At 45.3% G+C, this 72,089-nt stretch overlaps 1 protein-coding gene and 1 pseudogene across 6 annotated transcripts; both read left to right on the top strand.

Annotated features, from left to right (window-relative positions):
- Positions 1–19,198: 19,198 nt before the first annotated feature.
- On the top strand, positions 19,199–19,316 carry LOC138762491 (5S ribosomal RNA; annotated as a pseudogene).
- Positions 19,317–36,945: 17,629 nt separating this feature from the next.
- Positions 36,946–65,728, top strand: fdft1 (farnesyl-diphosphate farnesyltransferase 1). Of its 6 annotated transcripts, none has more exons than XM_069930594.1 (9): positions 37,085–37,157; positions 37,825–37,937; positions 54,980–55,077; positions 55,193–55,376; positions 59,714–59,842; positions 62,641–62,832; positions 64,411–64,587; positions 64,677–64,829; positions 64,914–65,728. In XM_069930594.1, exons 2-9 carry the CDS (start codon positions 37,845–37,847, stop codon positions 65,127–65,129), a joined length of 1,242 nt encoding a protein of 413 aa, XP_069786695.1. In that variant the 5' UTR covers positions 37,085–37,157; positions 37,825–37,844; the 3' UTR covers positions 65,130–65,728. The 6 variants fall into 6 exon arrangements, with proteins under 6 accessions (XP_069786694.1, XP_069786695.1, XP_069786696.1 ...); XM_069930595.1 differs by having other exon boundaries at positions 37,825–37,942; XM_069930596.1 differs by lacking the exon at positions 37,825–37,937 and adding an exon at positions 42,034–42,131 and having other exon boundaries at positions 37,114–37,157.
- The last annotated feature ends 6,361 nt before the right edge of the window (positions 65,729–72,089 follow it).

Below are 72,089 nucleotides of genomic sequence, written 5' to 3'. Positions count from 1 at the left end.
TACGGATGAGCAGATCAATTTTTGAGGAGACAGATGCTATGGACTGCGCCTTGAACCTAATGTCAGAATCCAACCCACTGAATAGGTGTCTGATATGGGAACAGACGTTTCCCATAGCTCCGGCTAATGTAGCTCCCCCTGTCTTTAGATCCACAGGCATAACTAATGTTACTTGTTTTGCCAACAACAACACAGCAGCGCACGTTTTCCATGTGGGTTGGCTGCCCAGCGACTCGTGCAGGACTCATGTTGATCTCTCACATAGCAGTAGTGCAACCCGCTTGACCCAGGCTAGGGCGGATATTTGGTGGTTTTGTGGAGGAAGAGTGCTGTACAACTGGCTCCCCGCTAACTGGGATGGTCGGTGTGCTCTAGTAACCCTTAATGCGCCAGTGCTGATTGTCAAAAGGCAGGAGGGAGACGAGGATTCCCTAGAATTGCGCCACACAGAGAGTTGGCTGTGGAGAAAAAGGAGGAGTGTTGGACTCTTGGGGCCGGGAGGAAGGAACCCTGATGGGGTATGGATTGATGCCATTGGCCAAGCCCGGAATATTCCGGACGAATTTTAATTAGCCGATGAGATTGCAGCTGGGTTTGAAAGTTTTCCTGTTTTTAGTGCAATTTTTCCCATCACTGTAAATGAAAATGTTAATAGGATCAACCTTATTCACTATAATGTCCAGCGCCTTGCAAATTTGACCAGGGACGTTGTTGAGGCAATACATCAACAACTGTCAGAAACTTCCCTTATGACACTTCAGAATAGGATAGCGATTGATATGGTCCTGGCAGAGAAAGGTGGAGTGTGTGCTATGTTTGGAGATCTATGCTGCACTTCTATCTCTAATAACACAGGGCCAGATGGATCACTCACTAAGGGGTTAACGAAACTTAGGGCATTGGCGAAAGAATTAAAAGCCCAGTCTGGAGTCTCCAATCCTGTTTTATCCTGGTTACAGGGAGTGTTTGGGAGATGGAGCACTTTGTTAGGACAACTTTTGCTGGGTTTGTTCATTTCTGTATCAATTTTTATCACTTGTGGCTGTTGTTGTATTCCATGCATTCGAACGCTGGTCACGAGGACCATAGAGAGAGCCTTTGCTGACCGTGATGAACTGCCTCCGAAATATCAAGCTGTGCAGGCTGTGGAGCAAGACTATCTCACATTACAGGAGGCGGAGAAAGTTGCTGAGATCGATCTGGAGTCTGAAGGGGAATGTGATGGGAAGGAGGGATTGTGAATTAGATTGTTACACATATAATTTTAACCTTGCTTGTAACCTAAATATTATAACCTTGATTGTAGAACAAATATTATAACATTGATTGTAACACAAACATTATTAATCAGATTGTAGAACAAGTATTATGAATTAGATTGTAGACCATATGTTAACTTGGGAATTTACTAATGTACGGGGGGTTAGCTAGTTTTTTGCTTGGGGGCAAATGGGATGAAACTTGTAAACGGGCAATGGGATCGGGGTGACGGATGGGGGGTGTACGCAAAGGAGGGTTGGGGGAGCCCTCGCCCACCAGCCGAACTACCCTGTGAACAGAACCCGTATAGAGCTTGGCAATAATAGGCGAACTAATGTAACGCGGTGGTAGCATAGTCAGGGCGAGATTGTCCTCTAAAGAGGACAAAGGAGGGATTGTAAGGTAAAACATCATGAGATGGGAATGTGTAAGGAGTTACCCTGTGCAGGGCTGTAACAAGATGTGAATGCATCCTTGTACTTACAAGATAAGAGAGACATTGATGGATTGAGAGGCAGGAAGCTAGCAGGGAAAGGATAGCAACAGTTTTAGTCATTGGACAAGTAATGATATGATGATGTTCTAAGCACGTATCCAAGGGTATAAAAAAATCACCATTTTGCTGATAACGGCAGAATGCATTCTCCGACTAACATTGTTAGTTGCAAGTGTTACAATCTGGTAATAAAGAACAAAGAACCCTGATTTCGACTCAGTCTGGTGTTTGTCTCACTCATTCATGAACAAAGCAGACCTAACAACTCCTTGTAGTCCTCCTTCAAACTCTCAGCTCCCTGCTCTTTATACCTCTTGTACACCTCCCTTTTTCTCCTAACCAAATTTCCAATATTCCTCGAAAACCAAGCCTCCCTTTGACTTCCAGCCTTTCCTTTGATCCACACTGGGACATAACTACTCTGTACCCTCAAAATTTCTTTTTTGAATATCCTCCATTTTTTATTAACATCCTTACCTGAAAATATCCTGTCCCACTCAATACTCCCCAAATCCTTTCTTATTCCTTCAAAATTTGCTCTTCTCTAATCCAGAACCTCAACTTTAGGCCCCTCCTTGCTCTTCCCTAAAACTACCCGAAAACTAACAAGAGTTATGATCACTAGACCCAATTTGTTCTCCAACATTAATGTCCGATACCTGACCTAGCTCATTCTCTAACAGGAGATCTAGTATTACACTGTCCCGAGTCGGTTCTTCTACTAATTGATTTAGAAAACAATCTTGAAAACATTTAATGAACTCTAGCCCATCCAGCACTCTAACTGTGTGGGTATCCCAATCAATGTGAGGGAAGTTAAAATCTCCCATGATCACTACCTTATGATTCTCACACATAGACGTTATCTCCCTACAAATTTGTTCCTCTAATTTTCTTGGCCCATTTGGTGGTCTGTAATACACCCCTATTAGCACCCTCATGCCTCCTTCACCCCTCAATTCCACCCAAACAGCCTCACTGGACGATCCCTCCAGACCATCCTGCCACCTCACGGCAGTAATGTCCTCCTTAACAAGCAGAACAACTCCTCCCCCTTGGAATTTAGTTACTTGTTGGAATTTAGGAGAATGTGGGGGAAGGTTCCCACTGAAATATTCAAAGCAAATTGTGCTGAGGTTACGGAGAGTATGGAGGGAGATATAGACAGGTTAAGTGAGTTGACAAGGGTCTGCCAGATGGAGGACATGTTGTTAAATGTGAGGTTATCCACTTTTGAAGGAAAACAGAAGATCCAATTATTATTTAAATGACAAGCGATTGCAGCTGCGCAGGACGACCTGGGAATTGTAGAAGGTTGGTTTGCAGGTGCAGCCGGCTGTCAAGAAGGCAAAGTAATATAAGAAGTAAAGAACTTGGCCTCAATTTGGATGAAGCACAAAAAAGATTTATTATGATAGCCTTAGCTGTAGCAAAAAAATGTATAATGTCAACCTGGAAATCAGAAGAGAGCCTGAGAATACAGCAATGGTACATAGAAATGAATAAATGTATTCCATTGGAAAAAATAACATATAATTTAAAAAATAATGTCACAGTATTTGAACAAATTTGGGAATACATGGAGCACAGCAGAGAGGACCTACTGCGGACCTCCACCCTCTAAAATGATAGAATGAGAAGCAGACGAAATGAACTGAACCAGTGTGTAAAAGTAGATGACACAATTTTCTTGTTTATTTTCATTGTGTGAAGACATTGTTTAATGTTTTATTGTATCGTATATGTTGAACGTTTAATGGATTTGGAGGGGGGTGGGAAGAAGGGAGGGAAGCGAGGGGGGAAAAGGGGAGAAAATGACACTGTGTATATTGAAGAGGGAAATATTTATGTGTATTTTGGTCAATATGGTTCTTAGTGTGACAAATAAAAAAAATTTTAAAAAAAGGTAAATGGAATGTTGGCCTTCACTGCCGAAGGCATTGATTGAGGAGCAGGAAGGTTTTGCTGCAACTAGACAAGGTCCTGGTGAGGCCACATCTGGAGAACTGAGGCAGTTCTGGTCTCCTTACTTGATGAAGGATGGACTGGCTTTGGAGGCAACGCAGAGGAGGTTCACCAGGTTGATTCCAGGGATTAGGAGAGGTTGAGTCGTCTGGAACTGTTCTCACTGGAATTTAGAAGAATGAGAGGGGATCTTATAGAAATGTAGAAAATTATGAAAAGCAGAGACAAGATGGAGGTAGGAAAGTTGTTTCTACTGATGGGGGAGACTAGAATTGGGGGCATATCCTCAAAATTCAGGGTAGTAGGTTTCAAGGTTCAATTTACTGTCATTGTCATAAAGCAGGGTCATATTACACGAAATTGCTTTTGCCTGCTGTAAGGCAGACAGATTTGCCTCCAGCAGGAATTGCTTGAAAGGCCTCTCGCAGTAAGAGAGAGAGAAGCAAAAGTTAAAGTTAGCCCCACCCCACCCGGGTCACTGAGTGTCCATGGATTCGCCTCCAGTGACTCTTAAGCCACACTCAGTCCAAGCCATTGGCAACCCAAGCTCCCGATCTGAACCTCCGACATGGTCAGGAACCCTTCAGCACCCTCGGCCCCCGGATCTGATCCCTGGTGCCCCTTCAGCCAGTTTCAAGCCAGTCTCCAGCAGCCCACAGAGTCTGTGGGACTGAGATGAGGAGGAACTGCTTTCCCCAGAGGGGGGTGATCTGTGGATTTCTCTGCCCATTGAAGCAGTGGAGGTGATCTCAATAAATATATTTAAGATTGGATAGATTTCTACATTATAGGGGAATTAAGGGATGTGGGGAAAGGGCAGGCGGGTGGAGATGAGTCGATCATCAGACCAGTCATGATCACAGTGAATGGTAGAGCAGGCTGGATGGACCAGATGGCCTACACCTGCTCCTGTTTCTCATGACCTTATAAATGTTGAAAGGTGTGGACAGAGTCTACGTAGAAAGGTGGGAGAGTCGAGGACAAGAGGGCACAACTTCAGCATTGAAGGGCGTCCACTTAGAACAGAGATGTGGAGGAATTTCTTCAGCCAGAGGGAGGTGAATCTGCAGAATTTGTTCCCACGGGCATTTGAGGAGGTCGGTTCAGTGAGTGTATTTAAGGTATAGATTGACAGGTTCTTGATTAGCCAGGGAATCAAAGATTATGGGGAAAAGGTCAGGCAGTGGGTCTGAGTGGGGGAATGGATCAGCTCATGATTACATGGTGGGGCAGACTGGATGGGCTGAATGGCCTATTTCTGCTCCTATGTCTTGTGCTCTGATGGTCTACGTATGGTCTCACCAATGCCTTGTACATGGGGTCCCAACCTTTGTACTCAATGCTCAGCCCAGTAAAAGCTTCATCACCCTGAAGTCATGCTGGCATCTCGAGTGGACAAAGGATCGCTGGAAGGACTAAGTGGTCCGACAGAGTCCAAGGGTAGGTGGTCCATTCCCAGTCAGAACCCTTCTTCAAGATCATAAAGCTGAATTGACACATTTAAAAGGATGCTGGGGGGGCGGGGGGGGGGGGAGGAGAGTCCCAGAGGTGATATTGGTCAGAAGGATGAGAGGTGGAGAGATGGATAGAGGGATAGTCCATTAGAAATGGGAAGGAGGGCGGGGAAGGAAAGTTGAGAGAGAAAACAGTACAGGAGTAGGTAAAGCAGACATGGAAACAGAGGTAGGTGGTGGAATAGGGGAGAGTAAGGTAAAATTAAATTGAGATGTACAATATGGTAACAGCTCCTTCCAGCCCACGAGCCCGTCCTGCCCCATTGCACCCAATTAACTACACCCCCAGTACATTTCAAATGGTAGGAGCAAACTGGAGCCCCCAGAGGAAACCCACGCAGACACGGGGAGAATGTACAAACTCCTCACAGACAGCGTGGGGATTCGAACCCTGGTCCCGATCGTTGGCTCTGTAATGGTGTTTTGTGTGAACCGCTACGATAACCATACTGTCTAAAATCAGTGTCCATGTCTTGAAGTTGAACACTGTTGACCAGAAAGATGTGTTGCTCCTCAAGTTTACCTTCACACCCTGACAATGGATGAGGCTGAGGACAGAATGACACTATGGAAAGTGGAAATGGTTGCTACAGGAAGTGTAGGAGGTCAGTGAAGTGTTCACCCAGTCTGTGTTGGTCTTACCAATGTAGAGGAGGCCTCAGGGGACCACCAAATGCAGAGCAGGTTAGTCACAGTGCAGGTCATGCTCTGCCTCACCCAGAACGTGTGTGTGTTTTTCCGTGTGGGTGCTAGGAGGGAGATGTCAGGTCACGATTTGCACTTTCTGAGGTTACCATGGGATTGTCTCGGGAAAAGTGGAGGAAGGAGTTTCCGAGAGACATCCCAAAGGGGGGAGGGGTATGATGTGGTTGGCAGGGGGTTCGCCCTGAAGTGTCAAATGTGAAGGCTGATGGGGTGCAAAGTGAGCAGCAGAGGGACTCTGTCCTTGTTCTGCCTGGAGGGAGGTGGGGTAAGGGCAGATGTACGAGAAATGGAGGAGATATGGGTGCGGACTTTGACAATGACCATAAGGGGAAAATCCATCAAGAGTTGAGTGGTCAAGTGTACAAATCTCTGGTGAGATCACGATTAGAGTATTGTGTTCAGTTCTGGTCACCTCATTATAGGAAGGATATGGAAGCTGTGGAGAGGGGGCAGAGGGGATTCACCAGGATGTTGCCTGGATTGGGAAATGAGTCTTATGAGGCAAGGTTGGCAGAGCTGGGACTTTTCTCTTTGGAGTGTAGAAGGATGAGAGGAGACTTGCTAGAGGTCTACAAGATTCTGAGAGGCAGAGATAGGGTGGACATCCAGCGCCTGTTTCCCAGGGCAGGATCAGCAAACACAGTGTGTACAAAGTGAAAGGAGGGAAGTTTAGGGAAGAGGTCAGGGATAAGATTTTTTTATACAGAGAGTTGTGGGGGCCTGGAATGCCTTGCCGGGGGAGGTGGTGGAGGCTGGAACATTTGGGGCATTTAAGAGACTCTTAGACAGACACATAGATGGAGGAAAAATAGAAGGTTACAGGGTTGGGAGGGTTTAGTATTTTTTGGAAGGAATATATGGGTTGGCACAACATCGAGGGCTGAAGGGCCTGCTCTGTGCTGCATTGTTCTATGTGTGATCGAGCCCAAAAGCCGTGAGGCAATGTGGCAGCTCTATAAAAATCTGGTGAGACCACACTTCGAATATTGTGTTCATTTCTGGTCACCTCACCACAGGAAGGATGTGGATGATCAAGAGAGGGGGCAGAGATTTGCCAGTCTGCTGCTCGGATTGGAGACCGTGCCCTCTGAAGACAGGTTGAATGACCTTGGTCATTTCTCCTTGGAGTGATGGAGAATGAGGGGTAGCCTGATGGAGGTGGACAAGATGAGGAGAGGTGTGGATATATGGATGGCCAGAGGGATTTTCCTAGGGGCTGAAATGGCCAACACGAGGGGATGTCATTTTAAGGGGAGTTGGGAGTAAGGACAGGAGGGACAGAGAGGGGTGGGTGCATGGAATGTGCTGATGGAAATGATAGAGGCAGGATCAACAGGATCTTCTCAGAGACTATTAGATGGGTCCATTGAATGTAGACGTTTATGCAGTTGGGAAATTCTAGACAGTTGTTAGAACAGGTTATTGGGACAGCACAATGCTCTGGGCTGAAAGGCCTATGTTCTACGTCAAGGAATGGGAGGGAGGTGTTAGAAACAGTCCGGGGCAGTGAACCTCCTCACCAGCCTGAGCACCTGAGACCAGAGAAGGGAAAAGTCACTCTTAGAACCATATAACAATTGCAGCACAGAAACAGGCCAGTTCAGCCCTTCTAGTCCCATTGACCCACACCCAGTCCATAACCCTCCACACTCCTCTCATCCATGTACCTATCCAATGTTTCCTTAAATATTAAAATCGATCTCACATCGAACATTTTGCCCGAAAGGTCGTTCCACACCCCCACCACCCTCTGTGTGAAGAAATTCCCCATCATTTTTCTCCTAAACCTTTCCCCCTTCAATCTCAATCCTTGCCATCTTGTTTGAATCTCCCCCACTCTCAGTGGGTAAAGCCTGTCCACATTGACTCCATCCGTCCCCCTTATAATTTTGAATACCTCTATCAAATCACCTCAAATCAAATCTTCTACGCTCCAGAGAATAAAGTCCCAGCCTGCTCAACCATTCCCTGTAACTCAAACCCTGAAACCCGGCAACATTCTCGTAAATCTCCTCTGCACTCTCTCTATACTGTTTATATCCTTCCTGTAATTCGATCACCAAAACTGCACACAATATTCCAAATTTGGCCTCACCAATGTCTTATACAATTGCAATATTACATCCCAACTCCTGTGTTCTCTACTCTGATTTATATGAAAGCCAACATACTAACTCCCTTCTTCAACACCCTATCCACATGTGACTCCACTTTCAGGGAATTATGTACCATGGCTCCTAAATCCCTTTGTTCCACTGCTCCCCTCGATTGTCCACCATTTAACGTGTATGTCCTATTTTGATTAGTCCTACCAAAACGAAGCACCTCACATTGATCAGTATTAAACTCCATCTGCCATTGATCAGCCAACTATTCAAACTGTCCTTTATCCCACTGCAAGCGTTAATAACCTTCTTCACTGTCCAAAACACCACCAATCTTCATATCATCTGCACACTTACTCATTCAATTTACCACCCTCTCATCTAGATCGTTAATATATATGACAAACACCAGTGGACCCAGTACGATCCCTGAGGCAAATCCATTCAACACTGACCTCCAATTTAAAAAACAATTTTCCACCACTACTCTCTGGCATCTCCCATCCAACTACTATTGAATCCATTCCATCTTCCTTATTAACCTCTTATGTGAAACCTTGTCAAAGGCCTTACTAAAGCCCATACAGACAACATCCACCGCCTTCCCCTCATCATCAACCTTTTTAGTAACCTAAAAAATCTATAAGATTTGTTAAACATGATCTATCACGTACAAAACCACATCGACTACTCCTAATCAGTCCCTCTCTATCCTAATAACATTCTCCATTAATTTACCCACCACTGACGTCAGACTCTGAGGCCTATAATTACCAAGTTTACTTTTGGGTCTTTTTTTGAGTAGTGGAACATGAGCCACCCTCCAAACCTCCGGCACCTCCCCCGTGGCCAGTGACATTTTAAATATTTCTGTCAGAACCCCCACTATTTGTTCACTAACCTCCCTCAGGGTCCGAGGGAATATCTTGTCAGGACCCGGAGATTTGTCCACCTTGATTCTCTTTAAAATAGCCAGTACGACCTCCTCATTAATCTGAATATTATCCATGGCCTCACTATCAGATTTCTGCAATTCACCTGCCTCAATATTCCTTTCCTTAGTGAATATTGAAGAAAAAAGTCATTTAAAATTTCCTCCATCTCTTCTGACTCCTCACAGAGCCGACCCGACCCCTCTGATCCTCGAGGGGCCCAATTTTATCCCTCACTATTCTTTTACTTTTAATGTTCCTGTAGAAACCCTTTGGATTTATTTTTACTTTTCCTGCCAAAGGAGCCTCGTATCTCCTTTTAGCCGTTCTAATTTCTTTCTTCAGATTTTTTTGCGCTCTTTACATTCCTCAAGTACCTCATCCATTCCCCGCTGTATCTACCTGTTGTTCACATTCCTCTTCCTCTGAACCAAATTCCCAACATCCTTTGAAAACCAAGGCTCCTTATGTTTTCTAACCTTACCTTTAATCCTCACGAAGACAGACCCACTCTACACTCTCAACATTTCCCCTTTGAACATCCTCCATTTATCTGTTACATCCTTCCCAGAAAATAAATTCTCGCAATCCACACCCTCTAAATCCTTCCACATCTCCTCAAAATTTGCCTTGTTCCAATCAAGAATCTCAACCTGAGGCCCAGCCTGATCCTCCCCTAAAACTAACAGTATTGTGATCACTGGACCCAAAGACTCCAACACAAACCTCTGTCCCTTGACCTATCTCGTTCCCTAATAGGAAATCCAATACAGCCCCCTCTCGAGTCAGTTCTTCTACGTATTGATTTAGAAAACTTTTCTGAACACACTTAACAAACTCTACCCCATCCAGCCCTTTTACAGTAGGGACGTCCACGGATCATCTCTTTGTTCATCCACTGAGAGTCCAAGCTGACCCTCATATTCTTGGGGTCACGGAGAGGTGAGGAATGGAGGCATTTCCTCCACCTAATAGCCTGAATATGCATGATATTGTTTGATCTCTGAAGCTAAGCACCTCAGACCTACTTGGTACTTGGAGGGGAGACCGCCTGGAACACCAGGTGCTGTTGGTTTCTGTGTGGGGCGCTGGACAAAGTGGTGACTCTCTGCCTTACGGTCGACAAAAGTCAAAGAATTTCATGTCTGTTACATTCTAAATGTAGTGTAACATGGCAACAATGGAAAGTTTGCCTTTATCTCTGATGAAGCCTGAGAGCAGCAGTGACCTCTGACCTCCACCCATTCCCTAGCCAGTATCCCTGGGGTAGGTAGTGAGCTATGGGTGGGGGTTGGGGTGTCTTGTAGTGCCTGATTCTGAGCCCTCTGTACCCCGCCTCTCTGTAGGCTGATCATCTACTTCCCCAGAGGCCGATTCCTGGTGTTTTACAACTGCCGACTTAGGGTGTGTGAGGGACCTCGGCCTAACACACGCACGGACATCCTGCAACAGGACTTCGACCAAGCCCGTGGTCTACAGGCCCTGGAACTTCCCCAGCCCATCTGCTGCACCCTGCTCCAGCAGCACCACTTTGCCGGCCTGGGTCCATAAATCACTGACAGCACAGGGGAGGGGTTGGGAGAGGTGGTAGGAGGAGGAGGAGGTGGTGGTGGGAGAGGAGGAGGAGGTGGTGGGACAGGAGGAGGGGGAGGTGGGAGAGGAGGGGGAGGTGGGAGAGGAGGGGGAGGTGGGAGAGGAGGGGGAGGTGGGAGAGGAGGGGGAGGTGGGAGAGGGGGGGAGGTGGGGGAGGTGGGAGAGGAGGGGGAGGTGGGAGAGGAGGGGGAGGTGGGGGAGGTGGGGGAGGTGGGAGAGGAGGGGGAGGAGGGGGAGGTGGGAGAGGAGGGGGAGGTGGGAGAGGAGGGGGAGGTGGGAGAGGAGGGGAGGTGGGAGAGGAGGGAGAGGAGGGGGAGGTGGGAGAGGAGGGGGAGGTGGGAGAGGAGGGGGAGGTGGGAGAGGAGGAGGTGGTGGGAGAGAAGGAGGAGGAGAAGGTGGGAGAGGAGGAGGAGAAGGTGGGAGAGGAGGAGGAGATGGTGGGAGGAGGTGATGGTGGTGGGAGAGGAGGAGGAGGTGGTGGGAGAGGAAGAGGAGGTGGTGGGAGAGGAAGAGGAGGAGGTGGTAGTGGGAACGGAGGAGGCGGTGGGTGAGGAGAGAGAGGTGGGGGCCATTTCGGGTGTGGTGAGGAGCAAATACTTCACTCAGAGTTGTGCACTTGTGAAATGGATTAGAGTGGGATGTGTCTCTTGTGGCTACAGGGATCTGGGGGCATGGAGGTAGAGCAGGATTTGGGTACTTGGGTCACGTGATCAGCCATGATCATAATGAATGATGGTGTAGGCTGGAAGGACTGAATGGCCTCTATGATTTTAACTTGGATTCAACCTGTGCAGCAGCTTTGAATGTCCTATGGACATGGGGCTCAATCATTGATCTCTATGGTTGCATCCCCTTCAGTCCCATTGGTGCTTGACCTGGTGTGAAGAGCGGGAGTGAGGCGATTTGTGGAAATGTGCCTGATGTTGCTCTCCATTTGCAGGTAACATCGTTAAGAATGAAGTGCTCTATCTCTCTGGGATTCACCCAATGTCACTGGGCTCCCAGCTCAGTGTTGAGAAACTGCACACTCTCCTGGAACACATGTTGCTATTCGCCAGAGGATGGCTTCACAACAAAGAGAAGGGTGAAGGTGTAAAGTACCAGCTCTACCAGAAGGAGGAGTGCCCCAAGGGTCACGCAGTGGAGAGAGCTGAGCTTGGCCCTCCCCATGGATTCCCCAGACTCACCTGGTGGTGTCCTGTGTGTCAACCTGCAGGCACATGAGCTGCTGCCTGGGCTGCGCTGGCCCCTGGGTTAGGGGCTGCACTGCTGGGACTGCCCTCAGTGCACGGTCTGTACCGTCGGCCTAGTGCTGCTTGTGAACAAACAGAATAATGGTGCATTGTTCAGGGTGAGTGTGTGCACAGTGAGGGCATGGAATGGGGTAGTGTGGGTACCTATCTCTGGCCTTGGGGGTTGGACAGTTTCAACAAGGCTCATGCATTTGGACTGCACCTGCCTTGCCATGAAGGTCCTTGCAGTACGGGTGTAACGCTCAATTCTCCCCTCGCAACATGGGACTCCATTCCTCTCTCTCACACACCCTTCCCCACTCCCCACAATGCACGGCACTCCTCTCCAGTTCAAGTTTATTATCCTCTCACTGTTCATTTACAATCAGATATATAACCAAATAACCACTGACAGCACAGAACAGGCCAGTTCGGCCCTACTAGTCCATGCCACAACAAATCCCCACCCTCTTGGTCCCACTGACCAGCACCCGGTCCATACCCCTCTAGTCCCCTCCTATCCATGTAACGATCCAGTCTTTCCTTAAATGTAACCAATGATCCCGCCTCGACCATGTCTGCCGGAAGCTCATTCCACATCCCTACCACCCTTTGCGTAAAGAAATTTCCCCTCATGTTCCCTTTATAATTTTCCCCCTTCAATCTTAAACCATGTCCTCTAGTTTGAATCTCCCCCTTTCTTAATTGAAAAAGCCTATCCACATTTACTCTGTCTGTCCCTTTTAAAATCTTAAACACCTCTATCAAGTCCCCTCTCAATCTTCTACGCTCCAGAGAAAAAAGCCCCAGTCTGCACAACCTTTCCCTGGAACTCAGACCCTGAAATCCTGTCAACATTCTCGTGAACCTTCTCTGCACTCTCTATTTTGTTTATATCTTTCCTATAATTTGGTGACCAAAACTGTACACAGTACTCCAAATTTGGCCTCACCAATGCCTTGTACAATTTCATCATAACCTCCCTACTCTTGAATTCAATACTCCGATTGTTGAAGGCCAACATTCCAAATGCCTTCTTCACCACACCATCTACCTGAGTATCAGCCTTGAGGGTACTATTTACCACAACTCCTAAATCCCTTTGTTGCTCTGCACATCTCAATAGCCGACCATTTAATGCATATGACCTATTTAGATGAAGTCGCATCCCTCCAGATCACAGTACATCACGTGATAGTCGCATGTACACACAGAGATGGAATGTAAAGTATAATCATTTACATTTACAGAAAACTCTTCAGACCGCTCATCAGTCTCACCCTGAGGAAGTCCTGATATTGATGCTCCTGTATCTACTTCCTGATGGTTGTAGGTCAAAGGTGCCAGTGGGAAAGGGACTTCCATGTTTCCTTGAGCCCTATTTAACCATCGCTCCTGGTGAATTTTGTCAATAGTGGAAAGGGAGACCCCAGTGATCTTCTTGGCCGTTACGTGGAGGGAGGCAGTGGGCCGGGGGGTGGGGAACAAGATGGAGTCAAGATTCAAAGAGATGAGTTTGGTGGAAACAGTGGACTGTCAGGACAGTCCTGTTTGTGAGTCTTGGGTAAGAGGTAGAAGCAGATAATGTGGCGTTGGAGCACTATGGAGGGGGGTTCTGGTGTGACGAGATGATCCTCAGTATTGACTTCCAATCCAATGCTTTGCAACTACAGTCCCACACAAAGATGCAGCATATTACACTTGCAATCGTGCTCCTGTAAAATGTTCTCAAGCGGTCACCGTGCCCTCTTCAACCACCTGCTCCAAAACCTCCTTGTACCTACCTCTGGTCCACGAGCTGCCAACAAACATCAGGCCACTATCTCCAACATGACACCGATCATGTCATGATTAGTGTAGCAGTTATCACAGTGCTGTACAGCGCCAGTGATTGGGACCAGATTCAAATCCTGCACTGTCTGTAATGAGTTTGTACGTTCTCCCTGTGTCTGTGTGGATTTCCTCTGGGGGCTCCTTCCCATAATGAGGTGACCAGAACTGAACAAAATTCTCTAAAGTGTGGTCTCACCAGAGGTTTGTAGAGTTGTAACATGACCTGAACTCAATCCCCCTATTAATGAATCCCTGCGTCCCATAGGCCTTCTTAACCGTCCTATCACCCTGTGTGGTGACCTTGAGGGATGTAGGGATTTGGACCCCAAGATCCCTCTGTTCACCCACACTCTTAAGTAACCAACCATTAACTCTGGACTCAGCCTCCTGGTTTGTCCTTCAAAATGCATCATTTTGGAAGGACAACCCAGAAACTACAGCACAGAAAGCAGGCCTTTCAGCCCTTCTAGTCTGTGCCAAAATATCATTCCCCTTGTCCCACTAACCAGCTCTCATTCCATAACCCTCCAGGACTCTCCCATCCTTGTATCTATCCAATTTATTCTTAAAACAAGAGTAAGCCTACATTCACCATGTCAGATGGCAACTCATTCCGCACTCCCACCCTCTCTGAGTGAAGAAGTTCCCCCTAAACCTCGTATTTGTCTCTCCTAATTTAAATGGAAAGAGCCTATTCACATTTACTCTGTCTATACCCCTCATAATCATGTAAAACTCTATCAAATCACCCCTCATTCTGCTATGCTCCAAAGATAAAGTCCTAACCTGTTGAACCTTTTCCTGTAACTCAGATCCTTTCAATATCTTGATTAGCTTCATTGCATAAAAGTTACTTGTTAAATGGAACTAAAATAGAATATTAACAATTCTAATAGAATAATACAGATGGTATTGTAACCTATGTTACATTAAACAGAAGTGGGGAAAAAAAACATTAAACTACTATTCTACTTACCTGACCCAACCCTATAGAGGTTATTGGCTAAACACGGTCAGACCATGACTGATCATGCAAAAAATAAGGTAACCAATGGGGTTGTAAACCAGAAAATAGTTAATCTTACAAATTTGAGAAATAATTGAGAAATTAACCCCACAAAGAAGCAAAATTAAGATTCATTTCAGTTGTGGAGCATCTAATTTTTTTCCAGTCAGACATGCCATCACATCAGACAACGATTGAGTGTGTCTGGGAGAGACATCATCTTTCCACCTCATTGAAATGGCCCTTCTAGTGGTTAGAGAGGTGAGGGCAATGACATGGGATGGGGAAGCAGTCAGAATTAAACCAGATGCCCCACTGATTGCAAAGAGAGCGATAAAAGTGTTTGGAGTCAAAGAAATATTAAGAACTAAAGACAAGGAATGAAATAACCCTTCCCAGAAATTGGAAAAAGAAGGACAAACCAGAACATATGTTCCAGTGAACCACCTTCAGTTCGGTATTTGTCACATTTTGAAGAGAGATTAGAATAAAATGTAGCCAATTGAATGTTAGATAGTACAACCTTAAACTAATAATGATGGTCCAGCTCAGAGAGAGGACGAATGCACTCGCTTCAGAATAGAAGTCCACGCAGTTTCAGAAATTAACTGTGCAGAATCATGTTCTCATTGTTTTGTGATTCTGACCAGGGAATTGTCCCTAGAATTTACAAGTAATTCCTAAAGGCCTGAAACCACCTGTTTATAATCAGGTTGGAAAATATCAATCGTCCCTCTCATATTAGGTTCCAGGACTTCAGGGAGCTTCAAAGTTAAAGAATTCAAAAAGCTCCTAACCTGTAACTAACGAAAGTAGCAGTGATTGTAAATTTGGTGGATAATTGTTCAAGAGGCAAGATTTTGGTCAATAAAATACCTACATTTGGTCAATGATGGAAACTGAAATCTTGAACTGACAGTAAAAGGAATTGCCTAAAATAGGACTAATTAATAAAAATCTGTGGGACCCAAAATGTTTCTAAATTGAAACTAGATTCTCAATGCATGTCTGACAACAAAATTATCAGTTAATTTGGAGGCCAGAAAAGATAACAAAAGGAGTGCGGTAAAACACAGGGATCTGGGAATACAGATACATTATTTCCTGAAGGTGGTGTTGCATATGGACAAGGTTGTAGAGAGAGTTTTTGGTATATTAACCTTTATAAATCAAACTATTGAGTACAGGAGTTGGGATGTTATGGTGAGGTTGTATAAGACATTGGTGAGGCCAAATTTGGAATATTGTGTGAGTTCTGGTTGCCAAACTGCAGGAAGGATATCAGTAAGATTGAAAGAGTGCAGAGAAGATTGACTAGGATGTTGCCAGGTCTTCAGGAGTTGAGTTACAGGGATAGGTTAAACAGGTTTGGACTTTGTTTCTTGGAGTGAAGAAGAATGAGGGGAGATTTGATAGAGGTTTACAATATTATGAGAGGTAGAGACGGAGTAAATGCAAGTAGGTCCTTTCCAGTTAGATTGGGGGAGATAAATATGAGAAGACATGGCTTTAGGGTGAAAGGGGAAAGGTTTAAGGGGAACATTTTCACTCAGTCGATGGAGGGAGTGTGGAACAAGCTTCCAGCTGATGGGGTGAATGTGGGTTTTAAGAATAAATTGGATTGATACATGGATAGGAGAGGCCTGGAGGGTTATGGACTGGGAGCAGGTCAGTGGGACTAGGGAGATGATGGTCATCACAGACTAAAAGGGGTGAATGGCCTGTTTTCTGTTTGATTATTTGATGTTTCAAAATACTTCATTATTGCTTTTGAGCAACAATTTAAAGAAACCTGATGCTTTGCTCTTAATCCATAATTACTTCTGAGCTGCGATTTAAAAGGATCCTCAAGTTCAATAAGATGTTTGAAAGTGGACTTTAAAACTGACTTTTCAGAATCAAGCTTAAGCTGTAATGGTTTGGGGGACATCACACGATGCGTTGGGGTTAGGACGTGGATCATAACTCCCCTGGGAAATCTTTCAAATAAAGTTCAGTCAAGAAATGTATTAATCGTTTAAAAGTTGTTTGAAGTACATTTAAACATCTAAAAAGGACTAGGCAGTTGCTGCTTGATTGGGAGCCCAGCCCGATGGGAGAACTCACGAAGATGCAAGGCCTATCAGATCTGTGAAGCAGGGAGCTAGCGTTCACGCTGCTCCCCGGCCGAGTGAACCTCTTGATGGCCCTGCATTCAACATTGCTCTCCCTCAACGATGGAGGGATGGCATCGAGAAAGACAAACCCAGAGGTGTCATGGTGCACATGTACAAACAACGGAGGCCCTCAGCGCCGCCGTCAGAAGGTGGCTCTGGCTCCCAGACAGCGGGCGGCGAAGAGGATGAAGGGTCAGAAGAAGATGAGGAGGTAAAGAGAGAACAAAGTACTAGAATTTCTATAGCTAGAACTGAGAAGAGAGATGACCATTAGTTCAATGTGAAGGGGGAAATGAGTAAAGTGTTGGAAGCTGTGAACAAGATAAAGAAAAGGTCAAATTAGAAAATTCACTGAAGAGAATAGAAGAGGATAAGGAAAAAGTTGAAGACAGCGTTACCCCTGTCGAAGACACTGCTGCTCCGCTGAGAGTGAAGAATCAGAAGCTGCAATAAAAAATGGAACAGTTTCGCAGGAGGAATAATATTAAGACTGTGGGTCTTAAAGACGGTTTAGAAAAGTAAGATCTGTTTGCCTTTTTTCTGGAATGCCTCTCTGAAATGTTGGGAGTTGAAAATTTTGGTCATCGTATAGAGATTGAAAGAGCACAGAGTTGTTACTTGTTATGGACCACAAGCAGAAGTAGACAATGAACCAGATCAGGTTTAATTTTAAAATGCTAATATTTCTAACTCTTAAACTATCCTTAACACTATATCTATCCCAACTATGCACAGGTGTGGGTGGTGTGGGTGTGAGTGTGAGTGTGGGTGTGGGTGGTGTGAGTGTGGGTGTGGGTGGTGTGGGTGGAGTGTGAGTGTGGGTGTGGGTGGTGTGAGTGTGACTGTGACTGTGGATGTGGGTGTGAGAGATAACCAAATCATTACAGTCCAGGCCAAACTCTAGAAAGTTACCTCAAAGTTCAGTCTTTCAAATTCAGTATTGAAGTGTAGGCTTTTGAAATTTGATGCCCAGAATTAATGTTGAACAGATGGAGAGACTGGATTTGTGGCCTGCTGCAGACACAAATTCGCCTTGTGTTGTCTTTGAAGAAATGTCCATCCATACGAGCTCTGGTCATATTACTCCTGGTCCTTCCGTAGGCCAGACTTAAACTGGCCAGCCTCCACGAAGCATCCAAGACCCTGGCACCGCTCTCTCTAAGTGACCTTCACTGTTAGACACAATCAAAATGAAGCACTTTGCTTCCCAAAAAGACCCTCCTGGTACAGGCTAATCCACCAAAAAGGTCCATTCCTTCACAGAGCCGGCTTTGCTCTGAATTCCACAGAATGGGTGGCCATGAGACTGCTTCCACTCCAGCATCAGGAACGGTTCTCCCTTTGCAAAATCACAGTGTCTTTGCAAATGTACTGAATCTGGAACTGACTGTGACAAATCTTCCCCAAGTTCTTCCAACGTATTGAATTGTTGCTGGACTGTGACTTACCAAATGTTAAATGTTAACTGTGACTATTCAGTTCCTCCTGTCTATCCTATCCCTTACAGCGATAATCTCATTTTACTAAAATGGGAGCCACAATATCTGTCTGACCTAAGCCACTTCTGAATCAAAATCCACACTCTATATTGATTAAATTTCTTCATTTTCAAGATAAAGAGGAGATTTTAATCATCGGTCGCAGCGAAGACGAGGCCGGCGGGGGCGCCGCTTGAGTATGAAGGCGTGGGAGTCTTATCCTGACATAAGTGTTGATAAGAAAGTCTCATGGGAGAAGGGATATTGATTTGTCCTGCATCATCCAGGAGCGTTGAAGATCTTTATACCGGGTGAAGGAAATAAATCCTTTCAGATGGTGACAGAGGCAGAAGAGTGTACTCAGTCTCCAATCGTTCAGAGGGAATGAAGAATATGAGGAGTTGTTATTGCCCTGGTCACCTTTTAATGAATTGACATGCTGTTTATACAGTGAGGAGCGATTTTAAAATGTTTTCTATTAATTTTTTTAATTTTCTACTCTTATGATTGTTTTATTAATTGATATATGTCTTCTTTTTAATTAAAATTTGAAGTAGGATTAGAAGGTCTAATGTAATAGTACCAGGAGGGTTGGGGAGCGTAGGACATTCTAACTTCTAGTGTGTCATGTGGGTAATTGTGACTCCAGCCACAGCCCATGAAATAGAGGGTAATGGTGTTGGATTTTACTTTCTCAACACCTATTGGGAGGGATTTTTCTACTCTTTTTTAATTATACGCATCTTTACAAATGTTTACTGAATTTCCTTCCTTTTTTTCTTTCTTTTTCCTATTTTATCTGGAGGAGATGTATTTAAGTATGTTAGTTTCTCTATAATGGCATTGAGGGAAGAAGACCTGCAGGCAGAGGTGGAAGTAATACTGAAATAGGATGATGGAGTAATAAGCTTAAGTTTGTAAATTACAATGTTACACCAGCCTGAAAACGCCCGATCTCGTCTGATCTCGGAAGCTAAGCAGGCTCAGGCCTGGTCAGTACTTGGATGGGAGACCGCCTGGGAATACCAGATACCGTAGGCTAAAATAAACTGCTGTTATTCGACCTGCCAAGTTCATCCAGCAGATTGGGCTTTCCTTCTCCTCTCGCCTGCTTTTGAAAAGTGCTAGTGTTATATTTGCTCTTTTCTAGTCAGCTGGGACTTTTAGTAGATCACTACAAATCCATCCACTGTCAAGCACCCATCCTTTGTTAGCTCCCAAGGAACCCAGTAGATCTGTCAGTTTTTAGATCCATTAGATTTTCTAGTATTTATTTTTGATGAGTTCATTTTACGTTGCTGTTAGTATCTTCCTGGTTTCCTGGTGAAAATTGAATGCTCTGTATATCATTCAAGTTTATTGTCATCTGACTGTACATACACAAGCAGACCAATGGCACAATGCACACACACACTGTCCATAATATTCCCAAAGATGAAGATGTAATTTAAAGAAAAGATATGAAGATATTTTGGGATGATTTACTCATTTACAGGAGACCGTTCATTATTCCCACAGCTTGTGGGAAGAAGCCAATCCCCTGACACTGATGTTCCTGTACCCACTCCTGATGGTAGTGGGTCCTCAATAATTCTTTAGGCCCTATTTAAGCAATGCTCCCAGTGAATGTTGTCAATAGAAGAAAGGAAGACAGCAGCGATCTTGGTTGTTTTGATGATCCTCTGTATCGACTTCTGGTCCGATGCTTTGCAGTTACTATCCAACACAATGATGCAGCCAGAACACACTCAGTTGTGTTCCTGTAAAAGATTGTCAAGATGGGGGCCAGTAGCCTTGCCCCCTCAACCTCCTTAGGCAGTGAAGGCGCTGCTGTGCCTTCCTGACTAATGAGAAGGTGTTGTGGGTCCAGGATAGGTCAGCCAATGAACCTTGTGCTCTCTGCTCTCTCCACAACTGAACCACCTCCTTATGAAATCCACAATCGTTTCCTTCACCTTGTCCACACAGAGAATCAGGTTGTTATTCTTGCACCATTTGATGAGCTTCTCCACCTTCTACTCGTCATCATTGTTGCCAATGAGGCCAATTACTGTTGGCCTTTCAAGCAAGAGATCCGGGAACCAGTTGCAGAGAGGAGTGTTGACTTCCAGCAAGGTCCAGCCTTTGAGGTACGATCATGTTTAACGCCAAGCTGAAGTGGTTATTGATGCACTCTTCTTCAAATTATTTAGTAACTCAGTTGGAACCTGAACTCTAATCAAGGATGCTAACCATGGTTATTGACACTTTCTCCTTCATATAACATCAAACTAAGATTTTAATACAAAAAATTATAGTAAAGGTCTAAAAAATTTAATAGTTTTTACCTCAGAACCATTTGTGAACCTGCCAAACATTGAACATTGTGTTGTTTTATTGTGTTATTGTTTTTATATCTTATTCACTTGATGTATTTGTGCACCCCCAACAGGATTAGCAAACCTCCCTAACTGGATAAAGATTTTCCTTCCAGTTCAGATGCAATCTGTCCCACTTATGCAAATTAGCCCTTCCCCAGGATAGGACCGAATGATCCAAGAACTTCAAACCCTGCTCCGTGTCTAGAGTCACTCACTTGTCTGCACGATGTTCCTGTTCCGACTTTCCCCAGCTCATGGCACTGGGAGCAATCCTGAGATTACTACCATCCAGGTCCTGCTCTTCAGCTTCTTTCCGAACTCTCAACTTCCTTTGCAGAACTTCTATCCCACTCCTGTCTACGTCATGGGTACCAATATGTACCATGACCTCTGGCTGCTCACCCTTCCCTTTAAGAATAATCTGCATCATGAGCTAGTGGAGTTGTTCTAGTGAACCGGTGCGGACTCGAAAGGCCGACATGGCCTGTTTCCGCTCCGTAAATGGTTATATGGTTAAACGGGACTATGAAGAGGAAAGTGGTTTTGACATATTAAACAAGTTGGGTGTAGATGTAGGTTTTTTTGCAAGAGACTCATTTAACAGAGAAAGAACGCTTGAAGTTAAAGAGAGACTGGGTCAGATATGTAGTAGCTTCTTCTTTTAACTATTTTTTAAAGAGGAGTGGCTATTCTGGCTAAAAAGAACACACCAATTAAAATACAAAATGTAGTGGTAGATCCTGCAGGAAGGTATGTAATAGTTCATTGTCAATTTTTTTCCGAATTATGGACACTTTTTAATCTCTAAGCACCAAATGTAGATGATGAGAGATGTATACCCTTTTGAATTTATCAGAAGTGCGTGATAATATTTTGATAGGAGGAGATTTTAACTTTTGTTTAAACCCAATCCTAGATAGAACTACAAGGGGAACGGTAAGAAAAAAAGCAGCAAAAGTGACCCTGGTATTGATGAAAGATCTGAATTTGATAGATGCTTGGAGGGAATATTCTTTTTACTCGAGTAGACATGATTCATATTCTAAAATTACAATATCTGCTCAATTACAAGGTAGGATATTGGATGTGGAATATAAACTGAGAATATTTGTCAGATCATTCACCTTTGTTAATGACTATTACAATGCTAGATAAAGAACGGTCAGGATATAGATGGAGATTAAACCCAACATTATTGAAAAAGAAAGCTTTTTGTGATTTTTGTCAGAAAGCAAATTCGGTTGTTTTGTGATACAAATTTAAATTAAGGGAGGTCAGGGAGCAAATAGCGGAGGCATGATCACTGGAGGAGGGTGTGGTGCCACAGGATTGGAGGGTCACTAATGTAGTTCCGTTGCTTAAAAAAGGAACGAGGTGTTGGCCAAGTAATTATAAGTAATTCTGCACCTCCTGTTGGGCCAAGGTGTAGATTCCCTTACACACATATTCTCGAAGCACTGTGTCACATAAGGCTTGGGTGCCCCAGTGGCTCTGATGATGCAGGTGTTTTAAAATATTGCGAGTTATTTCTTTATTTAGAACCATTCTTCCATCTGGTGTCTTCCATGTTCCATCAGGCAGCTGGCTTGCGCCCAGCTGAGCCATGTCCTTTTCTTCCTTAGCAGTGAAAATGGGAGCCTTCTTTATGCCTTGCCTTATTGGGATTAAGGTCAGCAAACGGACTTCTTGTTGCATGGCTGCCCTTTTGGCTTCTTCATCAGCCAGTCTATTTCCAATTGCTGTCGGGGTATCTCCCCTCTGATGGCTTGGTATGTAGACCACTGCTATTTCCTGGGGTAATGTCAAGGCTTCTAAAGTCAGAGTAATCATCTGTTCGTGTGCCAATTCCTTTCCTCTTGATGTAATTAGACCACGCTCCTTCCAGATCTTACCAAAGGTATGCACTACCCCGTATGCGTATTTGGAATCTGTGTAAATCGTTCCAATTTTCTTTGCCAGTATTCTGAGGGCTCTCTGCAAGGCATATAGTTCACAGGACTGTGCTGACCAGCTTCCGGGTAGTCTCGTGGATTCTACTACTTTCCAAGTATTTCCTTCTATTATAGCATACCCACTTCTTCTCATTCCGTCAACACATCTGGCGGAGCCGTCAATGTAGAATTCATATCCTTCTCCCAGCGGAGTATCGCAAAGGTCTTCTCGGGTCTTGGTCTGAAGATCCGTCAACTCGACACAGTCGTGCTCCACCTCTCTCTCTGTTTCACTGCCGTATAAAAACTGAGCTGGGTTGCAGCTATTAATCTTTGCAAACTGTAGATCTTCTCCGACCATTAAAATGGTTTCATACTTTAATATGCGAGAATCAGTCAGCCATCGATGGGCAGTTTGTGTTAATAAAACACTCACAGAATGGGAGGTGTACACAGTCATCTTTCCTCCAAAAGTAAGTTTACGTGCTTCCTCTACCAACAGAGCAGCAGCCGCTACTCCCTGGATACACGTCGGCCATCCGCGAGATACTGGGTCCATCATTTTGGAAAGGAAAGCCACTGGGTGTCGCTGACCGCCTTTTTCCTGTGTTAAAACTCCCACAGCTGTTCCTTGGTTATAAGTGACAAATAGCTGGAAGGGCTGTTTTAAAGAGGGCAGAGTGAGTACCGGGGCTCGCGTCAGGCGATGCTTCAAGTCCTCAAACCATCCTTCCTCCTCTTGGGTCCATTTCAATGGATATTCATTTTCATTTGTCAGCTTTTCATACATAAACTTCACCGACGCTGAGTAGTCCTCTATCCATAACCTACAGTAACCTAAGAGTCCCAGGAATTGTCTTATTTCCTTCTTATTACGGGGTAACTGCATTCTAGTGATTCCCGCAATCCGTTCAGGGGTAATCCGTTTCTGTCCTTTACTTATCTGGTGTCCCAGATATACCACAGTTCTCTCAACGAACTGTAACTTGTTCCTGGACACCCGTAGACCCTTTTTCCCCAGATAATTCAAGAGTCTAATTGTATCTCCCCTCATTTCTTGTTCCTTGGGTCCTGATAATAGTAAATCGTCCACATACTGCATTAGTTGGGAATCATCAGATTGTGGATAGTCCGCCAGGATTTGTCCTAGCATTTGTCCAAACAGGTTCGGAGATTCAGTGAACCCTTGGGGCAATACAGTCCACCGAAGCTGTCTCCGTCTACCTGTCCATGGATTTTCCCATTCAAACGCGAACATATCTCTACTTTCCTCTTCTAATGGACACGTCCAGAAGTCATCCTTCAAGTCGATAACACTAAACCACTCATGGTCTGGGGGAATCCGACTCATAATAGTATAGGGATTAGGCACCACTGGGTGGCGGGTCTGAACAATAGCATTCAAACTTCTTAGATCCTGAACTAGGCGATAGGATCCATCTGACTTTTTCACTGGGAGTATAGGGGTGTTATAAGGTGACATACATTCTTCTAATAGTCCGTCTCGTATTAGAGTCTCAATTACCGGCTGTAGCCCTTTTCTCCCTTCCAAAGAAATAGGATACTGACGTTTCCTTACCGGCTGATGACCTGGTATTAATGTGACATGTAAAGGTGGGATGTCCAGACCTCCTCGATTTCCCTCCTTATACCAGACTCTCTCGTCAATCTGCCGTTCATCCTCTTCCTTTAGAGCACAGAGGTGGACTCGCACTTCTCCGTCCACAGGGAGAGCACCCAAACCTAGGAGAGCCTGTAAGTCCCTTCCTAGGAGGTTAAATCCAGCCGACGGTAACAACAAGAGGTCTTGTACCCCTTCTCTTTCTTCCATTTTCACTGTTACTTGGGGAATTATTGATACCATTCTGGGAGCCCCTTCTATCCCAGAAATTGTCAAATTACTTTTTACAGGTTCAGTTCCGATTGGCACAGTTATTACACTACTTCGTTCCGCTCCTGTGTCCACCATAAACACCACCTCTTCTCCCTTGGGACCAATTTTTAGTTTTACCAGGGGTTCCCTCTTATACTTGGTCCCTAACATTTGGAACCCCTGACCCCCCTAATCTTCTTCCATAAGTTCGAGGGCACGCAATTCCCTCTTGTATCGGGGGCATTCCCTCTTAAAGTGTCCTTCCTCATTGCAGTAATAGCACTTAACGAACCTCCGGGGTCTTCCCTCTCTTGGATATCTTGGATTGTTTAGAGGAAGGTTTTGTTTTCTTTCCCCTCTGGATTCGGCATTCATCTGTCGGATAGTCTGTACCATAACCTTTGTCGCCCTCTTTTGATCTTCTTCTTCTCTCTGCACATATACTTTTTGCGCCTTTTTTAACAGGTTACTTAGGGGTTTTTCGCTCCAGTCCTCCTCCTTTTCTAGTTTCTTTCTAATGTCCTGCCATGATTTGGAAACAAATTCAATTCGAATAAGCTGTTCACCCATTGGTGTACTAGGGTCCACGCCCACATACTGTTGGACATTCTTTCTCACCCTCTCCAAAAAATCAGTAGGGGACTCGTCTTTCCCCTGGTGGTTCCCAAATGCCTTAGTGAAATTGTGACCCTTTGGCACAGCCTCCCGTATCCCTTTAATTGTCCACTCTCTATATTGTTTCATACTTGCCAATCCCTCGGGTGTTCGTTTGTCCCACCTGGGTTCATTTAAGGGATATTTTTGTTCATGGGGTCTGGGGTCCCCAGGTTGTTCATATTCCCACATGAGGAGGGCAGCCCGTCGAATCATCTGCCTCTCCTGGGGTGAGAATATTGTTCCCATTATTGCCTGCATCTCTTCCCACGTATATGTGTTTGGTCCCAGGAATTGGTCGAGCTGTTCAGCCAGTCCTATAGGATCTTCCAATAACTTTTTCATTTCTTTCTTAAATCCCCGCACCTCTGTACTAGTTAGGGGAACATTCACATATCCCGTTCCCCCTCCCGGTCCTCCCATAGGAACTTCCCTCAGGGGATTTAGGCTTATTGAAAACTTTGATGGTCCTGGACCAGTCTGGGATCTTGTCCAGGGTCGGTTTACCGGTGGAAGTTTAGGGTCCGACTCCCTTAATTCATCCTTTTTTTCCCGGCCCCTTTCGGGGCAATCAAATTCATCACCTTTCCCCTCCGGTAATGAGCTTTCCTCGGGCGCAGTAGGCACCGGGGGAATATAAGGAGGGGGAAGGTTGTCCAGAGGTTCCCATTTCTTTTCTCCCGCTACCCTCAATTTAAAACATTTTGTTAAGGATCCTGGCCAGGGAACCCAACAAAATGCATATGCTGACTCTTCTTGATTCACCTTTGGTCTCGAATTTACATATATGTTTAATGCTTGTTTAACCCAATCCTCATCAGATCCAAATTTCGGCCACCAGACCGAGGAACCTTTAATAGGTTGTTTCGACCAAAGGAGACAATATTGGACCATCTTTTTCTTGTTTTTGTCTCGATATCTTTTACTATCCCAATTTTCAAACATTCTCCCCAAAGGGCTGTCAAGGGAAACTCCCAGGAATTGTCCTGAATTTTCAGACGAGCCCTTAGATTTTGATCCTCCCATTTTCCCACCTAGATCTGTTTATCGTTGCTGAGGACCCTCTCGTTCTGGACCCTACTCCCTTCTTCTCAGACGCCTCGTCGGAGGTACTGTCCCTCCTTCGGTTACCGCTGAGGTTTCCCTGGGGTTGACCCCTCTCTTCTCGGCACTTCGTCGGAGGTGCTGTCCCTCCTTCGGTTACCGCCGAGGTTTCCCTGGGGTCTATCCTAGAGTCCCGCGACAGGGTCCTCACACAACGACAAAAGATCTATACTTAATCTATTCCGTTAGGTTTTTATCCAAACAGGTGTATCCCGTTACACCTGTTACCCAATCCCCACACCACAATCGTAAGTCGTCACTTACCGGTGTCTTCCCGGGGATTGAACCATCACCCTTCTCCTCTCCGTCTTGTCGTGTCACCTTGTCCGGATACCACTCGCTCAAGCCGCCCGAAGCGACGAGCAAGGGACTAGGAGCCGCTGAACTCAGCGGGGTGCACCACCTCCGATGTCCCTCTTCTCGCCTCCCCTCACGGCCGGAGTGTAGATCCCGGACGAGCCCCCATTTGTCAGAAATAAAACTTCTCACACATGAGTCTCTTTAAAACTGATGACACGACAAGCTTTATTTACAAGTCTGCAGAGTTGGACTCAACTGGCTTCTCACCAGTTAAGCCCCGATACATACAGTGCATTGATTTTTATATCCTTATTGTTTGCCCTTCCCCTTCTTATTAATACTGTTTTAATTGGTTAGTATTGCAAAAGCATTCTAAGTATAACTGCATTTTTAATTATCACGTTCGTTACGTACGCTGCGAACTCTACATACACTAAATTCTGTTTCTCACCCTTCTTATCAATCTTTTGTCTCCTGCATGTCTCTCACTATGACCATGAAAAGATAGGTTTAAAAAAAACATATCCAGCTGAACCTTTTGTCCTTGGCTGCTAGTAAGCTCCCTGTCCGTTCTGGCTTCCCTTTTTATGATTAATCATCACATTTTAACTTAAGTCATTTTAACCTAAATTCTCTATATAACAAACATATATCATAATATCTGGGTGGATAGGGAGCTTGCTCTCATTCTTTGGAGAATTGTGACAAAGTATAAGCTCTCAAGATGCTTTTTTTAAAATTCATCTTGTTTCATCTTAATTTCATCTTATTTTGTTTATTTCTTTTCTATCTGTTTAAGTTGAATATTATTATTCAGTATGCTTTTTTATTCATTGTGACAGAGTATATCGAGGTGTTTGGGAGATAAATTGGGAAAGGTTTGTTAGAGCAGGTCACACACAAACACTTTAAAACACAGAATCTTTGCAGGAGCTTTTGCAAGAGAGCTCAGGCTCATGATGGACTGCTGTTTGCAAAAGGCAACAATGTAGCAACGTACAGTGGCAGCTTTGACTGAAAAACAGTTTGCTGTCTGGAGGAGCATGTGATCTTTGCAGGCAGAGGGAAAACAGCTTTGCTCTCAGAGTGGGAGGGAGTGAAAGAGAGGAGATACAGAGACTTCAGTTCCAGAGGGACACACTGGCAAACTTTGGAAGACAGCCTGGTCAAAGGAGAGGACTGGCAGTCTGGTGTTTCCCTTTGGAATAGGAGAAACAGCAAGGAACTCTGTGGTGACCTGAAAGAAAGAGGTTATCATCTGGAGAACCCTGAAGGGGCAAGTTTCATCAGCGAGACACTGGAGTGGCTGTCCTGGAATGAGAAAACTCTCAGAACCAACAAGAACCCGACTGAGTGGTAACCATTTACCTGTTAAGCACCAAAGTCTGGTGAACTTTGTTCATGCTAACTTCTGTGCACAGTCCAAGAATTGCCTGCAACCAGTGAGATTGGACTGTGAACCAAAGAACTTTTCTAAACTTATATACACATTATATACATGTACGCTGAGAATTAGAAGGGGATTAAGTAGGTTAAGTAAGATAAGTTAAAGTTTGATTCTGTTTTCAGGTTCAAAGATGATTAAAAGCAATTTTTGTTCAAGTGACCTTTTGTCGTGGTGAAGATCTATTGCTGCTGGGTTTTGGGGTCCTCTAGACTCGTAACATCATCGTTATGGAAATCTTGATGCAAAGTTATGCAAAATTTATCCATTTATATCAACACATTAAAGGCTACTTAAAGCTGCAATTACCATGTTTGATTTATTGGAATATTAGGAGAGTAATTCAGAACATCGAGGCTTGCATTTCTGTGAAGGTGACGTTTTGAAATTGGGAAATGGCAGAACTTGGAAAGTGTCGTCTATACTCGTTACCTAAATGCGGAAGAGTACGGCAAGATTTCAGGCTATAAGGTTAACTGAGATAAAAGTGAAGTCATGCCCCTTACTCTTTTTTTTTTTTTTTAAATTTTTTTTTTTTCACACCATAAATCACAATAGCCATGATATACACTTTTTCTTTTCCACACATTTACAGTGACTTTTTCTCCCTCCCCCCTCCCTCCTCCCAAGCCACCCCCCATCCCCCCCCCCTCATCCATTTTAGTTATACAATCTAGGTTGCATTAATTCAGTTAGACAATGTTGTCATTCAACAAAAATACACCAGAAATTCTACTGAGTCCATTCTTTTCTTTTCTTCTCCTTCCATCAACTTAGGTAATGTTTGTTCCCGGTAGGTTTTCGCTATTGTATTTAATGTAAGGCTCCCATACTTGTTCGAATATTTCAATATTATTTCTTAAACTATATGTTATTTTTTCTAATGGAATACATTTATTCATTTCTATATACCATTGTTGTATTTTCAAATTATCTTCCAATTTCCAGGTTGACATAATACATTTTTTTGCTACAGCTAGGGCTATCTTAACAAATCTTTTTTGTGCATCCTCCAAGTCAATTCCAAATTCTTTATTTTTTATGTTACTTAGGAGAAAGATCTCTGGATTCTTTGGTATATTGTTTTCTGTTATTTTATTTAATATCTGATTGAGATCATCCCAAAATTTTTCTACTCTCTCACATGTCCAGATTGCATGAATTGTTGTTCCCCTTTCTTTTTTACATCGAAAACATCTATCAGATACTGTTGGGTCCCATTTATTTAACTTTTGCGGTGTAATGTATAGTCTGTGTAACCAATTATATTGTATCATACGCAGCCTCATATTTATTGTATTTCTCATCGTTCCAGAGCATAACTTCTCCCATGTTTCCTTTTTTATCTTTATATTTAAATCTTGTTCCCATTTTTGTTTAGTTTTACCATTTGTTTCCTCATTTTCCTTTTCTTGCAGTTTAATATACATATTTTTTATAAATCTTTTGATTAACATTGTATCTGTAATCACATATTCAAGGTTACTTCCCTCTGGTAAACTCAAGTTGCTTCCTAATTTATCTTTCAAGTAGGATCTCAGTTGGTAATATGCCAGCGCTGTATCTCCCGTTATATTGTACTTATCTCTCATTTGTTCAAAGGATAAGAATCTACTTCCTGAAAAACAATTTTCTATTCTTTTAATCCCTTTTTTTTCCCATTTTCTAAAGGCAAGGTTGTCTATTGTAAAAGGGAGTAGCTTATTTTGCGTCAATATTAGTTTTGGTATTTGGTAATTTATTTTATTTCTTTCTACATGAATCTTCTTCCATATATTGAGGAGATGGTGTAATACTGGAGAAGTTCTATGTTGTACCAATTTTTCGTCCCATTTATATAATATGTGTTCAGGTATCTTTTCCCCTATTTTATCTAATTCTAGTCTCGTCCAGTCTGGTTTTTCCCTTGTTTGATAAAAATCTGATAGGTACCTTAATTGTGCGGCTCTATAATAATTTTTGAAGTTTGGCAATTGTAAGCCTCCTTGTTTATACCATTCTGTTAATTTGTCTAGTGCTATCCTCGGTTTCCCCCCTCTCCATAAAAATCTCCTTATTATTTTCTTTAACTCTTTGAAGAATTTTTCTGTCAGTTGTATTGGCAATGCCTGAAATAAGTATAGTATCCTTGGAAAAATGTTCATTTTAATACAGTTTATCCTTCCTATCAGTGTTAGTGGTAGCTCTTTCCAATGCTCTAAATCGTCCTGTAATTTTTTCATTAGTGGATTGTAATTGAGTTTATATAATTGGCCTAGATTTTTGTTTATTTGCACACCTAGGTATCTTATTGCCTGCGTTTGCCATCTGAATGGGGATTCCTCCTTAAATTTTGAGAAATCCGCGTCATGCCCCTTACTCAAGGTGATTATTGTCTCTGTCGAAGGAATACTCAATTTAAATGGCCAAAGGAGGCGATTAGATACCTGGAAATTCAGAGAGATGATAATTTGTATAAATTGAACTATTTACCATTGCTTTAAAAAATAGAAGATGTTTTTTAAAAATGGGTTACTTTGCCAATAACCTTAGTAGGCAGGGTAAATTGCATTAGGATGAATATCTTTCTCTGGATACAATATCTTTTTCAAACTTTCCCAATATTGTTACCACAAAAGATGTTTTCAAGAATTTAATAGATACATTATAGAATTTATTTGGAAAGGAAAGATGTCAAGGGTATCTATAGAAAAATTAATGTGGAAATACGAATTGGGAGGTTTGCAGCTCCCTAATTTCAAGAACTATTATCAGGTGGCCCAAATGAGATTTCTTACCTCTATCTTTGAGGGATTGTGATGGGTTAAAATAGAATTCGATAAAATAGGAGAGAACGTAGTAGAAGAATTTATTTATAAATGGGACTCAAAATTAAGAACTAGTGCAAGGGAAGCACCTTTGCTTAAACATTTGATTGATATTTGGGTAAAGTTGAATAATGAAATTGGATTAAAGGGTCGTACCTCGCCCAAAACACCTTTGTTGCAACATAATATTATGCCTTTTCATCAAGATAATCAGTTTATGGCTATTTGGCTTCATAATAGAATTAAAACTGTAGAGGGCTGTTTGGAAGAAGGTCAACTGATGTCATTTCAACAATCAAGACACAAGTATGGAATTTTGCAAAATACACCTTTTTTTATTAACTGGAGTTGAGAGATATCTGCGGGAAAAGTTAGGTTTATGGTGAGTCAGACCTTCTTATTAGGAAAGGTTGTGCTACAAGCAGGCACCAGTAAAAAGGGAGATCATAAATCAAGGCAGAGATGGGAGGGTGATCTGAATATTGCGATTGGTGAGAACTTTGCCATGACGGTATGACCAACGTTATAAATGGTAGATACAGTTTAGTTCAATAGAATTACTCATATCAACTATACTTAACACTTCAACAACTGCGTCAAATTGGGATTCACATGCTGGAGTAGTGGCCGGTGGGGAAAACCAGGCCTCTCCAGAAAAATAGGAAAAAAAGTTAGGGAAAAGCAAAGCATAACAAAACTAAAATATAAGAAATCGAAGATAAAGATACAGAGAAGAGAAAGAAGATGGCTCCCAAGAAGGAGAAAGTAAAAGCATATGAAAAAAAAGTAGAAAAGTCACCAGAGAAGAGAGAAGAAGGCCTTACCTGCACGAAGGAACAGGACACTGGTGGTGAGGAGCACCCGACCCTCGAAGTCAGTACCTGCCCTGCGGAGTCAAGACCCACCAGCCGGTGCACTTCAAAAATGACTCTCGGAGCCAAACAAAAGTTCGCAACTGCGGATGCACAATCAAAGGAGAAAGAGGACACTGGCAGGAGGGGAGCTCAGCAGAGGAGCAGGCTGTCACAGAGTGAGCAGCTGAGGGACGCCTGGCACCAGGGCACTCAGCTGGAGGATGAGGAAGCCACCAGAAGAGAGAGCGATGAAACAGTCAAAAGAGATAGACAGAATGATGATCAACGTCAGGAAGCACAACAGACGAGCAGCCCAGGAGGGGAGGACCAGCAACAAGAGGCCAGCAAGAAGAGCCTCGACAAAGAGATACAAGCAGCTCATCAGGAAAAACAGAAAAGACACAGACACAAAGAAGAAGAAGACACAAACACAGATACAGACACAGAAGAAGAAGAAGACCAAGATCTTCACAGAGAAATAAAAGGTAAAACTGATGAACAGAATATAGATAAAGTCTTTTGTGAAGAACAAATGAGATCACGAAAAGAATGGTTGTCATTGGAGTTTAATGCAATTAAAAGGAAAATGAAAAGAACAGAAGAGAAAATCCAAAGGTTAGAACTGGTAATGACAGAAATAGGGAAAAGAGTAGAGAATGTGGAAGAGCAGGAAATGGCTGTAGAAATGGAAGTAAACGATTTAAGAGAAAAATTGGAAGAAAGTGACAAAAAAAAAGAGACACAAGAGTTGTTATCTCAGAAAATTGATATGATGAAACAACATAAAAATAGTGGACCTGAAGGAGGGTGAAAAAGACACAGACATGAAGGAATTTCTAAAAGGATGGATCCTGAAGGTCCTGGGAATGACAGAAATGCAGGAAGAAGTGGAAATAGAAAGGGCACACAGAGCATTAGCTCCGAAACCTTTTCTTTTCTTTGGCTTGGCTTCGCGGACGAATATTTATGGAGGGGTAATGTCCACATCAGCTGCAGGCTCATTTATGGCTGACAAGTCCGATGCGGGACAGGCAGACACGGTTGCAGCGGTTGCAAGGGAAAATTGGTGGGTTAGGGTTGGGTGTTGGGTTTTTCCTCCTTTGTCTTTTGTCAGTGAGGAGGGCTCTGCGGTCTTCTTCAAAGGAGGTTGCTGCCCGCCGAACTGTGACGTGCCAAGATGCACGGTTTGAGGCAATATCAGCCCACTGGCGGTACTCAATGTTGCAGGCACATCAAAAACCAAGATCCATCTAAGTAAAATTTTTGAGATACACAACAAGAGAAAATATACTGGAATGGGCAAGGAATAAAGTTAGAGAATACAAGGATCAAAAAATATTTTTTTACCCAGACATAAGTTTTGAACTATTAAAGAGGAGGAAGGAATTTAATACAGCAAAAATGATTTTATGGAAAAAAGGTTACAAATTCATGTTAAGACATCCAGCCGTACTTAAAATATTTATACCCGGGGAGCAAAAAGACTGTTCTCAGATCCAGAGAAAATGCAAGAATTCGCAGAACGTTTGCAGGACAGGAGAAGAGATGAAGAGATGTAACAAGAATGAAGAATGGAGATAAAGTATATATAATGTAAAAACTGTATATGTAAAGAACTAAAGAGAGAAAAGAGAAGGGAAGGAAGGGAGTAAGGGGGGGAAAAGAAGAGAGAGAGCTTTGTTATATGTGTTTTTTAAAAAAGTGTTTCTGGAGAGGGCTGGGTAGAGTGGGAATAACCGTCACTGCAAAATCAGTTGATGCTGCGAACAAGATCGCAATCCAAATGAAAAGGGGAGTTGTGGTTGCCCGACAAGGATAAGGGGCAACTCAGAGAGGTGGGGGGAACATTTGGGGTTAATGTATTAGTGGATGTGGGAACTGCGGGGGTAATTTATGTCTTAAATGTATTGTAATACATTAAGTGTAATAAGAGAAAACTAAGAGATGTAAATGGGGAAAAGGGGGATGGAGGTGGCAAAGAGGTGGAAAGGAGGTGTATGCAAGATATAAGATGGCCATGTTTAACTATATGACTATCAACATTAATGGAATACATAACCAAATTAAAAGAAAGAGGCTACTAAATTTATTGAAGAAGGAAAAAATAGATATAGCATTTGTACAGGAAATGCATCTAACTGAAGCAGAACATAACAAATTAAAGAGAGACTGGGTAGGACACGTAACTGCAGCATTCTATAATTCAAAAGCTAGAGGTGTAGCCATACTAGTTAACAAAATTGTACCAATCAAAAAATATCTTCAAAAAAATATCCTGCATAAACTTTTGATCCTCCTCGTTAGGCGCATATATATCCAGCAAATTCCAAAATTCTGAGTATATCTGACACTTTATCATTGCATATCTCCCTGCCGGATCTATTAGAGGAGGAAATAATAGATCCAGCAGGGAGGTATGTAATGATAAAGTGTCAGATATACTCAGAATTTTGGAATTTGCTCAATATATATGCGCCTAACGAGGAGGATCAAAAGCTTATGAAGGATATTTTTTTGAAGATCGCAGACACACCAGGAAATATATCGATAGGAGGGGATTTTAACTTTAATTTGGTCCCAATGTTGGATAAAACTGGACAAAAGACAAGTAAAAAGAATAAAGTAGCCAAATTTAGTGAAACATGGTTGCAGGACAAATGTGACTGGCAGCTAAATATTCTGGGATTTCATTGCTTTAGATAGAATTGGAGGGGCAAGAGGGGGTGGGGTAGCATTGCTTATCAAGGAAAATATTAGGGAAGATAAATTGGAGAGGTCGTCCAGGGAGGCTGTATGAGTGGAACTGAGGAATGGGAAAGGGGTAGTCGCACATTTTGAGGGGTATTATAAACCACCTAGTGGGGAGCAAGAACTAGAGGAGCAAATTTGTAAGGAGATAGCAGATATTTGTAATAAGTACAGGGTTGTGTTAGTAGGAGATTTTAATTTTCCAAATATTGATTGGGAAGCCCATTCTGTGAAAGGGCTGGATAGATAGGAATTTGTAAAATGTGAGCAGGATAATTTTTTAGAGCAACATGTAGAGGTACCGACTGGAGAAGGGAGAGTGTCGGATCTACTGTTGTGGAATGAGATTGGGCAGGTGACGGAGATATGTGTTGGGGAGCACTTCGGATCCACTGATCATGGTACCATTAGCTTCAATCTAATTATGGAAAGGGAAAGGTCAGGGTCTAGGGTTGAGATTTTTGAGTGGGGAAAATCCAGATTTGAGGAGATGAGAAAGGATTTACGAGGAGTGGATTGGGACAATTTGTTTCACGGGAAGGATGGAGTAGAGAAATGGAGGTCTTTTAAAGGTGAGATTTTGAGGGTACAGAATCTTTATGTTCCTGTTAGGTTAAAAGGCAGGGTCAAAAGTTTGAGAGAGCAGTGGTTTTCAATGGATATTGGAAACTTGGTTTGTAAAAAGAGGGAGACCTACAATAAATATAAGAAACAAGGAATAAAGGAGATGTTCAGAGAATACATTGAATGTAAAAAGAATCTTAAGAAAGAGATTAGAAAAGCTAAAAGAAGGTACGAGGTGGCTATAGCAAACAGGGTGAAAATAAATCCAAAGGGTTTCTACAAATATGTTAATAGCAAAAGGAGAGTGAGAGATAAAATCAGTCCCTTAGAGAATCAGAACGGACAACTGTGTGTGGAGCCAAATGAGATGGGGGAGATTTTGAACAAGTTCTTTTCTTCGGTATTCACTAAGGAGAAGGATATTGAACTGTACAGGTAAAGGAAGGAAAGAGGGTAATTATGGAAACTGTAGGGATTAAGAAAGAGGAGCTTCCGGGAGAAGGAGTGGCGGCAGGGTCCATTTTGTTATTGAAGGAAAAATTGGAGAGGTAGATGGATGGGAGGGGAATGGAGGGTGATGGGCAGGGTGCAGGTCGATGGGACTAGAGGAGAGGACTTGGTTTGATGTGGACTAGAGGGGTGAAAAATTATGTGCTGTAATTGTTATATGGTTATGTCTGTTGTGTTCGTGTTTAGCAATCAGCAAGGGTTAAATCAAAAATGACAAAATACTGAGGTGGAGGATTGAACTGTCCACCGATCTCTGTCACCCCAGAGTTACCAGGCATTTTCGTTTTGTCAAATCACGTGCAATCTGCTGTACTCCATCAATGAGATCAGGTCTATGACAAAGAAGTGCCAGGTCCGCGCTGAGTGCAAGCCACATTTCTACAGCCAGACAGGGCACAACTTATGAAAGACACCCACCTCTTCGAGTGACTCTGTCGATTTTAAAGGACCCCTGCCCTCCACTGACTGCAATGTGTATTCACATCATTGAGAAGAGCTCCCATTTTCCATTGACTGCTGCCATAGTCACCGAGGCCCTGTGCAGCCTCTTCCCTCTGTTTGGCTTCCCCAGTTATATCCACAGTGACCGGGGGCCTCCTTTATGAGTGACAAGGTGTGCCAGTACTTGTTGGCCACGGGCATTGGCACGAACAGGACCACAAGTTACAAGGCCCAGGGTAATGGACAAGTGGAGAGGAAGAATGCTACGATTTGGAAGGTAGTTTTCCTGGCCACCCAGCCCGAGGGCCCCCCCCCCAGCCCGAGGGCCCCTCCCAGCCCGAGGGCCCCCCCCAGCCCGAGGGCCCCCCCCCAGCCCGAGGGCCCCCCCCAGCCCGAGGGCCCCCCCCAGCCCGAGGGCCCCCCCCAGCCCGAGGGCCCCCCCCCAGCCCGAGGGCCCCCCCAGCCCGAGGGCCCCCCCAGCCCGAGGGCCCCCCCCCAGCCCGAGGGCCCCCCCCCAGCCCGAGGGCCCCCCCCAGCCCGAGGGCCCCCCCCAGCCCGAGGGCCCCCCCCAGCCCGAGGGCCCCCCCCAGCCCGAGGGCCCCCCCAGCCCGAGGGCCCCCCCCCAGCCCGAGGGCCCCCCCAGCCCGAGGGCCCCCCCCAGCCCGAGGGCCCCCCCCAGCCCGAGGGCCCCCCCAGCCCGAGGGCCCCCCCCAGCCCGAGGGCCCCCCCCCAGCCCGAGGGCCCCCCCCAGCCCGAGGGCCCCCCCCAGTCCCCCCACCCCGGCCCCGGCCCTCCACTCTATCATGTTGTGGGAACACTGGCCTCCCCGCCTCTGACCCATGGTGGGGCCAACATTCAGCTGCGCTGCTGCTGCCGTCATTACGGGAGGCGCCGATACCGCGGTTCTTACGGCAGGAGCGCAGTGGGCGGGAATCAGGCGATGAGACCCTTGTGCTGATTGGCTGCCTGGCCGGAGGTGTTCTGGCGTGTTCCCCTGTTTATCGCATTCTCATTGGCTGCTGCTTCCTGGTACGAGCTGCGTCAGGCCAATCAGTGTCTCCGCCTCGCGCGACGCGAATCGAGCGCTTGGTGCAGGATCTACCGTCTCCAGGACAACGGCAGTGGGAGCCGGGCCGGGTTCTGGTTCTGATCCGGAGCGGGGACAGTGAGGCTCTGGTTCTAATCCGGAGCGGGGACCGATGGATTTCCTGCGGTCGCTCGGTCACCCGGAGGAGCTGCTGAACCTGATCAGATACCGACTGGGGCCCGGAGCCGGCGCCACAATCCGCTCGGTGAGTGTCGCGTCCCGGCTGCTCCCCCCCCCCCTCACACCCTCCCCCCCCCCCTCACGCGCTCCCCCCCCCCCCGCGCCCTCCCCCCCCCCCCCCCCGCGCCCTCCCCCCCCCCCCCCGCGCCCTCCCCCCCCCCCTCGCCCTCTCCCCCCCCCCGCGCCCTCTCCCCCCCCCCCGCCCCCTCCCCCCCCCGCCCCCTCCCCCCCCCGCCCCCTCCCCCCCCCGCCCCCTCCCCCCCCCGCCCCCTCCCCCCCCCGCCCCCTCCCCCCCCCGCCCCCTCCCTCCCCCCCCCGCCCCCTCCCTCCCCCCCCCGCCCCCTCCCTCCCCCCCCGCCCCCTCCCTCCCCCCCCCGCCCCCTCCCTCCCCCCCCCGCCCCCTCCCTCCCCCCCCCGCCCCCTCCCTCCCCCCCCGCCCCCTCCCTCCCCCCCCCCGCCCCCTCCCTCCCCCCCGCCCCCTCCCTCCCCCCCCCGCCCCCTCCCCCCCCCCGCCCCCTCCCTCCCCCCCCCGCCCCCTCCCTCCCCCCCCCGCCCCCTCCCTCCCCCCCCCGCCCCCTCCCTCCCCCCCCCCGCCCCCTCCCTCCCCCCCCCCGCCCCCTTCTTGTCCCTCACCTCCCCAATCCTCTCTTCCCACTAATCTTTGCTTGTGTGTACACTCTTTATTTTGATAGGAAGGTTGGAGGAGTTGTGGATGAAGCTGAAGGTTGTCGAAGGTTTTAAGAGGATAGAGACAGGATGCAGAGTTGGGCGGAGAAGTGGCGGATGGAGTTCAATCCGGTTAAGTGTAAGGTGATGCATTTTGGAAGGATAAACCAGAAGGCCGAGTCCAGGGTTCATAGATGGTTACTTTAGAGTGTGGATCAAATCATACATCCCTTAAGGTCACCGCACAGGTGGATAGGATAGTTAAGAAGGCCAAAGGGCCGCTGGGCTTCATTAATAGGGGGATTGGTTCAGGAGTCAAGAGGTCATGTTGCAACTTTACAAATCTCCAGTGAGCCCACATTTAGAGTATTGTGTTCAGTCTGGTCACCTCATTACATGAAGGATGTGGAAGCTGTGGAGAGGGGGCAGAGGAGATTTACCAGGATGTTGCCTGGATTGGGAAACAAGTCTCATGAGGCAAGGTTAGCAGAGCTGGGACTTTTCTTTTTGGAGTGTAGAAGGATGAGAGGAGACTTGATTGAGGTGGTGAAGGAGGATGGAACAATAGAGACTTAAGCACATTGGATGAACGAAAAATAGGGTTATGAGGTAGGGAGGGTTTAGTTTTTAAGGTATTTTTCGGTTGGCAGAGCATCAAGGGCCGATGGGCCTTTACTGTAATGTTCTATGTTTCTGATTTCACGTTGGCTTTGACTTCCCTTGTTGGCCACGGTTGTGACATTTTTCATGTGAATATTTCCCTTTTTTTGGTGTGTATTTATCCTGCACCTTCCCCATTTCAGCAGAAATTCCATCTTCCCTACCAGTGCCCCTTCCAGTCTTACTTTGGCCAGTTTCTCTCTCGTGTCACCAACACATTTGACCATAGTTTCACCTTGTTAAATTTCAAATTGATCACTGCATTTAGAGAGGCCTATTCTAATATCAGTCTGGCATTTGATAAGATTCAGAAGCCCCTTTTACGTCGAACCTTCAAGCTTTCCTCTGGCTTTTATGTGCTTCATTGACTTGCAAGAACACAGGAAAGGTGGATTGGTGGATCCATTTCACTCAGTGTTTCCTCCACCAAATGACCTAGGGTTAGAGTTGGGGCAAGGTCACACCATAAACAGACGGATGTTGTCCTGGTGATGTCCTCAGCCTGTGACTGAAGTGTATAATTTTAAAATTAACCATCCCTGAACTCGGCAGTTAACCCATTGCGAGCCTGGGAAGGTTGGTGCGTCTTTCTGCCTCAAACTGCTCCCTACTTCACAAATTTTGCAGCAACGTTTTCCTGAGCGCGCGCACTCATTCTTCACAAGATTGAGACATGTGCTCAAAAAAGGCTATTACGATGTGCAGAAAATTTACTTGAGCTTAATATTGCAAGAAAGTTACTCGGCCAGTATTCATACCTACTCTTCAGCCTCCTCACTTCTACATCACATACTGTGCTTCATGTCCCTCCCCTTCTGCCCTCTGAACCCGGCTCGCTACGTAAAAGGACTCAGCAATCCATTTTCAGCATGAACAATTAATCCACTTTCTGATTCCCACCACAGAAAACAGCCATTCAGCCCTTCTAGTCTGTGCTGAAAACATTATACCACTATTCCCACTGACCTGCACCCATTCAATGACCATGTTTCTATCCAATTTATTTTTAAAAGTTAAGAGTGAGCCCGCATTCACCATGTCAGCTGGCAGCTCGTTGCACAGTCCCACCTGTTTAATCTTTCCCTTTAACGCAACTCCTGAAGACCCAGCAACATCCTAGTAAATCTCTGCCTCTTTCAATCTTACTGATATGCTTCCTGTCGTTTGGTGACCAGAACTGCACACAATCCTCCAAATTTGGCCTCACCGATGTCTTGGACAACTTTAACATAACATCTCAACTCCTGTACTCAATACTTTGATTTATCAAGGCCAATGGACCAAAAGCTCTCTTCACAACCCTGTCCACCTGTGATGCCACTTTCAGGGAATTATGTAACAGAATTCCCCGATTCATTTGTTCCCCCACACTCCTCAGTGCCCGACCATTCACTGTGTATGTTCTTCCTTGGTTTGTCCTTCCAAAATGCAACACTTGACACTTGTCTGCATTAAATCCCTCTACCATTTTCTGGCCCATTTTTCCAGTTGGTCCTATAGAAAGTGAGAGCCACTGGTCAGGCATTTATGCAGGTTCCCACACACGTCTTGGGCTTTCAGCACATTGGGCCTTCATCAGCCAGAGGATTGGGAATGGAAGTTGTGAAGTCTCGTTGTACAAGATGCTGTGGAATATTGTGCTTGGTTTTGGTCACCGCGCTGCAGGAATGCTGTTGTCAAGCTGGAGAGGGTGGACAGAAGATTTACCAGAATGTTGCCAAGACTTGGGGAGCCTGAGCTAAAGGGAAAGGTTGAGCAGGCTGGGACTTCATTCTGAGTACAGGAGGTTGAGGGATGATTTTGTTGAGGCGTCCAAATTTATTTCAGTTTTATTGTCAGGGTACAAACATTACATACAACCCTGAGATTATTTTTCCTGCTGACAAAGTAGAATTACAACTTGTTGGTGGTGCAAAAAAAATCTGTACGAAATGTACACATAGAAACAAAAATGTAAACAAACTGCAATACAGGGAGAGCAAAGAAAATCAATGAAGTGCGCACATAACAGTCCTTCAATAAGTCCCTGATGGAGTTTCTCGTTGAGGAGTCTGATGGTGGAGGGGGGGCAGCTGTTCCTGAACTTGGGGGTGCGAGGCTTGTGGTACCGATACCTCTTTCCTGATGGCAGCAGCGAGAACAGGGCATGTGCTGGGTGGGGTGGATCCTTGATGATCGCTGCTGCTCTCTGATGTCAGTGTTCCCAATAGATGTGCTCGTTGGTGAGGAGGGTCTTTTCTTTGATGTCCTGGGCTGTGTCCATTACCTTTGGCAGGGCTTTATGTTCAGAGGTATTGATGTTCCCATACCAGACCATGACGCAGCTGGTCAGCATACTTTCCCCACACCTCTGTAGAAATTTGCCAGGGTTTCTGGTGTCATACCAAGCCTCTGCAAACTCCTGAGGAAGTAGAGATGTTGACGAGCTTTCCTCATGATGCAGTTGGTGTGTTGGGCCTAGGAAAGATCTCTGAGGTTGTGACTCCCAAGAACTTAAATTTGCTCATCCTCTCTAGTGATCCCCCAGTGATCACTGGATCGTCCACCTCTGGCTTTCCCTTCCTGAAGTCAACAGTCAGCTCCTTAGTTTTGGTGACATTGAGTGCAAAGTTTTGAGAGGAATTGAGACCTAGAGAATCTTGTACCCCAGAGTAAGAATCAGCAAACAGAAGATGTCGGTTTGCGGAGCAGAGGGAGAGATTTAACAGGAACCTGAGGGAGGTGTTTATGGAGTGAGCTGCTGAGAGGTAGTTGAAGCAGATCCTATTGCAATGTTTAAGAAACATTTAGATCGACAGGGGGAGAGTTTGTTTGGTGGGATACAGGCCAAATGCAGGCAGTTTGACCAATGTGGGTGGGACATTGGGGGCGGCATGGTTCTGTTTCCATGCTGTGTGTCTCTGTCTCCTTGATTCAACTCTGAGTGAAGTAATTTCTTCTCGTCTCAGTCCTAAAGAGCTTGATCTGTGTGACCCCTTGTTCTCGACATCCCCACTATCAGGAATATTCTTCCCTGAATCGTCCTGTTAGAATTTTGTCTCAATGAGGTACCCTCTCATTCTTCTAAATCCCAGTAAGTGTAACCCTGGTCTATCTGTCAGGCCTGCCATACCAGGGATCAGTCCAGTGAACCTTCACTGCACCCCTTCAATAACAGGAACACCCTTACTCAAATTAGGAGACCAAAACTGTTCACAATACCCAAGGTGTGGCCTCACTAAAGCTTGATACAACTGCTGTAAACCTCCCTGCTTGTGTGTTCAAACCTTCCCTGTGCAGATGCTGCAGAGTCTGAAGTTCCTCCAGTCTGCAGTCTCCTGCATTGAGAGGAAGGAGAGAGGGGTAGGAGAATAATGCTTCCCTGATTGGACATCAGTGACCAATGATGTACCACAGGGTTCAGCGCTGGGACCTCGTTGGAGGTTTATTAATGACTTGGTGTTAATGCAGGAGCAGAATTAGTATCTGCAGTTAACTTGAAAGTTGGTGGTGATGTGGATATCTCAGGTTACAGCAGGAGATGGATCAGATGGAAAGTTGGCTGAGCACTGACAGGTGAAATTTAATCTTGACAGGTACAAGGTGATTCATTTTGGAAGTGAAATGGAGAGAGGATGTATCCAGTAAATAGGACAAGAAGGTCCTTGAGGTCACTATGTGGCAACACTTGGAGGTAGGATGGGGAAGAAAGCTTACCTTCATGTAGGGCAGCAGATATCTGGAACATGTGATAGGAAAGGTGGAGATGTATACAATTTCAGCCACGCGCTACTCAAAAGAAAGATACACTCACGAGTGCAGTCAGGTTAAGCTCTGTATTTTATTGGGGCTCAAGTCCAACTTTCATACCTCTCGTGTACCTACCATTTGCCCCAATTGCTGACGTAACAATCCGCATAACCAAAGCAGGTTTCCTGCGAGCAGGCACCCTCTTAAATGACCAATCTTTCTCCCCAAGCGCTGTCCTTGTCTGTTGGCTGGGCAGCAGGGCCAGTGCCATTTTGGGGTTACTGGCCTTTAAGCTGCCCTTGAGATTCGTCTACCGGATCACTTATTAGGGCTAGTGCTGCTGCGCAGTCTGCTGGCTTTTAGGTGCGCTCACTGCCCGAAGCGCCGGTTTGATCGCTGCAGCAGCGGGTTGCCACACAGTCACTGTTTACGTGGGACCTGTGTGTGACAAATTCATCATCATCTGGACAGACAAAAAGGATATGAGGGCATCTGGGATTCTTAAAGCCTTTTCTCTGGAAGCCTGTGACTTTATTTCTGTAACAGAGGAAAATCTGTGCTGGTTTTCTTATAATTGAAAGGTGGGCTATAAACCAACTCTTCCCCCGTCGATCTAAATGTTTCTTAAACATTGCAATAGGTAGGCTATAAACACAACCTTCTACACGATGAGTATAGGTGGCCAAACTATTATTCCTCCAAGTCCCATTAATGTGCACATGGACCATGAACCTCCACACCCCTCCCATCCATGGAAATTCTTCTTAAATGTTAAAATTGAGCCTGCATTATCACTTCAGCTGGCAGCTCGTTCTACACCCCCACCACTCTCTGTGTGAAGAAGTTCCCCCTAAACCTTTCCCCTTTCACCCTTAACCCATGTCCTCTGGTTTGTATTTCACCCACCCTCAATGGAAAAAGCTGACCGACATTTACTCTGTCTGTCCCCCTCATAATTTTAAATACCTCGATCAAATCTCCCCTTGTTCTTCTATGCTCAAGGGAATAAAGTCCTAACTTCCCCTATAACTCAGTTCCTGAAGTTTGGGCAACATCTTAGTAAATCTTCTCTGCCCTCCTTCTAACTTATTGATATCTTTCCTGTAGTTAGGTGACCAAAACTACACATAATCCTCCAAATTTGGCCTCACCAATGTCTTATACAACCTTACATCGCATCCCAACTCCTGTACTTTGATTTATGAATGCTAATATGCCAAAAGCTCTCTTTACAATCCTATCCACCTGTGACGCCACTTTCAGGGAATTCTGTATCTGTATTCCTAGATCCCTCTGTTCTACCGCACTCCTCAGTGCCCGACCATTTACCATGTACGTCCTTTCTTGGTTTGTCCTTCCAAAATGCAACACCTTGCACTTGTCTCCATTAAACTCCATCCGCTATTTTTCGTCCCAATTTACCAGCTGGTCCAGATCCCTCTGCAAACTTTGAAAACCTACTTTGCTGTTCACACCTTCCAATCTTAGTGTTAAAACACAGGATTCTGTTGACACTGTGGTTAAGTGGAAAAAAAACACACAATTGCTGGAGAGTTAGCAGGTCAAACAGTGCCTTTATGTAGCAAAGGTGAAGGTACATCACTAAAAGCAGTGGTGGGAGAGGAGTTTAGGTTGGGTGGAGAGAGAAAGGAGGTAGGAACTGGAGTAACTAGTTAAAGGGTGGGGGGAGGTGGGGGGGAAGGCAAGCTGATTAGTGGAATGTAGTTAACTCAGTGTTCATATCCTGAGGTTGGAGAGTGCCCAGACAAAAAATGAGGTGGTGTTCCTCCAATCTGTGGGTGGTCAGGGTGAAAGGCCATGTACAACATGAGCTAGAGAGTGTGACTCAGAATTGAAATGGTTGGCTACAGGGAGGTCACTTTTGTTGAGGACGGAGAGGTGGTGCTGGGCAAAGTGACCTCCTAATCTGCAACAGGACTCTCCGACGTAGAGAAGACCACAGAGGGGGCACTGGATGCAGTAAATGAGTTCTTTGGAGGTACAGGTGAGGAAAGAGGTGTGGGTGCAGGTATTACACCTCCTGTGACCACAGTGGAAGGTGCCAGGTGGCTGATAGGTGGGGAGGGAGAGTGTACAAGGGAGTCACAGAGGGAGTGGTCCCTACAGAAGGCTGAGAGGGCAGAAGGAAAAATGTGTCTGATCGTAGGGTCCTGGAATAAGTGTCGGAAATTCTGGCAGATAATGTGTTGGATGCAGTTAAGGGGAGGGCGTTGAGGAATGTCGAGGAACAGAGGGATCTTGGAGTTATGGTACAGAGTTCCTTGAAGGTAGATTCCCAGGTAGACAGGGTAGTTAAGAAGGCACATGGTCCGCTGGTGGAGAGTGGGAGGATTGAGGTAGTGGAGTTGTTCTAGTGAACTGGTGCGGACTCGAAAGGCCGACATGGCCTGCTTCCGTTCTGAAAATGGTTATATGTGGAGGCTGGTGGGGTAGTAGGTGAGGATGAGGGGGATTCTAAGTTTATTTTTTATAGGGGTGGGAGGGCTAGGGTAGATGAGCGGGAAATGGAGAAGATGCGGGTGAGAGCTGAGTTGATGGTGGTGGAGGGAAAGCCACATTTGTGGAAGAAGGCAGACATTTCAAAGGCTCTGGATTGGAAGACATCATCTTGGGAACAGATGTGGCAGAGGGAGAAATTGAGAGAAGGGGATGGAGTCTTTGCAGGGGACAGGGTGTGAGAACAAGTAGTCCAGATAGTTCTGGGAGTTAGAGGGTTTGTAATAAATGTCAATGGAGAATCTCTCCTGAGATGGAGACAGAGATACAGAAAAGGGAGATGTCATTCAGAAATGGACCAAGTGAGTTTGAAGTCTGGATGGAAATTGGATGCGAAATTGTTGAAATTGATGAGCTCATCGTGGGTGCATGAGGCTGCCCTGATGTATTCATCAATGTACCAGAGGAAGATTGGGTGGGGGGGGAAGGGTCTTACCTGCATAGGCTTGTTGTATGTTTTGCTCCACAAAACAGGCAGGTATAGCTGGGACCCATGCGGGGACCCATGCTACTCCTTTAATCTGGAGTGGGATGGGTTAAAGGAAAAATTGTTAAAGGGTTAGGACAAGTTCTGCCCGGCGAAGAAGGGTAGTGGTAGAAGGTAACTGCTCAGGTCTGAGCTCCAGGGAAAAACAAAGGGCTTTGAGGCCTTCTGTGTGTGGAATGGAGGTGTAAAGGGATTGCACATCCATCGTGAAGATGAGGCGGTCTGGTTCGGGGAATCTGAAGTCCTGGAGGAGGTGGAGGGTGTGTGAAGTGTTGCAGATGTTGTTGGGGAGGGATTGAACTAAGGGAGAAAAGATGGAGTCAAGGTAGGATGAAATTAGTTCTGTGTGACAAAAGCAAGCAGAGACAATGGGTCTGCCCGGATACTTAGGTTTATGTATCTTGGGTAGTCTTCTGCAAACTTGTTGATCCAATTTACCATGTGATCATTCCAGATCATTGATATAGATGACAAACAACAATGGTCCCAACATTGATCCGAGGTCCACCACTAACAACAAGCTTCCAGACTGAGAAGCATCATCCACCACTACTCTCTGGCTTCTCCTGTCCAGCCATTGTCAAATCCAGTTCACTACATAACCATGAACACCAAGAGTCTGAACCTACCTGACTAACCTCCCATGTGGGACCTTGTCATAGGCCTTACTAAAGTCCATGTAGACAATATCCATAGCCTTTCCTTCAGCAAGTTTACATGACCTACCATGCACAGCCATGTTGACTATTCCTAATCAGTCCATGGCTATCCCAATAATTGTTTATCCAATCTCTTCAAACAACTTCCAATAATTTACCTACTACTGATGTTAGGCTCACCGGCCTGTAATTTCCAGGTTTACTTTTGGGGCCTTTTTTTCAAAAATGGAACAACGGGAGCTACCCTCTAATCCTCTGGCACCTCACCCGTGGTAAAAGGCATTTTAAATATTTATGTCAGAGCCCCTACAATTTCTACACCAGCCTCCCTCAAGGTCTGGGGGAATATCCTGTCAGGCCCTGGGGATTTATCCACCTTATTTGCTTTAAGACAGCAAGCACTTCCTCCTCTTTAATCTGTGTAGGTTCCATGTCCTCACTACTTGTTTTCCTTACTTCCCACAACTCTGTGTCCATTTCTTGAGTGAATACTGATGGAATAAAAAGCATTTAAGATCTCTTTCAGCTCCATTCAAAGCTGACCACGCTTAATTTTCAAGGGGACCAATTTTGTCCCTTACTATCCTTTTGTTAATATACCTTCGGAAACCCTTAGGATTTACCTTCATATTGTCTGTCAAAGCAACCTCGTGCCTTCTTTTATCCTTCCTGATTTCCTTCTTGAGATTTTTCTTACATTTTTTGTACTCCTCAATACCTCATTCTCTTCATGTTGCCAATATGTTATACACCTCTCTTCCGACCTGGATCCCCAATATCCCTTGATAACCAAGGTTCCTTCTGCCTGCGAACCTTGCCTTTAATCCTGACAGGAACATACAAACTCTGTACCTTCAAAATTTCACCTTTGAAGGTCGTCCACTATCTCACACGTCCTTGCCCGAAAACAACTTCTTCCAATCCATGCATTCTAGATCCTTTCTCATTTCCTCAAATTTAGCCTTTCTCCAATTTAGAATCTCAACCCGAGGCCCAGACCCATCCTTCTCCATAATTAACTTGAAACTAATGGCATTATGAACACTGGACCCAAAATGTTGCCTGGATTGCAGTATCTAGAATACGGAGAAAGATTGAGTAGACTGGGAGTGAAGAAGGTTGAGAGGGGATTTGATAGAAGTGTTTAAAATTATGAGGGGGAGAGACCGAGTGGATGTGAATAGGCTCTTCCCCTTGAGGGTAGGTGAGATGGGAAATGAGGGGCCATAAGTTAAGGGTTAGAGGCAAAACTTTAGAAGTAACATAAGAGGAAGCTTCTTCTCTCAGAGAGAGGTGGCTGAGTGGAAGGACCTGAAGAGGATGCAGCAGGGTCAATTTTGTCATTTAAAAGAAGGATGGCTGAGTACATGAATGTGAGAGAGTTGGAGGGTTATGGACAGGGAGCAGGTAGATGGGAGTAGTGGAGTTCACTTAAATCGATGTGGACTAGAGGGGCCGAGATGGCCTGTTTCCGTACTGTAATTGTTCTACGGTTATATGGTTAAAATGTTCCCCTACACAAACTTCTGTCACCTGTTCTGTCTCGGTCCCTAATTGGAGATCCAGTATTGCCCTCACTATAGTTGCTACCTCTAGAGATTGATTTAGAAAATTTTCCTGAATACATTTGACCAACTCCAAGCCGTCCAGCCCTTTCCAATCTGGGAACATCTGGAAAATTAAAATCCCTACGATCACAACCTTCTGTTTCCTGCAGCCATCTGCTATCTCCCTACAGATTTGCTCCAATTCTCATTGACTATGGGGTGGTCTATAATACAACCCCATGAATGTGGTCATCCCTTTCCCATTCCTCAACTCCACCCATAAACAGTAGATGAGCCCTCTGGCCTGTCCTTCATGAGCACAGCTGTGATATTTTCCCTGACGAGCAATGCCATTCCTCCCCCTTTCATCCCCCTCCTTCCCCATTCTCTCATGTGTAAAGCAACAGAAGCCCAGAACATTGAGCTGCCAGTCCTGCCCCTCCTGCAACCAAGTTTCACTAATGACCACAATGTCATAATTCTACCTGCCAACCCACGCTCTAAGCTTGTCTGCCTTTCCTACAATACTCCTTGCATTGAAATAGATGCACCTGAGAATATTTCCACCACGTTCACCCGATGACTCTAGCAGTGCATGTAATTTTCACGTCATCTCCACTCCTCTCTCTGCTCTGATTCCCCTGCCGCGTAAATCTAGTTTAATCCCACCGGATCAACACTAACAAACCTTCGGACAATGATATTAGTCCTTTCCAGTTCAGATGTAAACCCAGAAACCTGAAGCCCTCCCTCCTGCACCAGGTCTTCAGTCACTTGTTGACTATCACTTGTAGATAGGTCGAGTAAATGATGTAATAGTCAGAGACCATCTGGGAAATAGCGATCATGGTAGGATTGAATTTCTCATTCAGATGGAAGGGGAAATAGTTCGATCTAAAACTAATAGATTATCCTTAAACAGGGGTGACGACCATAGGATGAGGGAGGAATTGGGCAGAGTGGACTGGGAGCACAGGCTCATTGATGAAACAGTTGAGGAACAGTGGAAGATTTTCAAAGAAATATTTTGGAATGCTCAACAAAAATATATTCCATTCAGGAAAAAGGGCAGCAAGGGAGGGAAAAATCAACCGTGGTTAACAAAGGAAATAAAGGAGAGCATAAAATTGAAGGCGCAGGTGTACAAAGCTGCAAAGAGCAGTAGGAAACTGGAAGGTTGGGAAAACTTTAAGAGACAACAAGGGGTTACAAAGCGGGTAATAAGAAATGGGAAAAAGGATTATTAAAGTAAATTGGCACAAAATATAAAAACAGAAAGCAAAACATTTTATAAATATATAAAATGGAAGAGGGTGGCCAGAGTTAACATAGGACCCTTGGAGGATGAGAAAGGAAAACTGGTAGCAAAAAATGAGGAAATGGCTGAGGCATTGAACAAATATTTTGTCAGTCTTCACAGTGGAAGACACGTCCAGCATGCCCAAGTGTGGAGTTAAGGATGAGAATGTTGGGGAGGGCCTTGATAAAATAGTTGTTACAAAGCAAGTAGTGATGGAGAAACTAATGGGACTAAAGCCAGACAAATCACCTGGTCCTTATGATATGCATCCAAGGGTTCTGAAGGAAATGGCAGAAGTTAGAGTTGATGCATTGGTAGTCATAGACCAAAATTCCTTGGATTCTGGGCAGGTCCCGGCAGACTGGAAGACAGCAAATGTCATGCCACTTTTTAAGAAGGGATGTAGGCAGAAGACTGGAAATTATCGGCCAATTAGCTTGACGTCTGTAGTTGGAAAAATGCTTGAAGCAGTCATTAAAGATGGAATAGTGAAATTTTTGAAACGTCAGGGTTCAATCAGGCAGACACAGCATGGTTTTAGAAAGGGAAGATCTTGTTTGACAAAGTTGTTAGGATTCTTTGAGGATATAATGGGTGCGGTGGATAGAGGGGAACAGGTTGATTTTGTCTATTTGGATTTCCAGAAAGCGTTTGATAAGGTGCCGCACAAGAGACTTCTCAGTAAGTTACCGGAAAGCGGAGTCCGGGGAAGTCTATTGGCATGGATCGAAAATTGGTTGTCTGACAGGAGGCAGAGAGTCGGGATAAGTGGGAGTTTTTCAGGTGGGCAGAGAGTGGTAAGTGGGGTGCCGCAGGGGTCAGTGTTAGGCCCACAACTGTTCATCATTTACATTGATGACTTGGAGGAGGGGACAAAATGTGGTGGAGCCAAGTTTGCGGATGACACCAAATTGAGTGGAAGAGCAAATTGTAATGAGGATGTGGAGAGTCTGCAGAGGGGTAGAGTTAAGCTGGATGAGTGGGCAAAGGTCTGGCAGATGGAGTACAATGTTAGTAAGTGTGAGGTGATCCACTTTGGCAAGAAAAATAAAAGAGCTGAATATGATTTAAAGGGTGAAAAACTCCAGCATGCTGTTGTGCAGAGGGACTTGGGAGGGCTTGTGCATGAATCGCAAAATGTTAGGTTGCAGGTGCAGCAGGTTATTAAGAAGGCAAATGGAATGTTGGCCTTCATCGCTCGAGGAATTGAATTCAGGAGTAGGGAGGTCATGTTGCAACTATATAAGGTACTGGTGAGACCGCACCTGGAGTACTGTGTCCAGTTCTGGTCTCCATATTTGAGGAAGGGTATACTGGCTTTGGAGACGGTCCAGAGGAGGTTTACTAGGTTGATCCCTGGGATGAAGGGGTTGACTTATGATGAAAGATTAAATCGTCTAGGATTGTATTCGCTCGAGTTCAGAAGAATGAGAGGAGATCTTATAGAAACATATAGGATTATGAAGGGTATGGATAGGATAGATGTAGGAAGGCTTTTTGAGCTGGCCGGGGAAACTAACGAGAGGACACAGTCTCAAGATTCGGGGGAGTAGATTTAGGACCGAAATGAGGAAAAATAGTTTTTCCCAGAGAGTAGTGAATGTTTGGAATTCTCTAACCAGGGAAGTGGTTGAGGCTGCCTCATTAAACATATTTAAAATTCGGTTCGATAAATTTTTACATGATAGAGGAATTAGGGGATATGGGGAGAAGGCAGGTAGGTGGAGTTGGGTCATAAATTAGATCAGCCATGATCATATTGAATGGCGGAGCAGGCTCGATGGGCCATTTTTGGCCGACTCCTGTTCCTACTTCCTATGTTCCTATGTTGAGCTGCATCATCCTCCTATTTCTCACCTCACCAGCACGTGGCACGGGGTAGAAATCCTGAGATCACTATCCGGGAGGGTCCTGTCCTTCAACCTAGCCCCTAACTCGCTGAATACTCCTTGCAGGACCTCCTCATCCTTCCTACCCACATCATTGTTCTCTACATGGACCACGACATCTGGCTGCTCACCCTCCCTCCTGAGAATGCTGTGAACTCGATCTGAGATATCTCTGACCTTGGGATAGGAAGGCAACAGACCATCCAGGATACTAGATTTCTCCCACAGAACCTCTTATCAGTCCCCTTAACTATGGAATCCTCTTCTCCCTTCCCATCTCAGCCACAGGACCAGACTCCATGCCAGAGACCTATTCTCTGTGGCTTGTCCCTGGTAGATTATTCTTCTCTCTCCCCCCTCCCCCACCACCTCCACAACAGTATCCAAAATGGTATATGTTATTGAGGGGTACGGCCACAGGGATGCCCAGCACTGCCTGCCTGTTCCCTTTCTCTCTCCTGACTGTCACCCATCTACCCTCCTCCTGCCTCCTAAGTGTGATGGTGTCCCTGTAACTCCTGTCTATCACCCCCTCTGCCTCCCGAATGATCTGGAGTTCATTCCCCTCCACTTCCTTTACTTGGTTTGTCAGGAGCTGTAGTTGGATGCCCTTCTCATGGATAAAGTTGTCAGGGATCCTGCTGGCTTCCCTGACGACCCACACCCAGGAGTGTCCCCCTGCCTTGGCTGTCATTCCCACTGTGTCTAAAATATGGAAAAAGACCTTCCCCTTGCCTGTGCCTTCTTTCTTTTTAAAATATTTTTATTGAGTTTAATACACTTTATATATGGTCTTCTCATTAATGATATAAATCGTATCGTATACATTTCACACAAAAAGTGTAACCATAATTATTTACTTTACCCATCCCATTCAAAACATCAAATTCTAAGAGTATATTGAGTTAACCATTAATCATTCTTCATAACATAGCCAGAATTAATGTTGGATAGAAAATCGGTAAGATGCAATTCAGAATCTCTCATATTAGTTTAAAAAAAAGGGGGAATTTGCTACTTCAGGTACTTTTGTCTTATTCTGTGAAATGGTGATTATTAATGTTCCAGTTAAACCTATCTTTATCTGATACTAACATAAAGGAAAGACCCCCCCCCCCCCCCCCAAATAATCCAGCCCCTCTCTCTAAACAAGGTTAACGTATAAGTTACATAGATTTGAATCAACTAATGACTTTCAGGTCCCAGACACGGTAGGATGTGTCCGTACACGTTGTGATAATAATCCATGAACTGGCCCCACATCGTATCAAATTCAAACTTTGTTAATGTTTTCCAAACATAGGTAAGACATGATATCATGTAACCATTGAATACGAGTGGGTGAGGACTTCTCTCTCCATTTCATCAGAATTGCACATTTTGTGCTCAGCGAGGTAAAAGATGAGATTTACTTTTGGGTTGAAGTCAAGGATAGCCTTCTTACTGAATCGGGCTGCCTTACCTCAACTCCTGCACATCCTCCCTCGCCTCTGCTTTGTAAAGCCTCCAAGCCCAGCACTCACAGTGGTCTCGCCACTTGGGAAATAAGGCCTTCCTCCCACCCCATGCTTGTTAAACACTCCTTGTTCTCGCAGCTGCGGTTGAGAAAATAACCTAAGAAAGGAACGGACTGGCAGCTGAATCAATGGGACGTGGATGGTTCACCTGCAAACTAAATGCACTCTAACTAAAGGGTTAATGGCAACTTGCTTCAAAGGTTGAAAGTGCAACTCTGGTCCATCCCACTGAGAAAAGTATGATTGGTTAGCTGGGTTTCCTGTTAGTTCTGTGACTGGCTGTCTGCTGTATGAGCCTTCCCTGCGAGTTTTGGGATTGGTTGGCCTGATGCCCTTGCTGCCTTTCCCCCAATGTGCAGTATGTTTGGCTGGCTGAAGGCCAGGGGGTTGAGCTCTCGTTTTGTTGACTGTTGCCTGTTGATGTGGAAGGAGTGTCCGCCCTCTGGAAGTTCCAGAGCACTGAGCTAGTCAGCGGCAGTGTCGGGCCTGTGTGGATCCTGCAGACATGTACTGTGCAGCCCGGAATGCCTGGCCCTTGGCTCTGCGTGCAGTGCAGTGTGATTCCCGACGCAGTGCTCTGCCACAGCCTCGACTTCTTCTCTGTCCCTGTCAGCGGGCAGCCCTCTGTAGGCTGTCCTGGGCACCGTGCCTCTCATGTTGGGCAGGGCAAGCAGCTGCGAACGGGCAGACACAGCATGTGGTGCTCCTGGACGTCGGGTTGGGGAGCTCTCAAAGAAAGTCGTTCTACACAACAGCCTCGCTGACCTGTGGGGTATGAGACAGGGACCTGCCACTTGGCATTGGGGGTAAAAGGGGCTGTGTCTCCCCAGGTGGAGTTTGTGTGGTCCGGGGCTGGGTGGGGTCTGCGATTTCTCATGTGCACAGGTTGTGACAGTGGGGTTTCGTGTGGTCTGGGGCTGGGTGATTCCCATGTCCCCAGGTGGTGACGGTGGGGTCTGTGTGGTCCAGGGGTGGGCAGTGGTCTGCGATGCCCTAAGGTTTGGGTTCATTGAGATGGACAGACAGACAGGGAGTGGGCACTCCACGTTCTAGGTTGGAGTGGCAAGGTGAGAACATGGTTAGCATAACGGTTAGTACAGCGCTGTTACAGCAACCCTGTTACAGCGCTAGTGACCCAGGTTCGAACCCTACGCTGTCTTTAATTTGTACATTCTCCCTGTGTCTGCATGGGTTTTCCTGGGGGTTCCAGTTTCATCCCACCTTTCAAAACTTATGGGGATTGTAGGTCAATGGGGTGTATTTCTAAATTTAAAACCCTTCTAGATTTGGAACGAGTTGCAATGAAGAGAAAGGGGCTGACCTCCTGGATTTACATGGTGGGAAGAGAGGATTGATTTGTACTGAAATTGCAGGAACTGGGACACGAGGAGGATTCTGAATAGTGGGGGGGTTCAACCCCTCCCAAAATTACAGGATGCCGCTTAACCTTAGAACTGGCTATGCAAGTGTGGGGCTCTTTCAGTTTAGTTTCTTCAGTTACGTTTAGTTTGACAAGTACTGGACGACAGTGGGAAGTTAATTCTGTGAGCTGTCCGGCTAGTCGACCTGGATATAGTGTAGCAAGAATTTATCTGAATCAGAATTTATTGCCATGAACAAGTCATGAACTTCGTCATTTTGCTGCAGGTTCACAGAGCGAACGTCCATTAAATCATTTTACAAGAGGAAATAAAAATAGAGCAGGAAAAGTCATAGTCGGGCAATGTCTGGTGTCATTGGTCATTCAGGAATCTGATGGCAGTGGGGAAGAAGTTGTCCTTGTGCCGCTGAGGGCTCGTCGTCAGGCTCCTGTACCTTTTTTTCCCCGATGGTAGCAGAGTGACGAGGGCATGGTCTGGATGGTGGGGTCTTTGAGGATAGAAGCCACTTTAAGACCCTGACTCATGTAGATGCCCTTGATGGAGTGAAGTTTGGTGCCTGTGATGTCGCAGCCTGAGTTAACAACTCTCTGCGGTTTATTCTTGTCCTGATTGTTGGCGCCTCCGTATCAGACACTGATGCAACCAGCCAGAATGCTCTCCACTATACACCTGCAGAAGTTTACGAGAGTCTTCGGCGACAGACCAAACCGCCTCCAAAACCTCAGTCTTGCATCAGCGTGGAGGCTCCAGGACAGATTCTCAGAGATGTTGACACCCAGGAATTTGAAGTTCTTGACCCTCTCCACTACTGAGGCCTCGATGAGGACTGGGTCATGTTCCCCTGACAATCATCTCCTTGGTTTTGCTAACGTTGAACACAAGGTTGTTGGTGTGACCCCATTCAACGAGCGGATCTGTCTCCCTCCTTTATGCTTCTTCATTGCCGTTTCTGATGCCATTTGTAAAAAGGTCAGTTAGTACAGAACTGAATCAACATTATTAGATTAATGTGAGGTTCGTTCTAATATTTCTTTCAGAGTTTTGTTCATGTAAAGCATCATGGGAGTAGAATGGACAGCACAGAGCTGTTATCTGGTGTCTACAAGCTGACATTGCCAGCTGAGGTGGTGAACGTGGGCTCAATTTTAACATTTAGGAAGAATTTGGACAGGTGCATGGATGGGAGAGTGATGGACTGGCTGCAGGTCAGTGGGAGTGCTGTCATGTTCTATGGCGAGCTGTCAGAGTGGCTGAAGGAGGTTGTGGCCCGCCCAGATGGGCGAGGGTGCAGACCCCTCCACTCTCCGATCCAGCAGCTCCAACACGTGTAAGGATCAAACTTTGTGAATAGTTTCTATCTGTAGAATTTGTGGGGAAATGGTGGCTGGTCAGTGCCTGGATATGGGGCCAGACACTCTGCTGTTTCAAACACAAGCTGGTGGGGAGGAATGCGATGGGAACTTGAGGGTCATTGATGTGCTGTGTGTTTTCCAGGACTCAAGAAGTGAGACTCTGAAGACATGCTACGTATATCTGAACCAAACAAGTCGCAGTTTTGCTGCTGTCATTCAAGCACTGGATGGTGACTTGAGGTGAGAGATTTCCTCTGAGCAGGAATGCGAGTGGTTGGCTGTGGGGACAGGACGTGCTGATTTGGTGCATTTGAGCCTGTCCTGGGTTTGAACCAAGGCTTCTCTCACCCTGCAGGCAGGCAGTGTGCATCTTCTATCTAGTGCTCCGGGCACTCGACACAGTGGAGGATGATATGTCGATTCCTCTGGATGTGAAGGTTCCCATGTTGCAGAACTTCCACACTTACCTGTACCAGCCCGAGTGGAGGTACAGCCAGAGCCAGGAGAAGGATGGCCAGGTGCTGGCGGATTTCCCATCGGTAGGTACCCGTGGCAGCAATGTGCAACCCATTGGGTGCATCTTTCAAGTGTCAGGTGAAGCATCTTCCCTCTATTCATTGCCCAAGTCTGGCCACAGAGTTTGGACAAGTTAGAAAAGACAGCCTTCTGTGGGCGGCAGAGATGCCCCTCAGCAGGTCAGCGTGAGTGTTATGAAATATCTTTGTTTAGGAACCCATTTCTCCACAGTTCATCAAACCCAGGAACTGATCTTCCAGCTCTGCACCATTCCCACCCGATCCCCATCTCCCTTCGTGCCCACCAATTTGACGATCTAGTTGTCCACAACCTTCAATATGGCATTCTGGGCTAATCGCTGTGCCCGGACTGGGTCTGTATCCCTCCAGACCCCTCGCCTGTTCATGTGCTCCTTTCTCTTTTGAATGTTGTTATTTTTCTGCTTTTAGCATTTCCTCTGGCAGCTCATTCCACATGTGGATCACACTCTGAGCAAATAAACCCCCTCAGGTCCCTCCTCAACCTTCCCCTCATGACCTTGTAAACCTCCGATGAGATCTCACCTCAGAAATAAAGGCTCAGCCTAACTCGACCCCACCTAGGAATCTGGTTCATTGCACCAAGACAAGAATTGCCTTTCCCCATTGGCTTCAACCACAAATTGTTCTAAAGGCCACCCCTCTGTCATTCCACAAATTCCTTCTTGGGATCCCGCACTTACCTAATTTTCCCAGCCTGCCTGTGTATTGAAATCCCCTGTGACCACCATGACATTGCCTTTCTGACGTGGCTTCTCTAACTCCTGATGTACAGTAAAATTCCTGGTATCTGGTACCTATGGGGTTGATAGATGCCAGATAAGTGTATTTTCTGGTTGCTTGAGACTCGCTCTTACAATGCCTAATACACCTGCATTAAGAATAGACAGTATTAAAGACAAATATACTAGACTGTGCTTGCCCTGAACAAACTTCATTTGCAAGAATATATAAACCTTAAAGGATTTTACTTTCAGTCACATTCTTTGAAATTCACTGCATCTGCAGGTTCCTCCCCCTCCACAGAGGTCGAACAATAGCATTATAGATAATTAACCTCTTCCACCCAAGTTTAGAGATAAAGCCTCTGACCGGGGCGACTCTTACTAAGCAGGGATAAGGAGACATTTTCAGAGAGTCACCCCAACAGTGAGCGGCATCAACCAGCTCTTCATCCTGGGCGACACCATTGCTGTTTCACACAACTTGATTCAAACATTTGCTATGAAAGCACAACCAGGGCACCCTGATGGCTGAATATTTGCTCCAATCTTCACCTTGTTACCTCAGAGAACACTTACTTTTACAAGTTTAAACTTGCATTTTTTTTTACTATTAGAGACCCCATTATAACGTGATAGTTTGGGTCCCAAAAAATTGCATTGCGAAAAAAGCGGGGTCGCGCTAAATCGGGGTTTCAAGAAATTTTTGTAGTTCCAGTAGAAATTAAAACATAAATTAATTTTTAGTAAAATAGACTGTCCCCGCTCCTGGCGGCGGCTGGGCGGAAAGGTCCCCGTTCCTGGCGGTGGTAGGGCGAAGCCAGAGTCCAATGACTCATTGTGTTCAGCTCATCTACCTTGTCTCCTGCACTGCAGTCCTGTCTTCGTCACATTTGTCTCCATGATGCCTGAGTTTAAATTCTTGTCTTTTTCTAAATGTTGACTTTTTATATTCTAGAGACTTCATTCACCTCTCCTTCCCTGTAATTTTATCCATTCTTTTCCAAAGTCTGTTGAAGCACCTCTTCCCCCCACCCACCCACCACTGTTCAGTTAAAAGCCCTATCCACAGCCCAAGTTGTGAGATTTGCAGGATCCTGGGCCTAGCATGGTTCACGTGAGGCCCATCCCATTGGAAGAGCTCCCTCCTTCCCCTACACTGGTGCCACTGTCCCAAGTATTCAATCTCACTCCAGACAATTTCTCCTTTAACTCACCCCACTTCCTCCAAATCAAACAAGTCGCATGGGTCCCAGCTACACCTGCTTGTTTGTGGAGCGATCCATGCTGCAAACCTACACAGGCAAGACCCCCCCACAACCCTTCCTCTAATATTGACACCTACATCGGGGCTGCCTCATCCACCTGCAATGAGCTTGTCAATTTCATCCACCTCGCTTCCAACTTCCATCCTGACCTCAAACTCACTTGGTCCATCTCCAATAACACACTCCCCTTTCTTGATCTCTCTGTCTCTATCTCGGGAAACCAGCTTTCCACCGACATATACTATAAACCCTCCAACTCCCACAACGACTTGGACTACACATCCTCACACCCTGCCCCCTGCAAGGACTCCATCCCCTTCTCTCAATTTCTCCGTTTCTGCTGCTTCTGTTCCCAAGATGGTGTCTTCCAATCCAGATTTTCCGAAATGTCTGCCTTCTGCCACAAACGTGGCTTCCCCTCCACCACCATCAACTTAGCCCTCACCTGCATCTCCTCAATTTCCCGCTCATCTGCCCTGTACCCTTCTGTCCCTAACTCTAACCCTAATGTGCAACCAACACAGAATCCCCCTCATCCTCCTCTACCACCCCACCAACCTCTGCATCCAAAACATCATCCGGGCCTTCCACAGGGACCGCTTCCTCTGCAATTCCCTCATGCACTCATCCCTCGGCACCTTCCCCTGGGCCTGCAGGGGAACACTTGCGCCCACACCTCCTCCCTCACCCCGGTCCGGGGCCCCAAACAGGCCTCTCACATGAAGCAACACTTCACCTGTACGTCCAAAGGACTGATTTACTGCATCCGGTGCCCCCTTTGTAGCCTTCACTACATCGAAGAGACCGGTCGCAGACCCGGAGATCGCTTTGCTCAGCACCTCCTCTCCATCTGCAACCACAACGACTACCCAGTGGCCAACCACTTCAATTCTGAGTCACACTCCCGTGCTCACATATCTGTCCATGGCCTTGTGTACTGTCCCACCCTGACCACCTGCAGATTGGAGGAGCAACACTTTATTTTCCATCTGGGCCCCGTCCAGCCACATGGCATGAACATCGACTTCTCTTCTTCCCATTAAACCTGCTGGCTCCCCCTCCCCCTCCCCCCCCCCCACACCCTTCCACCTTTCCTGACCTTCCAATTCTTTCACCCATAGCCCTGTCATCTTCCCCTTCTCCCCCCCCCCCCCCCCTCACTGCTGCTGTCCCCTCCCTCCTTTGCAGATGAGATGAGATGCCCTGAACTCTGGCATAAGGCTGGCAATACAGCCTTCAGGGCTCTCTATCCTCGCCACAGTGTCTATTCCCATGACTACACTATATTTCCCCAATCACTACTACATTTCTTTCCCCTCCCCCCCCTCCCCACAACCCTGAACTATGGTGCTACAGTCAAGTCACATATCAGCCCCCACTCTCATCCACACAGGAGTGAGAATCTTTGACCTGTTGGACAAGTTCAAGTGCTGGGACTCCTTCATTAACTGGGTCCCTCAACCTGCCTCACCAGTAGATCCCTGACCACAGACCCAATTTGAAGAGGTTAATCGAATGGATGAGGTGTCCAGTGTCCCTGTGTAGCATTTGAAGATCTGTTTCCAGTTCATCGACTTTCACCCGGAGTTCCTCAACACTGTAGATAGATGTGGTCATCTGGAACCACAACGGGATCTACGAACTTCCACATCAGGCAGCACATTTGCAGTCCCTGCATCCTCCTTTCATTTAATTATAGTGAGACCCCCAGTATCTGGCACCTATGGGGATTGGCAGATGCTGGATAAGTGAATTTTCCAGTTGCTTGAGATTGTGTGTTGTGTGATGGGTGAACTGACCGCTAGAGGTGCAAATTTTAAACTTTTGTATTTTCTACCTATTTATTTATTTATCTCTTTATTAACTTTGCTGGTTGCTTGAGGCTGCCAGTTGGTTGAATTCCAGATTTTGAGGATTTTATTGCACTGCACTTGTAATTTGGTGACTTGTTTAATTGTTGTGTTGCCACTAACTTGTTCAGCTTCATGTGCCAGCCCACTAGACAATTAGAAATCGGGCTTGGACTTCATACTCTCATATCCATACAATAGACCAAGTCATTGGGTGTTTTGAAGGCAGAGATTGATAGGATTTTTGATTAGCCAAGTTGTGGGGAGATGGTGGGGCAGACTCGATGGGCTGAATGGCCTTTTTCTGTTTCAGTGTCTCGTGGCCTAAAAGATGGTGATGTTCTGGTGGCGACTCTCTCTTGGGGAAAGTGGACAAATCCCAGGCAGCACCTCGCTCTGCTGTAGAAATCCTCTATGGCATTTTTACCTTCACCTACACTTTTCTCTCGTGTCAGTCTCTCCCCCTCTCTCTCCTGACCCAGATTTCCCTGGAATTCCGCTCACTGGCCAAGGTTTACCAAGATGTGATCGCTAACATTTGCCATAAGATGGGATTAGGAATGGCAGAATTCTTGGAGAAAAGAGTTCAGACCATCAAGGAATGGGACACGGTATGAATAAACATTGGGCATGTGGGGTTAGAGGTGGGGGGGATGTGTGCAACCTTGTTGAATTATAGGCTGGGAGAAATGCACGTCTCTTGGGTTATCCCAATAGCAGGGTCAAAGTCAGGAAGGAAGGGGAGTGGTTTATAAAAAAAAAAAAAAAAAAAAGTGGGGTGAGCAATGGCTTTCTTGTCTGGGGAGGCTGTAGTCTGGATACTCTGCTTGATAGCAGTGGACACAGGCAAATGTAGAGGAATGCTAGGTTCACTGGAAGGAATCGAGCAGCACAGGTTTCTAAAGCCAGAATTGGCTTCTACCATGTGGTAAATAAATATAAATTTAAAAAAATACGAGCATTCAATAATCTGTATAGGCCAGCATTTTTCATCCATGTGATTAGTTTCAAGTTAATTATGGAGAAGGATTGGTCTAGGGCCTCGTGTTGAGATTCTAAATTGGCCAATTCTGTGGAAATGAGAAAGGATCTAGAATGTGTGGATTGGGATAAGTTGTTTTTGGGCAAGGATGTGTGAGGTAAGTGGACGACCTTCAAAGGTGAAATGTTGAGAGTACAGAGTTTTTATGTTCCTGTCAGGGTTAAAGGCGAGGTTAGCAGGCATCGGGAACATTGGTTTTCAAGGGATATTGGGGATCTGATGAAGAAGAAGCGAGAGGTGTAAAACAGGTATGGAGCAAATGAGGTACTAGAAGGGATCAGAAAATGGAAGGAAATACTTTAAGAAGGAAATCAGGAAGGGTAAAAGAAGACATGAGGCTGCTGTGACACTTAATGTGAGGGTAAACCCGAAGGGGTTCTACGAGGATATTAAGAGTAAAAGGATAATAAACGACAAAATGGGTCCCCTAGAGGTTGTCTGTGCGTGGAGCTTCACGAGATGGGGGAGATCTTAAACAGTTTTTTTGTATCAGTATCTACTCAGGAAGCTGGCAGAATGAGGAAGGAAGGGAAACAAACATTAGTGACATGGAACATATGGAGATTAAAGGGGAGTAGGGGCTTGCTGCCTTACAGTGGGTAAAGGTAGATAAATCCCCAGGGCCTGACATGATATTCCCTCAGACCTTGAGGGAGACGAGTGTAGAAATTGCAGGGGCCTAGGCAGAAATATTTAAATTGTCCTTCACCACGGGTGAGGTGCTGGAGGATTGGAGGGTAGTTCATGTTATTCCATTGTTTAAAAAAGGCTCCAAAAGTAAACCAGGAAATTGCAGGCAGGTGAACCTGACATCAGAAGTAGGTACATTATTGGAGGCTGTTCTGAGAGATCAGATATACAAGTATTTAGACAGCCATGGGTTGATCAAGGATAGTCAGCATAGCTCTGTACGTAGGAGGTAGTATTTAACCAATCTTAATAGAGTTTTTTGAGGTTGTTACCTTGAAGGTTGATGGAGGAAACACTGTGGATGTTGTCTACATGGACTTTAGTAAGCCCTTTGACAAGGTCCCTGATGGGAGGTTACTTCAGAAGGTTCGGACACTGGGTATTCATGGAGAGATTGTTAACTGGATTTGAAATTGGCAGAATGGGAGGGTGGTGGATGGTTTCTTCTCAAACTGGAGGCCTGTGATTAGTTGTGCCTCAAGGATCGGCGCTGGGACCATTGTTGTTTGTCATCTATATCAATGATCGGGATGATAATGTGGGAAATTGGATCTGCAAGTTTGCAGATGACACTAAGATTGGAGACGTTGTGGACAGTGAGGAAGGTTTTCAAAACTTACAGAGGAATCTGGACCAGCTGGAAAAATGGGCTGAAAAATGGCCAATGGAATTTAATGCAGACAAATGGAAGGTGTTGCATCTTGGAAGGACAAACCAAGAAAGGACATGCATGGTAAATGGCCGGGCACTGAGGAGTGTGGTAAAACAGAAGGATCTGGGAATATAGAAACATAATTCCCTGAAAGTGGTGTCACAGGTGGACAGGGTTGTGAAGAGAGCTTTTGGCATCTTGGCCTTTGTAAATCAAAGTATTGAGTACAGGAGTTGGGATGTTGTGGTAAAGTTGTATAAGACATTGGTGAGTCCAAATTTGGAGAATTGTGTGCAGTTTTGGTCACCAAACTACAGGAAAGAGATTAATAGGATAGCAAGAGGGCGGAGAAGATTTACTAGGATGTTGTCCGGACTTCAGGAACTGAGTTACAGGGAAAGGTTAAACAGGTACAGACTTTATTCCTTGGAGTGTAGAAAAATGTGGGGAGATTTACAAAATTGAGGGGTATAGACAGTAAATATTGAGTAGGCTCTTTCCACTTAGATTAGAAGAGATAAATACGAGTGGACATGGCTTTAGAGTAAAAGGGGACGGTTTAGGGGGAACCTTCACTCAGAAACTGGTGGGCGTGTGGAACGGGCTGCCAGCTGACATTGTAAATGTGGGCTCACTCTTAAGTTTTAAGAATAAATTGGATAGATTAATGGATGGGAGAGGTCTGGAGAGTTTTGAAATGGGTGCAGGTCAGAGGAATTAACGGAATGATGTTTTCAGCACAGACTAGAAAGGCTGAAAGGCCTGCTTTCTGTGCTGTAGCATTCTCTAGTCCTATGGACACAGGAGCTGCCTAAGTGTGTGAAAGGAAAGGATTTTGGTGCAGGAATTGGGAGTGGCTGTGTTGTCCTTGTGTCAGTCCAGAATGGACTCGATGCCCCACTGCTGAAAGGATGTGTGATCCTGCCTGCAGCTGGAGTGAAGGGTTGTAACAGCAGGCTGCTTCGACAGTGGGTGAGTGCTATGTGGTGTGCTCGGTCTGCGCTGACAGCTTCCTTTGTTTTCAGTACTGTCACTATGTGGCGGGCCTGGTAGGCATCGGCCTGTCCCGTTTGTTTGCAGCCTCTGAGCTGGAGGATCAACTTGTTGGGGAGGACACAGAGCTGGCCAATTCCATGGGCCTCTTCCTGCAGAAAACCAACATCATTCGCGATTATCTGGAAGATCAGCAAGGAGGACGCGAGTTCTGGCCCCAAGAGGTGAGCCTGGCTCTGAGCTCCAAGATTGGGTAGTAGTGCAGTTCAGCGTCTTTCCAGTGCTTCAAAAACATTTCTGCATGGTGACCAAAGATCTGCCCATTAGAAACATCTCCGGCCTTTGGTGGAAAAGAAACACAGCTTTTGAATTCTGTGTGAAATATATTCTGCCATGAACAGCTTTGTGTTGTGAAAACATACCTCCCAGTTCCCTGTCCACATCTGAGGAAATACCTTTCTAGCTTCTGCTTTCAGTTCCCCTGCGAGAATTTGTACCTCTCTGAGATCACATCTCATTCCCCTTGTCCTCATTGAGGAAAGGAGCATCCCACCCCTTAGACAGTCCCTTTCTGTGAGTCTTGTTGATCTCTGGCTGCTTGCACTTGCACTGGCTTGTCAGAGTGGAAATGATTTGTGGATGTGACCAAGAACAAGCCCCTTCAGCCCATGTGTCTGTCCTGTGCAATAATGCCCAAATTAAAATAGATCTTTAGTGCATGCACCTGATAAATATCCTCACCCCATTCATATTCATCTGTCTATTTCAAAACCTTTTAAACCCTACTTCCACAACTGCTCCTCGTCCCAGACACCCTGCACTCTATGTAAAAAAAATAAAATAAATAAAATAATAATAATAATTTGCCCCACACATCTTTCAACTTTTTCCCCCTCATCTTAAACAAATATCCTCTGTGGGTGACACTTGTACCCTGGAGATAAGATTTTGACTGTCCACCCCATCAATGCCTCTCATGGTCCAAAGAAAACAACCCAGTTTGTCCAACCTCCCCGATAACTTGATTTCTCGAATTCTGCCAACAGCCTGGTAATCCTCTTTTCAAAGCCTCCACATCTTTCACTTAATGAGGTGGCCAGAATTGCAAACAGGATTCAAGATTCCTTTTATTGTCATGGGACACTACAAAACATGTCTTTGGCTTGGCTTCGCGGACGAAGATTTATGGAGGGGGTAAAAGTCCACGTCAGCTGCAGGCTCGTTTGTGGCTGACAAGTCCGATGCGGGACAGGCAGACGCGGTTGCAGCGGCTGCAGGGGAAAATTGGTTGGTTGGGGTTGGGTGTTGGGTTTTTCCTCCTTTGCCTTTTGTCAGTGAGGTGGGCTCTGCGGTCTTCTTCAAAGGAGGTTGCTGCCCGCCAAACTGTGAGGCGCCAAGATGCACGGTTTGAGGCGATATCAGCCCACTGGCGGTGGTCAATGTGGCAGGCACCAAGAGATTTCTTTAGGCAGTCCTTGTACCTTTTCTTTGGTGCACCTCTGTCACGGTGGCCAGTGGAGAGCTCGCCATATAACACGATCTTGGGAAGTCGATGGTCCTCCATTCTGGAGACGTGACCCATCCAGCGCACAAAATTACATTCTGCCTGCCGCAAGGCTAAGTATCACCATGAGCATTGCCTGCCGCCCCTAAGAGACAGGAAAGCAAAAGGGAGTCACTGAGGGTCCGTGGATTCGCCTCCAGTTCTCCCGCAGCCTCTGCAGCTGCATCCTGAGCTCCAGATCCAAACTTCCGACACAACCAGGAAACCTTTTGGGAGCCCTTGTTGCCTTGTGTTTCAGGTGTGGAGCAAGTACGCGGAGAAGCTGTCCGACTTCACCAAGCCCTCAAATATTCAGGCAGCGCTGCAATGTTTGAATGACCTGATCACCAACGCCCTGCAACATGTCCCAGATGTCATCAAATACTTGTCTCGACTCCACAACCAGAGCGTTTTCAATTTCTGTGCTATTCCACAGGTAGAGTACACCGTCACTGTCTGGAGAGAAGGTTGTCGGTTCTCTGTTCACATCCCCCTTCTGCCTCTCCCTCTGCTCTTGTTCTCTAGGTGATGGCTATTGCCACATTGGCTGCCTGCTACAACAACCCACAGGTTTTCCGGGGTGTGGTGAAGATCCGGAAAGGCCAGGCTGTCACACTGATGCTGGAAGCAACCAACATGGAGGCTGTGAAAGGGATGTTCCGACAGTACTCTCGAGTGGTGAGGACCTTGCATAATAACTGTTCTGGATGTAGGAGTCACATGGTTAACAGTGATCATCCTCTCCCTGTCTCTCTCCCCCAGATTGGACGGAAAGTTCCAAGTGCAGGGAGGTCTGGAGCGGGCACATGGCAGATCGTGATGCAGGTAGAGTCACTGAGCCAGATGGAAGGGGAGCTGATGTCCCGAAGCTACCTCTCTCCCATCTACCTGTCCTTGGCAATGTTCCTGGTGGCAGTGAGCTGGCAATACTGGCAGACCCTGACACGTAGCTCCGAGGAGTACAGACACAGTCAGTGAGTATGTCTGTTGCTGCCTTCCAACCTTCCCTCAAAGGGGAGCTGCAGCAGGAGAACCATGTGATGATTTGCTATCCCTGCAAGGGACTGAACCATGATTCTGAACAGGATCATTCATACCAATTACATCTCCAGGGAAGCTTTAGTCAGGCCATGGCACCGGCCCCGTCACAAACCCACCCCATGCAAAGCCTGTGTGTACACATTCTGAACATTAAGCCTGTGGCTGGGCCACTGCTGCAGGATATGAAGACTCTTGTGTGAATGGGTTGGGGGTTTATGGTTCCAAATAGAAGTTGGACAACTTCTCACAGCCGGGGTCAAATCCCCGGACAACATAGAAGTATTTGAAGTGACTGTGTAGTGGGAGTCCTACTTTGTTTCTAACCTGCATTCATTGTGGCAGGGCAGTGTAGACGGAGCTCTATCTGTATCTAACTTGTGCAGTCTCTGCACTGTCTACCATCTTTGGAAGGGTTAATGGAACCATATTCCCAACTTAAGGACGTTTTGGGGGAATCTGGTCAGGTCAATAGTTTTTGCATAAACTTGCTGATTGAGTTTAATGTAATAAATCATTTTGGATGTTTGTGTCTGCAATCTTCTGCTGTGTACAAATTCTTTGTCCTCTTGTGAATTGGGTTCCATTCGATCATTTGGTTATTGACTTTTGTGGTGACAGACTTTAAGGGTTTAGAACTTGAGAAACATGAGCAGGAGTAAGGCCATTTGATCTGACAAGCTGTCTCTGTCATCAGTGAGATCCTGGCAGATCAGACTTTGGACCCCGCTCCACTTACCGGTCTTTTCTCCGTAACTCCTCATTCCCTTACGATGCGAAAACTCAGTCTTCAATGAGGCAGCCCCTATTACTTCCTCGGGCAGAGAATTCCACTGATTCTCTGCTCTTTAGGAGAAGCAGTTCCAACTCATCTCTGTCCTAAATCTACTCCCTGAAGCTTGAGGCTATGTCCCTTATTTCTAGTCTCACCGAAGAGCAAAAACCACTTTCCTGCCTCTATTTTGTCTATCCCTTTCATACTTGTATGTTGCTATAAGATTCCCCGCTCATTCGTCTGAATTCCAATGAGTACAGTCCCAGGTCACCCAGTCTCTCCTCAAATGCCAACCTCATCACTCGAATCCACCTCCTCTGCATTTCCTCCAAAGTCAGTCTAACCTTCCTCAAGTAAGGAGACCAGAAATGCACACAGTACAGGTGCGGCTTCACCAATGCCTTGTCCAGTTGCAGCAGAGCCTCCCTGAATATAATTCTAATCCTTCTAACAATGAAGGCTAGCATTCCATTTGCCCCTTGATTATCTCTGGATCACAGAGGAGATGGCTTCTGCAATGCCCTCATCGTGGCTCTCTACAAGAATAAGGGAAGCAAATCAAACTGCGGAAACTACAGGGGGATCTCACTGCTGTCAATCACAGGTAAGATTTTCGCCCGCATCCTCCTGAACAAATTTGTTCAGAAAGGAATCTCCCAGAGGCACAATGCAGCTTTCGACCAGAACAGAGTGAAGTGGACGTGATATTTGCCATGAGACGTTCAGGAGAAGTGCGTCAACAGAACAAGCCTCTTTACTCTGTCTTCATTAACCTGACAAAGGCATTGACACTATAAACAGGGAGGCTCCTGGATCATCCTGAAACGTTACGGATGCCCAAGGAATTTGTAAAAATGGTTCAGCTGCTCCATGATGGAATGACGTGACAGGTCCTCTGCAGTGGTGACACATCAGCTGCATTTGCCGTTTCTAATGGGGTGAAGCAGAGCTGTGTACTAGCCCCAGTCTTGTTCAGTCTGTTTTTCACTTTCAAGTTGTCACGTGCTGTCCAAGATCTAGAGGAGGGAGTGTACATCAGGTAGCGACTGGACGGCTCTCTCTTTGACCTTCACCGCTTGAAGACACGGACAAAGTGCCTCTACACAGTCATTCAAGAACCCTTTTTGCTGACGACTGTTCTTGGTGAACAAAGATAGTGATCGAGAGTTAATGCTGACCAGATTCTCAGACGCTGCTACGCTCTTTGGCCTCACCGACCTGAATAAGACTGCAGTCTGTGCCAAACACCAACATCATAGAACCAAAAAAATCACATCCAGCTGGCAAATGTAAACAGCTTCAAATACTTGGGGATCATCTTCTCGAGTGATGGGTCTTTGGACAAAGAAATTGACTCCTGGATCAGCAAGGCCAGCCAGGCTCTGGGGAGGCTAAATACCATAGTGCTCAATCAACATAATGTCCGCATCTCCACAAAGCCGGAAGTCTCCAGATCTGTGGTCATCCCTTCTCTCCAAGATGCATGTGAGACCTGAGTTCTGTACCAATGTCACATCGAACAACTGGAGAAATTCCACGTGTGCACTCCGTTCCATCCATTGGCAAGACCGTGTCTCCAACCTGGAGGTCTTGGGTCACACGAAGTCCACCAGCATCGAGTCCCTGATCATCAGAGCCCAGATGTGGTGGGTGGGACACGTCATCAAAATGGACGACCACCGTTGCCTCGCCAGCTGCTCTATGGTGAACTGGAGACCTCAAGGTCGTCCACGCAAGCGCTGTGAAGGGAACCCTACGCTACTGTGACATCCAGTCAAGAAGCTGCAGATGCTGAAGGGTCCCATTGGGGAGCCCTGTGTGATGAACTGCACCTCTTTGAACTGAAGGGCAACCAATGTAAAATAAACCTGCTGCACCTACAAACCAACCTTTTGCAATTCATGCATAAGTCCTCCTGCACGACAGCACGCTGCAATCCCTTCATTTGAATAATCTGATCATGTTTTCTCCCCAAGTACATGACCACACATTTATCAACATTGCGCGCTTTCTGCCAGATTCTTGACCACTTGCGTAACCTACCCATATCTCTGCACAATTTCCTTTCCCATTCAGTGTAGTGTCATCAGAAAACTTTGTTGCAATATGATCCATTCTGTCTTTCAAATCATGAATGTGTATTGTGAACAGTTGTGGCCCACGACCAACCCTGGCAGCATCCCACTCGCCACTGATTGCCAGCCATTTATCCCAACTCTGCCTTCTGTGGTTAACCAGTGCTGATCCATTACTCCCAACACCATGAACGCTTATCTTAGGGATAACTGTTATTGGGCATCTTATTGAACACCACCTTGAAATCCGAACACAAAATGTCTACCTACTCCTCCATCCACCACACTCATTCTATATTCAAACCATTCCAGAATGACCTGTCTTTCCTAATTCATGTTGTGTCTGCCTGATGTCTCCTTAATGACGGCTTCAGCCATTTACCTGTCGATGGATATTAATGGTCTGGTCCATAGTTACCGGCGTGTGGCTTCATCAGTTTTTAATTGGCAGTGTAACATTTGGTGACTTCTGATCCACTGTGACCTTCCCAGAGTCCAGAGAGAACCACAAACTCATCAACTATAACCCCAGCCCCTGGGGATGCATTCTATCTACTGAGATTTCTTACACCACCTCTTCTGTGAAAGTGCCTCCTGTCACATCCATATGGGAGACATACACTACACTAGGGACTGACAGAATGGGATGGTTATTAATCCCCCCTTCTCATCTTTCCAGGGATATTCAGTCACCCTTTTCTGTTTCATATAATCATGTCTAACTACCAGTTTTTATATTTTGTGTAAGTTGACTTTCAGAATCATCTTTATTGCTTTCTTAGTGGTTCTTTTTAAAGCTTTCCCAATCATCCAGTTGCCCCTACGCACAGCCACTTTGAATGTACAAACGTTTATGTGGATGCCTTCCTGTATTTCCAGTTACTCACAGATGCTTCACCCCACCCTCGCTGGTCTCATTTTGATCTGGAATCTTCTTTTGTGGAGCGCTGTGAAATTTCTGAATCTTCGTGAGCCCCAGACCTGATCTGTATGTGGTAAGGAGGAAATGAAACCCATTTCCAAATAGTCTAGGGAAGTCCAAAGGCATAAATAACCAAGAACTGAAGCCCTCAATGTGCTCCTGTTTTCTGTCTTGTAATGCTGGCCTGACCACAGCAGCTGACCTTGGTCTACACCTGAACAGAAACTCCTGGGCCTCATCTGCCCACATCTTGGACGGTTTGGGGGACTGGGCCCTGTCCGCCCTCATGAGTGAGATGCTTGCACTCGCCGAGGGCCACAGGCCTTGCCTGCTCTTTGAGCAGATTTTCCTGGAGCAACTGCCCGAGGATATCCAACTCTTGCTCCCTGACGAGGACTTCAACGACCCGAGGGAAGTCCCAGCCTGGGCAGACGTGCTCTGGAGAGTGAAGGAAGAAAATGGCACCTCTATGGAACAGATCACCAAGTCCTGATCCCAGCTGGCAACTACCCAACCATATTGCTTTATCATCAACTATGGGATGCAGGAGGAGTCACGTAATGGAGTAGTGGCCGGTCGTGGAACTCCAGCCCTCTCCAGAAAAGTAAAAAAAAAGATAGAGAAAAACCAAAGGCACAAACATAAAAACCAAAACAAAGTGAAAGTGTGGAGAAAATGGCAGCGAAGAAAGAAAAGCCAAAAACAATGGGAAGAAAAGAAGGAAAGACGTCGGAAGAAGAAGGTGAAGGCTTACCTGTCCGAGGAGGCCCGCCGTGGAGGTCAGTCGAAGCCCCGAACTCGGGACTTCAAAAATGGCTCATGGAGCCAAACAAAAGTGCGAATCCTCGCACATGCGCGATGCGCAAGACAAAAATAACACTGACGGGAGGGGGGACCAGCTGAGGAGTCTATCTCCACAGCTGAAACAGACAAGTACAACACAACAGCAAGAGGAAAACAGAAAATAACGAGAGCAAGAAAGAGAGTAAAAATAAGAAATCAAAGAAACAACAGATGACCAACCCAGAGGAAGAAGACCAGCAGCAAGACACTTCTAATAAAAATAAGAAGACCAAAAATACCCAACAAAATAAAACAAACAACCCAACAAGAAAACCAGAAGAGACAGAGGTAAAGGACACAGATCCTGGAGTGGACTCAGAAGAAGAAGAGGAAGAACACAGAGAAATGGAAGATGAAGGGAAGGGCAAGTACATGGATATATTTTTTTTAAAGAATATATGGAATCAGTAAAAGAATGGCAGTCGCAAGAATTCAGTGAAATAAAAAGAAGAGTAAAAAGTACAGAAGAAAAAATGAATAGATTAGAGATGATCATGTCAGATATAGGAAAAAGAGTGGACAAGGTGGAAGAGCGAGAAACAGCCGTAGAAATGGAAGTAGATGACTTAAAAAAGAAATTAGAAGAATCTGATAAAACACAGCTGTAAGCTCAGAAGATAGATATAATGGAAAATTATAATAGAAGAAACAATATAAAGATAGTGGGCCTTAAAGAAGATGAAGAAGGCAAAAATATTAATTTATAAAAGAATGGATCTCCATGGTCCTAGGAAGACCAGAATTACAGGAAGAAATGGAAATAGAAAGGGCACACAGAACATTAGCCTCTAAACCACAACCACAACAAAAATCAAGATCCCTTCTAGTAAAATTCCTAAGATATACAACAAGAGAAAATATATTGGAGAAGGCAATGAATAAAATAAGAGAAGACAAAAAACCACTGGAATACAAGGGACAAAAAATTTTTTTCTATCCAGATATAAGTTTTGAACTCCTGAAGAAGAGGAAGGAGTTTAATGCAGTAAAAAGGTTATAAATTTATGTTAAAATACCCAGCAGTACTTAAAATAGTTATCCCGCGCCAGCAAAACAGACAGAGAGATGAAGAAATTAACAAGAACAAAAATGACAACAAATTATATGTATGTGTATATGTAGGTGTGTATATATAAAGGTACAAGGACTGCCTAAAGAAATCTCTTGGTGCCTGCCACATTGACCACCGCCAGTGGGCTGATAACGCCTCAAACCGTGCATCTTGGCGCCTCACAGTTTGGCGGGCAGCAGCCTCCTTTGAAGAAGACCGCAGAGCCCACCTCACTGACAAAAGGCAAAGGAGGAAAAACCCAACACCCAACCCCAACCAACCAATTTTCCCTTGCAACCGCTGCAATCGTGTCTGCCTGTCCCGCATCGGACTGGTCAGCCACAAACGAGCCTGCAGCTGACGTGGACTTTTTACCCCCTCCATAAATCTTCGTCCGCGAAGCCAAGCCAAAGAAAAAAAAAGAAAAAAAGATATATATATATATATATATATATATATATGTGTGTGTATATATATATATATGAATGAATATATATGAATGAATATATATGAATGAATATATATGAATGAATATATATGAATGAATATATATGAATGAATATATATGAATGAATATATATGAATGAATATATATGAATGAATATATATGAATGAATATATATGAATGAATATATATGAATGAATATATATGAATGAATATATATGAATGAATATATATGAATGAATATATATGAATGAATATATATGAATGAATATATATGAATGAATATATATGAATGAATATATATGAATGAATATATATGAATGAATATATATGAATGAATATATATGAATGAATATATATGAATGAATATATATGAATGAATATATATGAATGAATATATATGAATGAATATATATGAATGAATATATATGAATGAATATATATGAATGAATATATATGAATGAATATATATGAATGAATATATATGAATGAATATATATGAATGAATATATATGAATGAATATATATGAATGAATATATATGAATGAATATATATGAATGAATATATATGAATGAATATATATGAATGAATATATATGAATGAATATATATGAATGAATATATATGAATGAATATATATGAATGAATATATATGAATGAATATATATGAATGAATATATATGAATGCGTGTGTGTGTGTATCTAAGAAGGGAAAGAAAGGGAAGAAAGGAAGTAAGGAGGGAATTAAGAGAGTGACCTTTGTTATATATGAAGATTAAAATCTTTTCT

Source organism: Narcine bancroftii, chromosome 4, assembly GCF_036971445.1.
Source record: "Narcine bancroftii isolate sNarBan1 chromosome 4, sNarBan1.hap1, whole genome shotgun sequence".
In the NCBI taxonomy this organism is placed as follows: domain Eukaryota; kingdom Metazoa; phylum Chordata; class Chondrichthyes; order Torpediniformes; family Narcinidae; genus Narcine; species Narcine bancroftii.
This window is presented reverse-complemented; position numbering and strand designations above follow the sequence as displayed.

What these genes read in the sequence shown, in the direction of transcription:
- fdft1 (XM_069930592.1), top strand. Translation starts at nt 52,609, where the DNA reads ATGTACTGTGCAGCCCGGAATGCCTGGCCCTTGGCTCTGCGTGCAGTG. An exon ending in TGCTGGCGGATTTCCCATCG is followed by an intron (nt 55,377 to 59,713) that starts GTAGGTACCCGT and finishes CTCCTGACCCAG; the next exon opens with ATTTCCCTGGAATTCCGCTC. An exon ending in CCATCAAGGAATGGGACACG is followed by an intron (nt 59,843 to 62,640) that starts GTATGAATAAAC and finishes CTTTGTTTTCAG; the next exon opens with TACTGTCACTATGTGGCGGG.